Source organism: Diabrotica virgifera, chromosome 1 (assembly GCF_917563875.1).
Source record: "Diabrotica virgifera virgifera chromosome 1, PGI_DIABVI_V3a".
NCBI lineage: Eukaryota > Metazoa > Arthropoda > Insecta > Coleoptera > Chrysomelidae > Diabrotica > Diabrotica virgifera.
This window is the reverse complement of record NC_065443.1, coordinates 246,041,345-246,093,123: the sequence shown is the minus strand read 5'-3', so window position 1 is coordinate 246,093,123 and position 51,779 is coordinate 246,041,345. Positions and strand designations below refer to the sequence as shown.

General features: G+C 33.8%; 1 protein-coding gene across 1 annotated transcript; it reads right to left on the bottom strand.

The window, feature by feature from the left end:
• Positions 1-799: 799 nt before the first annotated feature.
• On the bottom strand, positions 800-40,603 carry LOC114347290 (venom carboxylesterase-6-like). The gene is made up of 11 exons (XM_050641971.1): positions 40,452-40,603; positions 30,160-30,311; positions 19,719-19,824; positions 19,478-19,663; positions 15,882-16,067; positions 5,688-5,878; positions 4,654-4,819; positions 4,393-4,574; positions 4,185-4,335; positions 3,611-3,737; positions 800-1,122 (listed from the first exon to the last, which is right to left on the bottom strand). The coding sequence occupies exons 1-11, from the start codon at positions 40,489-40,491 to the stop codon at positions 933-935; spliced, it is 1,677 nt and encodes a 558-aa protein (XP_050497928.1). The 5' UTR covers positions 40,492-40,603; the 3' UTR covers positions 800-932.
• Between the last annotated feature and the right edge of the window lie 11,176 nt (positions 40,604-51,779).

The window sequence follows — 51,779 nt, the reverse complement described above, 5'->3', positions numbered from 1 at the left end:
AGCCCAGTTCCACTTTAGGGTCATAATTCTTTCTATGGCATCCGTCACTCCTGTTCTCCGTCTTATCTCCCTGTTCGTAATTCGATCCCGACGAGAAATGCCTAACATTGAGCTTTCCATGGCTCTTTGGGAAACACAAATTTTATTTCTTACTTTCTTGGTTATTGTTTAAGTTTCTGCACCATAGGTAAGTACTGGCAACACACACTGATCAAAGACTTTTCTTTTGAGACGTTCTGACTTAAGGGCAGATAAGAAATATCTAATACAAAATAAAATCGCTGATTCCGTGTGAATAGTCCAAACATGTACATATAATACATTGGATGAGCAATAGTGTGTGGGTGGTAATTCTATCTCGTCGATAACTATACGATTGTGTGGCGCTCAAATATTGAATCGACAAGATTTTAAAATCGCATATCAAATAACAAATCGACAATATTTGAAAATCACGTAACTCTGGGTTCGCGTAAGTCGGGGTAGCGTAAGTCGAGGTATTACTGTATAATAAAGAAATATACGGACAATATAGTGAACCAACACTAGCACATTACACTAAACTGCAGAGATTACGGTGGACAGGGCACGTGGTCCGCACGCATGAGCATACAATCCTAAGGAAATTGTTAAATGCAAGGAAAAAGTCCTGTTGGAAGATAAAAAAAATATGGGAAGATGAAGAAGATGAGGATGCCAAAATCCTCCTAAAAACGCATTCATGGAAAAGACAAAGTGTGTTACATTTGAAATATTGTCCAGTTGCCCAAACCGATCCCTTTATTTCAAAACATCAATATACACATCAAAATTATAAATTTTTATTTACTCAAACATTTTAATATAAAAAAACACATAAAATTCTAAACATAATGCAGAACAGTTGTTTTTTTCTAATATAAAGCAATCTATGTGCATAAATACTAGATCTCTTACAATTCATCCTTCTTGGTAAATAATCTTTCATTTTCTTCAAGTGGTAAGCTATCCCAGAACTGTTTGTTTCCGATGTGGTCTTTTTCTTCTAAGAAAGTCTTGTGAGGACCAGCAATGTGTAGTTGCACCCATGGATCAGATGGCTTCTTCGAAAGTGGTTTCCAGTCTGCACTAATATTTGGTTTTCTAGGAATAAAAAATATATTGCAAATTAAGAATTAAAATTCTAAAAAATCCAAATGGATTACATAAATGTTCAGAACGTTTCCGGACTTCAGTCCATCCTCATTGAACTCATTTTACTTGCTAAGTAGTCTCAGAACCAAACAGTGGTTGGATTTGATATGAAATTTACATTATAAAATTGTAAAAATTTCCCTATCCAAACATTATTAACACATACGCTTTAGTCTACTTTTATCTGACAACCAGGTTGTAACGTTTAAGTGTGCTGCGTGTAAAATAAAATGGATACCACCAAATTCTCGTCTCCGTGTGAATGTTTATCGAAACCTGCGAGTAGAAGGTGATATGACTCCACATCAATTTGAGTTCCCAAAACATGATAAATTTCCTTCGCACCGAAAGCACTTGAAGAAACTGTGTTTTTTTAAATCTTATAGCTGATAAGTTTTAAGTGTCAAGGGTTTTGTGGGAATATATCTTCAGTTCCCATGATTTTAATTGGGTAGCGTCACTGATGCTTACCAACCCTGTAAGTTAAAGAATTCTTAAGATTTTGCGGCATTCGTGAATTGAATTCTGACGCAGTGAGATGCATTGTGACGTCGAAGTATTGTCCCATAGGGGACGTGTGTAATAAGTAGTGGAGTGAACTCATAATTGAAATTATGGTAAGTCGAAATAACCTTTCATTCTATTGTTCCAACGTTATTAAAGAAATCGTTTTTTCTTTCTATTCAAGAGTTCTACTGTACGGTCAATTCCACCTAAGTTTGCATTATGCTGTCCAACTGCTATCTTATTAGCGCTGTTCTTCTCTCGACTGTATCAATAGTCGAATTTCTTCGTATCCATCTTTTGCGAATCACGGGCCTGCCGGCCTACAAACGGTCCATTTCCCCACCTATTCTGTGCAAGTGATTGAACTGTTATGTTTGGTTTATTTTGCTGAAAAGGTTCACTAACCTTCTGAAAAGTAGATTATTCTTTTAGTGTGAAGTTTATGTCATTACGATTATTTTTTTTTATTTTTAAATGGGTGATAATTTAAACTATAGCCATTTTCATTATGTATTTTTTTGTGTAATTACTGTAATATTTATAATTATAGAAACAAAAAAAGCTTTTTTTATTGTCGAATAGATGACGAAATATGAGTGTCAATTATCTATTTTTAATTTTTTTGAGCAATTATTCAGTTTTTCAGTATAGTAAGTAGAGTCATTAGAAATTATAGTCATCTATTCTACGTCGTTTATCGGTCTGTGTTGTGTTGACTAAATATTAAGCCAATGTATTTGAAGTTTTCTCTTTTTTTGGTCAACAATCTTATGGTTATTTCGCTCTGTGTATATTATGTAAATATTGAGTATTTACCTTATTGAGAATACCTTTTTGAGTATTTTAATAAATGTTGCATTTTATTTAATTATCATTTACAGCTCCAGACTAGAACATTTGTGTTTTGTCGTAGCAGTGCTGCTAATAATTTTTCTATCGTTATGTTTCGTTAATTGTTCCTTTGAGGATTTAGAGGTAAAATCCCTGGCGCCCTGTATTTTCGTTTGTGTATTCAGTATTTCCGTTTTCTTAGAGTCCATGCATTAAACCATCAGTTAGTGTTACCTGTCCATCTTTTATCTATTGTCGTTTCATTAGTCCTATTCGCATATCATTCTGTATTCATTTAACATCTTTTATTGCAACAGAAGTCCAACCCAAAGAACCACGCCCACATCTCTTCCGACTGAGCAACATGGTCTTCGTATCGTCAATGTAAGCGATTGGACCTTTCCATCTTCGGTCATTCCTTATTCCATCTAAGGATAATATCGTCCTGATCCTTCTGGTTCAGCTTCCATGACCTCTTGTCCATCCGATCGTTATAGGGTTCCAGTAAATCCAACCACTGTTTGGTTCTGGGGCTATTTAGCAAGTAAAATGAGTTAACTGAGGATGAACTGATAAGTCCGAAAACGTTCTGAACATTTATATAATCAATTTGGATTTTTTAGAATTTTAAATCTTAGTTAAAATTATACCAATTACTAGGAAGGAATTTTACTTTAATGTAAAAGTTTTTTTACTATATGGTATACAGCTAACTCCCGGGAACTATCCCATTTTAAATGAAGTAAAGAAAGACAGACGTACTCACAATCATTTATTATCACTACGACGACCGGTTTCGATCTCTACAATATACAGGTCATCAGTAACATAAATCATTTGTAAGGTCATCAGTAACATAAATCATGTTACTGATGACCTTACAAATCATCCCTTGCAACGACATCATTTAATCACTTGTAACGCTGACCTGCAGATGCTCTGAATATTGTAGAGATCGAAACCGGTCGTTGTAGTGATAATAAATGATTGTGAGTACGTCTGTCTTTCTTTACTTAATTTAAAATGAACTCACATATGCAACCCATTCAACATTATCCCATTTTAAATTATACTATATTAGAAATACCTTTCTACCTACCCAGTGTCCATGAATGATGTGAGCATATCTAGTAGTAGTTTCGACATTTGCCTATCATCTTCCGTGGATAAGGTGTCTACTATTTCCACTTTGAGAGTGTACAAAGTATCGTCTGCATGAGATACACCTGAAAAACAAAGCAAAGGACTCACTTTATATCAGTGTAAAATGTGTTGCATGTTTATGTTTCCTCAATGCAATTGCAGGAATTAAAAAAACAAATAGCGCTGATTTACGAGCTTTCATATCCTGCAAATTAAAATTTTTCAGCTCGTTACACTGGGCAGGAATTTAATATTTTAGTGGGGGGAGGGCTATTTATTATATTCCTAACCAGTGTAACGAGCTCAAAATTTTTAATTTGCGGGATATGAAAGCTCATATGCGGGATCAATGGTGAATGATGAATGATGATTGCCAACCTTCGTCGCGGATATGGCACGTAAAGAAGAAGAAAGCTCATAAATAGCTCATAAATCAGCGCTATTTGTTTTTTAATTTCTGCAAGTGGGGAGGGCAGCTCAACAGGGGTGAACAATTAGGCAGATTAGTCAAGTAAACACTTAATACTTACCTATATCGACATTAGAGTGTGTCTTATACTCGGACACACTGTGAGCTCCTCTATAGTTAAAGTAGTAGGAATATACAGGCGATTTTGTAGCTTCGGATTGCAATCGTGCGGCGGTCTCTATATCTTTTATAAAAAGCCTATCACTAAGTATCTAAAAAACAGTAATTAGGTATACGTAAATGGAAATTTTTAATCCAGAGTATAATACCTTAACAAATTTAGCAAAGTCCAGTCTACTGACTGGTGTTTTTTCAAGATATTCCTGTCTGATTTTATGACTGACTTTATCCATTTGATATTTTGGCACCGACTCATGGTAATGTAAAATGTAGGGCATTATGCTATCCCAGTTTTTCTCCAAGTACTCAGTATATTCGTCAAAGTAAAAATCTGTAAGTAAATATCTCTCGTTTATTAGAGTTTTAACAATGAACATGCTGAGAAAAATTAGCAATTAGAATTAACTTACCAGATGCTGGATATAATCCTTCAGAAGAAGTGTATGAAATCATCCAAGGTAAATCTTGAACTTGACCTTTTTGTAACAGTAGGAATGGATGCTCTGGAAAAACTGGATCTTCGGCCCAACTGTCTACTACCAAACCGAATGGAGAGAATGGATTGTATAGCCAGGGCTGAAATTAGAATGGGAATTTAATAATGCAATATCGTTTATTTTGGTATTTTTTTAAATGCCATCATTTTTGTTACCTTGGAAATTCTAGGTTGGACTCTGTCCTAACATTAAATTAAGAACAAGAACAAGAAAATCCTAATCTGTCTTGTGAAGAAGACGAAGGAAAAGAAGACTAAATAATGGGTGAAATAAAAAAAGCAAAACAAAGTTTTATGCTACATTAATGGGAAAGAAATACCATCCTAAATAAGATATAAGAACCTGATGGTAGATTACAATATTCGAAAATTTGAAATTAGGACTGAGAGTTAACGCTTTGAGATGTTACGTGTTTCCGATACTACAATATCGACTTGAAAGCTGGACACTTAGGCAAGAACACGTAAATAAGCTACAGTCATTTGAAATGAGGTGTCACAGAAGTATGCTTAGAATAGCATAACCACGGAAGAAAACGAACAGGGAAGCATTGCAAGAAATGGACAAAGAATACAAATTAACAAACACAATAAAAATAAGAAAGTTACAATATCTGGGACACTTCATGAGGGAGCAACAATATGAAATGCTGAGATTGGGGAAGATAAGATGAGGGAGGATTATGGGAAGAAGAATTGAAAATTTTAAGGGTCTGGTTTAACCGCAGTTCAACATAACTCTTCAGAAAAGCAGTAGATAGAGTAAAGATAGTCATGGTTATATTTAATGCCAATTCAGCACTTAAAGAAGATTCAAATTGTGGTTAACAGTGCAATCAAACAAGATTAATGCGAGTTAATTTCTCTCGGCATATGTACCAGAAAAGTTGGACATGGAAACATATAAACTGTTTACTCATTAATTGAGCTCTTGTGTATTGAACTTACTTGAAAATGTTTTACAGTATTTACAATCTGTTTTGCTGGCTTTGTTTTCAAACAGTTAACCATTTCTTCATTACTTTCTGTTGGACATCCTACAAGAGAAGCTACTTTTTTGGCATGGTTAAGCGGTTCTTCCATCAAAACCCAAGGGTTCAAAACACAACCACTTTGGGAAATTCCTCTTGCGAATAAGCCTAGAAATGATTCAGTAAAAGTAAAATATTGATTCAACTCAAAATCATCACGATGGAAGATTTTTTATAATATACAAGTTATGATTTTGATATAAAAAGGATACTCTTGTTAAAAAAAAAATAATCACAATCGGATCGTTTGAAAAAGGTTTTTTTTTATTTACCACCACAGAGGGTTATTAGTGGAGTAGAAAAGGCTACGATTTATTTACAATATACAGAGAGCAGGTAAAGGTTGGAATAAATTTATTTTCTCGAGAATTGACCATTTTATAGACAAATCTTGAAACAGGTCGATTATTATTTTTAAATTATAATTTTTTGGCATATATCATATTACGGACGTCATCTACCTCGACAAGATGACGTAATCGATGATTGTTTTAATGATAATAGGGGTCGTGTGCTATCTCATTTGAAAGGTTATTTAATTCTCTATAAAAATATAAATATTAATATAATTATTTATACAGGTTGACCAAAAAAATAGGTAGTGAGCTTTAATTAGGTGTTTAGGTCGATGTATTGATAATTTCTAAATTTTGTTATAATATTGAAATATATTATATTGTTTATTCGAATCTTGTTTGCTGGGTTGTCCACTTTAATATTTGCGTATACGAGTATTCCTAAATTCTAATCTACCCAGATAAATGGTACTTCTCTTCAATATGATTGAATTAGATTTAACTCATTTTTATTGCCCGAATATTTGTGGGAATATTGCGAAAAAGCGCAAGAGTTTTACATAGATATGTACCATATTTTTGTCGATTTTAAAGCGGCATATGTCTTAAGACCAAGTCTTTATACAATGCTATGAATGAGTTGGGAATTCCAAAAAAACTCGTATCTATGATAAAAGTGACAATGGCGAAGATGCTATCAGCAGTAAAAATTCAAAACGACTCGTCAACCCCATTCGAAATAAATAAGGGGTTAAGGCAGGGAGATGCGCTGGCGTGTCAGCTTTTTAATGTAGCCTTAGAAAAAGTTGTACGAGACGCTAATTTAGATAGGAGAGGAACAATATTTAATAGATCAGTCCAAATTCTTGCATATGCAGATGACGTGGACATTATAACAAGAACCAGGGCGAGAACTGCGGAAATCCTAACCGATCTAGTAGCAGCAGCAGAACTAATGGGGTTACATATAAATCAAAATAAAACAAAATTCATGGCGACCAACACAACCACAAGAGCTGGAAATGTTGATGCAGATCTAATCATCAATGACCAAAACTTCTAAGCGGTCAAACAGTTCATATATCTAGGGACATCGGTTAACCCCAATAATGACACATCTGAGGAAATAAAAAGGCGAATAATAATTGCAAACAGGTGTTATCATGGTCTATCAAAGTACTTGTCTAACAAACGTCTGTTTTAAAAAACTCGTATAAGGCTGTATAGAACATTGATAGTCCCCGTTCTCACATATGGTTCAGCGGCATGGACGCTAACTAAAACCGATGAATCCGCTCTATCAATTTTTGAAAGAAAAGTACTACGCAAGATATTCGGAGCGGTTTGTGAGAACGGAATATGGAGGCGTAGATATAACTTTGAACTGCAGAATATCTACAAGCAAACGTTTGGTGGAAAAGATATTATCACTATAATTAAGCGAAATCGCCTGCAGTGTGCAGGACATGTAGCCCGAGCTCCTGAATCGAACATGATAAAAAGGATTCTAACAGCTCAACCCGTGGGAATGAGAAGACGGGGTAGACCAAAGTTGAGGTGGATGGACGGGGTAACACAAGATGCCGAGAAGATCGGAGTCGGCAACTGGAAAGTGCAGGCAAGGGACAGATCAGAATGGCGTAGAACGCTTGAGAAGGTCGAGGCCCTCTAAGGGCTGTAGCACCAGGATGATGATGATGATGATGATGATATTTGTGGGGTATAATTATTTTAAACCTTTATTGTTTAATGTTTTAGAGACATCACTAAAGATTTGGAAATAATTAAAATAATCAGATATAACTGATCTTACTTGTAGTGATCGACTTAGCTGATTCATATCAAAGAAAATTTTATTCGTTGTACAAAAATGATGCTTTTTAAAGTTGGTTTCATATTTGCCGGTGCCGCCCAAAATCCCGACAGCCAATATTCCGACAGACAAAATCCCGACAGCCAATATCCCGACAGACAAAATCCCGACGGCCAAAACACCGACACGCCAGAATCCCGACAGGCTAGAATCCCGACACGCCAGAATCCCGACAGGACAAAATCCCGACATGCAACAATCCTCGCATAAGTAAAAATTCCTACTTTGGTTTAATACTTTTAATACAAAATACTTTTGTTTAGTAACAAAAAATAAAAAAAAAACAGATGGCCATAAACAAAAAAACAAGAAATAAATGTAATTATAAAATATGTTAAAAAGAAACATATCAAACCTGCCAGGATTCTGGCCTGTCGGGATTTTGGCCTGTCGGGATTCTGGCGTGTCGATATTTTGGCCGTCGGGATTGTGACTGTCGGGAGTTTGGCTGTCGGGATTTTGGGGTAGACCCCATATTTGCATGTACTGCAAATTTGGGAAAATATTGGATTTTGGATTTTGCTTATGTGCTCATATTTTGTACATGTACGAGTTATTACAGCTGATTATAAAGGGTAAGATCGAAGGAAAAAGGGTCCTGGTAGACGACAAATATCCTGACAGAAAAACATTCGCCACTGGACCGGGTTAAACACACAGAAATCACACAGGCTTTTCAGAAAAGCAGAAGATAGACACGAATTTGCAATGGTTATAGCCAACCTTCATTAGTGGGGTCGGCACTAGAAGAAGAAGCTATTTTCCCTGTATAGTTTGAGGATAGTTTTTTGTATCTTATGTACAGAGGTGGTTCTCTCGCTAAAACTTGTAAGGAAGCTACTATGGGCCATTCCACGAACATACGCCTGTTTTGGATTACTTCGACAACGAATATTTTACTGTACAACATAAGAAGTACGAAAGTAAATGGCGCTAATAATTATTCCAATAAACAACAATGTAATTTGAAATTTACTTTCGTTCTTCTTATTTTGCACAGTAAAATATTCATTGTCGAAGTAATCCAAAACAGGCGTATGTTCGTGGAATAGGGTATAATAAAACTAATTCTTAAGTCACTCGGTGCTAATTACGAATTTTTTTATTAAGCAGGCATGCTGCCTTGCATTCCATAATTATTACTAAATATTGCTAATCTAGAGTGCATCTATGTTGTATAGCAAGCCTGAGTTACGTCAAAAATATTCCGATTAACTTTTAACTAAAATTAAAGTCTTCGTTAATTGAGGTCTAAAGTGAGATAAAATTATTAAATGTCGATATTTCCTTGTGAAAACCACTTTGAAAACCGTATATCATTTGCTTATAAATACTGTAATAGAAACTTACATTTTTTTACAGTAATTTGCACATGCAGAGTGTGAGAGATGGGAACAGTATTGGGCGCCATGTTCCCGAGGAGGTTCCATTGGTCCTGAAGAGGCTGTACTGGGCTCCTGGGACTCTTTTCGCTCCGGTGAAGACGAACGAGATATCTCCCCTTTTGCAATGGTAGACACACGTAATACATCTCGTTCGTCTTCACAGGAGCGAAAAGAGTCCCAGGAGCCCAGTACAGCCTCTTCAGGACCAATGGAACCTCCTATGATGATGAGGTTACATCTTTGGGCTTATTAATGAGAATAGTTATTGCCTGGGTCCCGGGACGAGAGATTTGGAAATTTATGTTTTACAAACAGGTGATAAATAAATCTAGCAAGATTATTTTTTCATTATTATTGGTGAGTATTTCTCAGTTATCAATAGTGCTACGAAAGTGTAAATGACAAAAACAAAACAATCAGTGGAATGATAAAACTGGTCAACTAATTGACTAAGAGATAAAAATGAATAATTTACTTGTTTTTAATGGGGCAGGCACTAATTATACCCAACCAATGTTAAACAACAAACATGGACTTATTATACAGGCTGTCCCACCTTGCAACACCCAACAAATATTATACGAAAACAGTCAGCAGAAAATACAACCTCAGTGTATTGCAACTCAACCTATTCCCAGACCGCGTGCAGCATCAACTAGCGATGGAGAATTCGCAGGATTCGATGAGCGAGCAAAATAAAGAAAATTCTTGGCAAGAAGTCAAAAGAACCTTAACAGAAGAAAATGAATGTAACCAATAGACCGTCAGAGACAGTATGACATACTTATATGTTATGAGTCGTATTTTGTTGTACTCACTGGCTTCGTTTTGTAGGATTATGGGGTGCAGTAATCCTACATCTATAATGGAGTTAAGGAGCGTAGAAAACTGCACCTGTATATTTTAGAACAATTGTCGGATGTAGCTACCAATCTAATATTATAATAGAAACAGCGGATACTCATACCTACTAAAGGCGCCCAATCGTGAAAATGGCCTTCGAGGGCGACCCTGAATGCGATTTTCGAGCTATGTGCGCTGGCCTTTAATTATCTGACACCTGATAATAGTTGTATTTTGCAAAAACATTATGCCCACACCTCAGTAAATGACCGTTTTGGAGTGCAATTTTCAGGGTCAACTCCGAATTGCCTCAAAATTTGGATTTAGGTTTAACTTATCGTCCACTTCACAGTTGAAATTGTGCCGTTGGTTTATTTTACTTAGGCGGTGACAGTCACCCCTTCTCGGGGGTGAAAAAACGCGCGTTTGAAATAAGTCCGGAAATGAATTCGAAACGACTAATTCTAAGCAACTTTCGATCTAGAGAGTTTTTTCTGTAGTCAATACTTTTCGAGCTATTTACGATTGAAAATATTTATTTTTCGACAAAAAACACGTTTTCAGACGGTTTTTCGCAAATAACTCAAAAAGTAAATAATCTTATCGAAAAAAATATTCTAAGCAAAATAAAGCCTATAAAAAATCGAACAAAACATTGTAATAATGAAGTCTATAAATTCAATAAAGGCAAAGTTGAAGCTCTTGAAAAATAAGTTCATATTCGTCAAATTCCAAATCGAATATTTCAATGTGAAATAACAAAAAAAGTAAGCAATTTTTTGGAAAAACTTATTAAATCTTTGTAAGTGTTAGGTGTTAAAGTCTTAAAGTGTTAAAAAAAGCTTTATTTTTATTTTTTTTAGTTTCTAGCATCAAAGTTATGTTCAAAGTTATCCTCTACGAGTTATGCTCAAAATAAAGTTGGCCTCATTTTTTTGGTAAAAAAATCGTGAAAATCTCCCCCTAATTGCACCCTCAAATCTCATAAAATTAATGGTTACCGCTTTACCATTTACTTTATATGTATGTGTATTTTTTTTATACAATCTGTAAGTTTGACCAGTTCGTAGTGCTTACTTTTGAAAAAATTTGGTTTTACAGTAAAAAGTTTTTTTTTCTAAACATTTTGGAAAAATGATTTTTTTTTTGTCAAAATAACTTAAAAAGTATTAGTGATACGAAAAATCTCAGAGTAAAAAAATGTAGGTTTTGCTTTTATAAATATGCTAGTTTCATTTTATTTTTCTCTATAAAACAAAAATTGGTTAAGATATGTCTGTTCAAAGTTCGCATATACTCGTGATTAGTGACTTAAGCCATTTGAACTATAGGTAACCCTTTCAAAAATAAGCACTTTAAATTGGTGAGACTTACAGATCATATAAAAAATATATAAGTAAAGTAAATTGTTTGTAAAGCGGTAACGATTAATTTCAATTGGGGTGCTAAATAGGGTGAGATTCTCACGGTTTTTTTACCAAAAAAAAGGGCCAACAATATTTTGAGCGTAACTTGCTTAGTTTTGATGACAGAAACTTTTACAAAAAATAAAAATAAAGCTTTTCTTTTAAACACTACTTGATTTTTGAAAAGTGCTTAATTTTTGGTTATTTCACGTTGAAATATTCGATTTGGAATTTGAAGAATAAGAACGTATTTTTCATGAGCTACAACTTTGATTTCGTTAAGTCTATGGACTTAACACGAATACACAACTTTTTTGTATTCTTCTATGCTACATTTTTGCAAAGAAAATACTTAGTTTTTGCGTTATTTTCGAAAAACCGCCTGAAACGTGATTTTTTCTCGAAAAATAAACATTTTCAATTGCAAATAACTCGAAAAGTATTGACTTGCAGAAATCAGCTGACCTTTGGGTAAAGGAACAAAAATTTTTTCGGCGTTCCATTCTTTAATGCATAGATGTTAACGAAAACAAAAGGCATACAAAATGGCCCGCGGGCCATTCCAGGCTTGGTTAAGTTATATTGTATTTACATTGGATTAAACCACAATAATTAATTATAATAAAAATTATATTCTAAATTTGTTTTGTAGTTTCTATTTCCATTATCACTTGTTTTTACCATTTAAAACGATTATATGACATGTATTTCGGAAGAGCTGGTAATCTTTATACTTTATCGATATCCGGGCCAAATTTTTCGTTTGATAAAGGTATTCGATATTGTTATTTATATTGTTGAAGAAAAGAAAAATATAACAATTTTTTAAACGACCTCAGACATAGAAAATACATTCTCAGACTCAGACACAGACGAGACCGATGAGAATTTGATTTGATTTTGCTTGTTTAGATTATTTATATTATTTTTATTATTTTACTAATTCTCAACAATGTTTATTTACAGTACTTTAAATTATTTTTTATTATGACTTTCAGATTAAATGTGAGCGAAAAAAACTTAATTATACTTACGTACGTCTTTTGGGAGATGCAGATAGAAATGAAAAAGAGGTTTTAGAGTCTTTATACATTATTATGCATACCGTCCTTCTATTACAAGAAAAAAAAAGTAAAGAATCAATCCATTAAAAAAGTGATCAAATCTTACAATAAATTTAAAATTAATATATTTGTTTTTAATTTAAGAGGGCCATATTGCATAAATACATACATTATTATGTACAGGGTGGGCCAATGAAAACAGTCCAATCCGATATTTGGTAGTATTTATTAGATTTTAAGTAAATAAGGAAAGAGGTCGATTTTTGTTCTAAGAGGGACACATTTTTAAGATACACCCATCTGTCATGTGTCAACTCCCTCGTTTTCACTTCCCCAACACCTTGTTCTTTGTAAATAGTCTTTGCAAAAAATTCTTAACCCGGGAGCAGTCAGGCCGTGAGAAAAAATCCCACATTTTATCCTTTTCCGTGATAACTTGATAAAGTACAATTTTTCAACATTGCTTTCCACTCGTAAGTGCCTCTAGGAAGATCGTAGTAATGCGTAGAAATTTTTATATTTTTTTTATTTTTTTTTGGGGAATTTATGGCTTTAGTGAGAACTAATTAGCTTTAAAATTGTTAGAAATAGATATTTTTAACATAACAAGTAAATAAAAATATTATAAAAGAGAAATTTGATTTAAATTCGTATTTAAATCTATATTATGAGATTTTTTCTCTACGCGCGACTACTTACGTTACAGAAGTGAGCGCGACTTCTCCCGGGTTAATTCATTTAAAGTAAAATCCCTCTTAAAAATTAAACGTAACGCATACGCTTTGCTAATATGTCATTTCTGTTGAATGACATGTCATGACATAAATGATATATTAGCAAACCATCAGGGCCCCCGTAAGGGTTACTGGCGCCTGTGTGCAAAAAAGATTTTGGCGCCCCTTAAGGCATTTGGGATCATGTTTTTATTTTTTTTAAGGTAGGTAGGTCCTTGAAACAAACCAAAAAACTGAACTTTACAAGTCATATTTATAGTCCATTCCCCAAGGTAAAATATTGTAAAACCTCCGAATTTTAAAGAATCGGTTGGATTGACATAACGTTTGGCATACACATAGCTAACATGTCAAAGAATAAAGTGATATTGTGCCGATGTATGCTTTTGTCCTAAATGTGAGTTTCACCCCTTCTCGGGGGTGAAAAAACATACGTTTACAAAAGGCCGGAATTGGATAAAATGACTAAACAGCTTTTATTGTATAAAGTTTTTCACTAAGTCAATACTTTTCAAGTTATTTGCGAGTAAATATGTTAATTTTTCAACAAAAAAAAAACTCGTTTTTAGACGGATTTTCGTAAATAAATCAAAAAGTAAGTATTTTATCGAAAAAAATATAGCTTATAAAGAAGTGAAAAAATGGTTTAAGTACCTATATATGAAGACTGCAGATCCAGTAGAAACAGAGTTGTAGCTAATGAAAAGGATGTTCTTATTCGTCAAATTCAAAATCGAATATTTCAACGTGAAATACCCAAAAAATCAAGCACATATGAGGGAAAACTCATTATAACTTTTTTAAAGTGTTTCTCGTTCCGTGTGGATGGCATACATGCGAGCCTTCACCACTGGGCGGACGGCGCGCATGTATGCCATTGATCATACACATTTTTAATATGTGCTTTTTTTGTCCGTTCAGAGTAATAAGTCTTGAACGAGTTACTAATCACGAGTGTATGCAAATTCACATATCATCAACAATTTTTGTCTTACAGAAAAACAAAAAAAATCCAAAATATTGAGACAAATAAAACCTAAATTTTTTTACTGCTTGAGATTTTTCGTATTAATTTTTAAGTTACAATTTGCAAAAAAGGAATGTTTTCAAGATTAAAAAAAATTCACTTTAAAACCATATTTTTTCAAAAATGGGCACTTTAAACCGATGAAACTTACAGATCATAATATAAACAATACATAGAAAGTAAATGGTAAAGCGGTAACGATTAATTTCATTTAGAATGCTAATTAAAGTGTGATTTTTACGATTTTTTTTTCCAAAAAAAAAAGGATGCTTGCTGCTTGCTCTTGTTGCTAGAAACTTTTTTAAACACTTTAAAGAAGTTGTAATGAGTTTTCCCCGAAAAGTGCTTAATTCTTTGGTTATTTCACGTTGAAATATTCGATTTAGAATTTGACCTACTTTTCATTAGCTACAACTCTGCTTCCTCTGGGTTTGCAGACTTCATATATAAATTATTTTTTCACTCTTTTGTAAGCTATATTTTTGCTAAGAGTATTTTTTTGATTAAATAATTAATTTTTGAGTTATTTGCGAAAAACCTTCTAAAACGGGGTTTTTTGTTGAAAAATGAACATATTCACTCGCAAATATCTCCAAAAGTATTGACTAAATCTCTATAGAACAAAAGTTGCTTAGAATTAGTCAGTTTATCCAATTCCGGACTTATTTGAACGTATGTTTTTTCACCGCCAAGAATACCCCAGGTATTCTCGGGCGTATTCCCCTGAGAATACCCCTTTTACCACCAGGGCAAAAGCACACATTGGCACAATATCACTTCTTTTCTTGTTATCTATGTGTATGACAAATTCCATGTCAATATAAGCGGTTCTTTAAAATTAACAGCAAAAACCGTGAGTAAATGGACTATTATTAATTTGTAGACTAAAATATCAATATGAAACAAACAGAATAAAATCATAACAAAATAAATTAAAATGCCTAACTTCTGATATGTTCTCGCAAATGGGAATCGGCAGTAACTGGATAATTTTGTTTTTTTTTGTTTGTTTTTTTTTGCAATTTTTGACCCCGGGTTTTGGAGCCCCTAAAGGATGGCGCCCGTGTGCAGTGCACACTTTGCACATATGGTAGCGGGGGCCCTGCAAACCATATGCGTTACGTTTTATTTTTAAGAGATGTTATACTTTAAATTAATTAAGATTTTTTTTTCAAAGACGGTGCAAATTACGAAAAAAAAAAATCGTGGACAGTCAATTTGTCTAACTACTCCATCGAAATGCCTTTCTAATGATGGACCACAGATGATATATTCCCTATTTAAAAACAAGGTGTTGGGTAAGTGGAAGGGAGGGAGTTGACAAGTGACAGATGTATGTATCGTTAAAATGTGTCCCCCTTAGAACAAAAATCAATCTGTTTCCTCATTTCCTTAAAATCTAATAAATGCTGCTAAACATCGAGGCGGACTGTTTTCATTGGCTCAATGTATAATCATCTTACTTGATATTATTATAAATTACCTTTCGAATGTGGTGTTATATAGTGTGTATGTACACTTGCTCCTCCAGCGGACATACCCATAATAGTTATGGAATCAGGATTTCCTCCGAAATACCCTATGTTGTCTTTAAGCCATTTAAGGGCTAGAATTTGATCCCTCATTCCCATATTTCCAGGAACTAGATTATCTTCGGTGCTCAAAAAACCTGTAATTAACAATAAATAAAAATGAACAACAAGAAGTCTAAAGTAGAGAAGCACCATAGATCTTTTATGCCGGAGAGCAAATTTTCTGGTAACAATCTAATATCCGAATCTTCTACAATTTGCCAGGCAAACGCAACGATAAATGATAGACCTGGTGGAATCTACAATTGCATTCTATATCCCGTTTACTTATCTAGGTATAAGTCTAACGAATTTTGGCTTCCTAGTACTTAAAATGTGAGTCGAATTAATAGTGTAGGAAACAAAGGTTGAACCTTGCAAAATGGACACAAGTCCGGTTTTATTTTTTTTTCTGGTATATCAAGGGGTGCTTATTATAAGACTAACTTTTTCTGAAAAAATTTCGCCCCGGAACCCCCTTTTTACCCCTTTAAAGGGGGTAATTTGTGGTTTTTGCGGAACGTAGCCCTTCCTGTACCTTTTACAAAAAATTTCTTTTATAGAAATATGAAGAGGACTATATTTTCTACGATTTATTTCCCGACAGCATCTGTCTATCATCCACCGTTTAGCGGGGGTGGCGCCCCAAAGTTGACAAGTTTTTAAAAAAGATGTTTTAAAAAAATATATAGTTTTCCCTAACTGTAACGAAAATTAAGAAGAAATCCTGCGGCAATTATTCACAAATAATCGATTGATTTTTTGGTATAGGTTTCACTTAAGGGTAATTGCCCTTTTTTTAATTACAGGGTGTTACATTTTAAAAAACCCCTTTTTATACCATCTGAACCGTTTATGCTAGAGTAAAAAAACTTTCAGCGATAACCCATGTACTGGTGCTATTTACAAATTTGTATAATGCACCCCCATTTTTCCCCGGAACCACCCCAAAAAAAGAAAAATTAATAAATAAAGTGATTTTCTTGGAATCCTTCACACACAATGCCTTTTATTAATATGCTTCATATATCATTTTGTGCACGTTATTATTACCCATGCATGGACACTAAAAGCGATTTCCTAGTGCCCTGTAGCCAAAAAAAAAAAAATAAATAAACTGGGGGGTTGAAATTTTTTTTTGTTTTTTGCTTTTTGATCCATATGGGCATATGTTTCATCAATAGTGCTTTTCAAAAATATATATGGTTATTGCAACATCCCTGCGGAAACCACCCCTATCCTTGAAAATATACTGCAGAAACTACCCCTATCCCTAGTCGAGCATGTTTTTACGATTTTCTCATTACCTATGCATTCTTTTTAAACAAAACTTATACAAGGTTAAAGACCACTATTTACTCTAAAAATTAGGTCCTATTATTTTTTTTCGTATAAGCAATTGTTACGGCACAGTGGCGCCGTAAACCTCATATATGCTTTGGCGGGCTCCAGTTTTTGTTTTTTTTTCGTCATCTGTTTCTTTTTTTTTGATAAAGTACTTATGTAAAATAAAACAACACAGTGTAACCTACAAATTATGACTTATGCACATTTTACAATCTTTGCGCTCCAAAGCCACAGTGGTGGCCCAAAGTCAATTTTTGCATATTTTCGCCACCTACACGCATTTGATTGCATTAATGCTACCTTAATAGGTGGTCGTTAAGCAGTGGCGGATCCAGGGAGGGGTGATGGGGTGATCACCTCCCCCCTCTCAAACCAAGTGATATTATATTCAAAGATTATAAAAATATTCTTTTATTTTTATAGAAATTTAGCCAATTGGCACCCCCCTCTTAACGATGCTTGATCCTCCACTGTCGCTAAAGCATAAAATGTACGCCATTCTTATAAAAATAATAATATAATATAAGTATTTCTATAAAAATAAATGAATATTTTTATAATCTTTGAATATAATATCACTTGGTTTGAGAGGGGGGGGGGTGATCACCCCTCCCTGGATCCGCCACTGCTTAGCGACCACTTAAGGGTAAATATTGTGCTATTAAGGTAGCATTAATGCAATAAAATGCGTGTAGGTGGCGAAAGTATGCAAAACTTGATTTTGGGCCACCACTGTGGCTTTGGGCAAAGATTGTAAAATGTGCATAGGTCATAATTTGTAGGTTACACTGTGTTGTTTTATTTTACATAAGTACATTATCAATAAAACGAACAGATGACGAAAAAAAAACAAAAACTGGAGCCCGCCAAAGCATATATGAAGTTTACAGCGCCACTATGCCGTAACGGTTGCTTATACGAAAAAAATGAATAGAACCTAATTGTTAGAGTAAATAGTGGTCTTTAACATTGTATAAGTTTTGTTTAAAAAGAATGCATAGGTAATGAGAAAATCGTAAAAACATCCTCGCCAAGGGATAGGGGTAGTTTCTGCAGTATACTTTCAAGGATAGGGATGGTTTCCGCAGGTATGTTGCAATAACCATATAAAAATTTTTGAAAAGCACTATTGATGAAGCATATGCCCATATGGATCAAAAAGCAAAAAACAACAAAAAATTTCAACGCCCATTTTATTTATTTTTTTTTTGGCTACAGGGGTTGCACTAGGAAATCGCTTTTGGTATCCGTGCATGGGTAATAATAACGTGCACAAAATGATATATGAAGCATATTAATAAAGGGCATTGTGTGTGAAGGATTCCAAGAAAATCACTTTATTTATTAATTCTTCTTTTTTTGGGGTGGTTCCGGGGAAAAATGGGGGTGCATTATACAAATTTGTAAATAGCACCAGTACATGGGTAATCGCTGAAAGTATTTTTACTCTAGTATAAACGGTTCAGATGGTATAAAAAGGGGTTTTTTAGAATGTAACACCCTGTAATTAAAAATAGGGCAATTACCTTTAAGTGAAACCTATACCAAAAAATCAATCACTTATTTGTGAATAATTGCCGCAGGATTTCTTCTTAATTTCCGTTATAGTTAGGGAAAAATACATTTTTTTTTTAAAACATCTTTTTTAAAAACTTGTCAAATTTGGGGCGTCACCCTCGCTAAACGGTGGATGATAGACATATGCTGTAGGGAAATAAATCGTCGAAAATATAGGCCTCTTCATATCTCTATAAAAAAAATTTTTGTAAAAGGTACAGGAAGGGCTACGTTTCGCAAAAACCGCAAATTACCCCCTTTAAACGGGTGAAAAGGGGGGTTCCGGGGCGAAATTTTTTCAGAAAAAGTTAGTCTTATAATAAGCACCCCTTGATATAACGGAAAAAAAATAAAACCGGACTTGTGTCCATTTTGCAAGGTTCAACCTCTGTTTCCTACACTATAAGATAATGAGAGATAACTTAAGATTTAATTTGTTTCAGAGATAACCACCCTTCATTTATGTACGCTTCTTCCTCTAGGAGTCGTCAGATCGGCTTTATGGTGCGCTATGAATCACACTAAATACAGCTGACTGGTAATTTAGCTGATATTATTTACTAACGGACGCAATAGCAAATAAATATGAGTAGTTTATTCTTACCTAGTGGCCCCAAACGGTAGTTCATTGTAACATAAACAACGTCTCTATCCATGATAATTTCTGAACCATACAATCCTCCATGATTAAACATGAAGGCACCTCCGTGGATAAAGATGAGCACATTAAACTTCTTTGATGACTGTTTTTTTGGAGTATAAATGTTAACGTATAGACAGTCTTCAGTCCCTAAAATATTTTTTGATAAGTGGCATGGTCAATACACTCCCAAGGTTTTGGTTACCTGACACCATATCTTGTCCCTCTGGGGTCATATGATCGTACTGAATACACCTCATCATTATGTCTGCTTTCCATATTCCCGTCCACGGTTTTACTGGTACAGGTTTCTAAAATATTGTAGTATTTTATAATGGTACGAAAAAAAAAGACAAAAACAAAACAATAAGGTGGTTTTTGTGGAAGCGGTTTGAAATAGTACTTGTGTAAAAGTACAATTATTTTCTCCGCACGATTCATCTTCAAGAACCCAAACCAAATTGAAAAGTTAGGGACAGAATATACCGAAAATCAATGCACAAGGATTTGAACATCAACAAAAACAACAACAACAATAACAAAAATTTCAAGCAAAGTTGAATTTGAAAAATAAATTGAACGTGTTATTTGAGGAACGAATTAAAACGCCTAGAAAAATCGTTGGCATAAAATGAAAATATTCCAAGGGATATTAATAGACCAGGACATTTAGCACTAAAAGCACCCGAATAAATAAATTTTTAAATACAGTACCTAGAGACTTGTAGTTTTTGCATTACGTTCAGGATGACGTCAGGAAAAAGTCTACTATTCAAAAATGGGTGGAAATGCATAATTGCACTGTAAAGTGCATAAAATACATCCAAAATTGCATAAATATAAAAATAAAGTCAAAATCCGTATACTAAGAAACAAAATTTATTATTTGGGGGGTTTTTGGGGTCACTGAATATTATTGCGTCATCAGAACTGATCCCCGGATAACCTGGTGCCCAAAGTCATGGCATGAGAGGTCATCTTCTGGAGTTTCGATGGTTTTCGGCATTAAATCGATACAAACGGATTACTCACGAGTTTTAGGGTTCGCTAAATACAAATATGATATCAGAATTGACCTCCGGAGTACCTGGTGCCCAGGGTCGCTACTAAGGCACGTCATCTTCTGGAGTTTCTATGGTTTCGGCACTAAATTGATGTAACTTGACTACTCGGGGGTTTTTTGAGGTGGTTAAACACGAAGATGCCATCAGGACAGACCTTAGGATCACCTGGTGTCCAAGGCCACTGTAAGGGACGTCATCTTCTGGAGTTTCGAGGGCTTTCGGTATCAAATTGATGCAAACAGATTACTTACGGGTTTTTGAGGTCCCTAAACACGAATATGCCATCAACACCGACTCCCTGTGCATCTAGAACCCAAGCTCACTGTAAGGGGCGTCCTCTTCTGGAGTTTGATAAAAATGGATTACTCGGGGGTTTTGAGTCGTTAAAAACGAATAGGCCATCAGAACAGACCTCTCGATCACCTGGTGCCCAAGGTCACTGCAAGGGACGTCATCTTCTGGAGTTTCGAGGGTTTTCAGTATTAAATTTATGCAAAGGGATTACTTACGTGTTTTTGGAGTTGCGAAACATGAATATGATAATATCAAAATTGAACTCCGGAGTATCTGGTGACCAGGATCGCTACTAGTGCACGTCATCTTCTGGAGTTTCGAGGGTTTTCGGCATAAAAAGGATGCAAATGGATTACTCGGGGGGTTTTTGAGGTCGCTAAACAGGAATATGCCAATAGAACAGACCCACGGAGCACCTAGTGCTCAGGGTCACTGCAAGGTACGTCATCTTCTGGAGTTTCGAGAAATTTCGGCAATAAATTGATGCAAATGGATTACTGAGGGGTTCTTGAGGTCGCTAATACGAATATGCCATCAGAACCGAATCCCGGAGAACCTGGTGCCCAAGATTATTGCTAGGGGCGTCATCTTCTGGAGATTCGAGAGTCTTCGGTACTAAATTAATACAAACGGATTACTCATCGGTTTTTGGGGTTGCTGAACGCGACTACGCCATCAGATCTCACTCTCGGAGCACCTGGTACCTAAGGCAGGTCATCTTTTGAAGTTTAGGGGGTTTTCGGTACTTAATTGATGCAAATGGATTACTCATGGGTTTTTGGGGTTTCTGAACATAAATATGCCATCAGAACAGACACCGTAGCACCGGGTGCCTAAGGCACGTCATCTTCTGTAGTTTCGATAGTTTTCGGTACTAAATTAAGTAAACGGATTACTCTTGAGTTTTTGTGGTTGATGAACATGAATATGCCATCAAAACCAACCCACGCAGCATCTGGTGCCTAAGGCAGGTCATCTTCTGGAGTTTAGAGTGTTTTTGGTACTAAATTGATGAAAACAGATTACTCATGGGTTTATGAAGTACCTGAATACTAAAACGCCATCAGAACAGACACCAAATCACCTGGTGAATAAAGCGCTATCTTTTGGAGTTTCGAGAGTTTTCGGTACTAAATTGATGAAAAATGGATTACTTTTTGGTTTTGGGGTTGTTAAACACGAATATGGCTTAAATGAGGAATTCTGGAGAATCTTGTGATTACGGTAATCACTAATAACGTCGACGCATAATAACACTCATATAAAAAAAATCAACATAGTAAAGTTAGTATTCCACAAACCCAAAAACCCATGAGCAATTCGTTTACATCAATTTACCAAAATTTTTCTAAACTCCATAAGATGATATACCTCAGGCACCAGGTGCTCCGGTGTTTGTTCTGACGGCGTATTTGTCTTTAGCAACTCCAAAAACCCATGAGTAATCCGTTTGAATCTATTTAATACCAAAAACCCTCAAAACTAAAAAGGATAACGTGCCTTAGGCCCAGGTGCTTCGGTCTCTCTTCTGATGGCGTACTTGTGTTTAGCAACCCCAAAAACCCGCGAGTAATCTGTTTGAATCAATTGAGTACCTAAAACTTTTGAAACTCAGAAGATGACGTGCCTTAATCACCATGTCCTCCGGTGTTTGTTCTGATGGGGTATTCATGTTCAGCATCCCCAAAAACCTATAAGTAATCTGTTTGCATCAATATAGTACCGAAAACCTCGCCTAGGGGATGACGCCCCTTGCAGTGACCCTGGGAATCAGGTTCTACGATGGTCTGTTTTGAAAGCATGTTAGTGTTTACCGACCTCAAAAACCTCGAGTAATTTATTTTCATCAATTTAATGCCGAAATTACTTAAAACTTCAGAAGATGACGTCCCTTGTTGTGACCTTGGTGCACAGGGAGTTGGTTGTGTTGTGACGGCATATTCGTGTTTAGCGACCTCAAAAACTCTCCAGTAATCCATTTACATCAATTAAATGCCGAAAGCCCTCGAAACCCCACAAGATGACGTGCCCTAGTAGCGACCTTGGGCACCAGGTACTCCGGAGTTCAGTTCTGATATCATATTCGTGTTTACCGACCCAAAAAATCCGTAAGTAATCAGTTTACATCAATTTAATGCCGAAAACACTCGAAATTCCAGAAGATTACGTGCCTTAGTAGCGATCCTGGGCACCAGGTACTCCAGAATGAATTTAATTCTGATGGTATATTCGTGTGTAGTGACCCCAGAAACCCGTAAGTAATCCATTTGCATCAATTTAATACCGAAAACACCCGAAACTCCAGAAGATGACGTCCCTTGCATTGACTTTGGGTACCAGGTAATCCGGTGGTCTATTCTGATGGCATATTCGTGTTTGGCGACCTCAAAAACCCCTAAGTAATCCGTTTGTACCAATTTAATACCGAAAGCCCTCGAAAGTCCAGAACATGACGTCCCTTGCAGTGACCTTGGGCTCCAGGTGCACAGGTGGTCGGTTCTGATAGCATATTCGTGTTTACCGACCCAAAAAATCCGTAAGTAATCAGTTTACATCAATTTAATGCCGAAAACACTTGAAATTCCAGAAGATTACGTGCCTTAGTAGCTATCCTGGGCACTAGGTACTCCAGAATGAATTCAATTCTGATGGCATATTCATGCGTAGTGACCCCAGAAACCCGTAAGTAATCCGTTTGCATCAATTTAATACCGAAAACACCCGAAACTACAGAAGATGACGTCCCTTGTATTGACTTTGGGCACCAGGTAGTCCGGTGGTCTATTCTGATGGCATATTCGTGTTTGGCGACCTCAAAAACCCCTAAGTAATCCGTTTGTACCAATTTAATACCGAAAGCCCTCGAAAGTTCAGAAGATGACGTCCCTTGCAGTGACCTTGGGCACCAGGTGATCCAGGGGTATGTTCTGATGGCATATTCGTGTTTAATCACCTCAAAAACTACTCGAATAGTCCAGTTGCATCAATTTAGTGCCGAAATCCCTCGAAACTTCAGAAGATGACGTGCGTTAGAAGCGACCATGGGCACCAGGTGCTCCGGAGGTCAATTCTGATGGCATATTATTACTTAGTGACCCCTAAAACTCGTGAGTAATCCGTTTGCATCGATTTAATGCCGAAAACCATCGAAACAGCAGAAGATGACGTCTATTGTACTGACCTTGGGCACAAGGTGCTACGGGGGTCAGTTCTGATTGCGTAAACGTATTCAGTGACCCCAAAACCCCCCAAATAATATTTTTTTTCTTAGTATACTGGTTTTGACTTTATTTTTATATACAGGGTGTTTGGTAAAGAATGGGCCATAGCTTAACCTCAGGTTCCTGAGGTTAAAATAGACCGATTTAAGCTAACTTACCTTAGTACAAAGTTTATAATAACCGAGATACACGGTGTCAAAGTTAGACTTTTTTTTTAATTATTATTGAATATTTCCTGACAGGTATGAGATAACAACATGAAATTTGGTATTTGGGGGTTTTTTGGGTCGAGAAAACTAAATTCTCTACCAAAAATGATGTATTGCCAGGGGGCAACACATACGCCTTTCAGCACTCATTTATTACGTTCAATTTTTTTTATCCCTCACTCTGTATAATTTTGACATTAAAATTTTTATTTTCCTATTAGTTTTACTTAAAAAAGGTATACTTCTTTCATCTCCCTAACCTCAACCGTTTTCGAGATAAACTCATTTTAAATCTGCGATACACCATCATTTTTAGCATAATATCATTGTAGTTACACCCGAAAAATAACTTAAAACCATAAAATTATTCCAAAATGTATCGCAAATTTCTTCAAATGGAATTTGCGATGCAATGACATAAATTTGAGAACTGGCACAATTATTATGGTTTTAAGTTATTTTTCGGGTGGGACTACATACAATGATATTATGCTAAAAATGATGGTGTATCACAGATTTAAAATGCGTTTATCTCGAAAACGGTTGAGTTTAGGGAGATGAACAAAGTATACCTTTTTTAAGTAAAACTAATAGGAAAATAAAAATTTTAATGTCAAAATTATACAGAGTGAGGGATAAAAAAAATTGAACGTAATAAATGAGTGCTGAAAGGCGTATGTGTTGCCCCCTGGCAATACATCATTTTTGGTAGAGAATTTAGTTTTCTCGACCCAAAAAACCCCCAAATACCAAATTTCATGTTGTTATCTCATACCTGTCAGGAAATATTCAATAATAATTAAAAAAAAAGTCTAACTTTGACACCGTGTATCTCGGTTATTATAAACTTTGTACTAAGGTAAGTTAGCTTAAATCGACCTATTTTAACCTCAGGAACCTGAGGTTAAGCTATGGATGTATATGCAATTTTGAATGCACTTTATGCACTTTTATATTTTATTATATTTTATATCCACAGAGAACGGCAGTTCTCACCAGTGGCGCACAACACCCCTACATGCGACACTATATATACACGAAATTTTCGATTTTCTAAACCTGACTGAATTTAAACTTGGGCCAAACCCCATCTTAAAGTTTAGGAAAAGACTCGTCCATTCATATGTCAACCATCAATTTTGGTCCAAGGGTGTGGATTTTACGGCCCTTCCCATTTAATGCCTGTTTTTCGTTCTCGTCCCCAAAACTCCCAAAAATTTCAAAAATTTAAGCCCGACCTTTGCGGCTTCTGATAGCACAGATAATTACCTTTCCAACGCATGTTAAATTTTGAAAATCGGTTATACCATTCAAAAGTTATCGAGCTCAGAAATATGACTCAATTTTTATTTAAAAAATGGAAAATGTTTGTGGATATGTATGTATGTATGTATGTATGTATGTATGTATGTGTGTGGAAAAGTTACACCGATCTGAATAATTTTTTCTGTGTTTCAAGAATGTGTGAGGGCCGATTCAGAACCGGTCTAATTTTTGACTTCTGACTACCCTTAAGCCAGCTAGAGGGCTAGGTAGATACAAAATAGCATATTTTTTGGGCGTATATATCTTAGGTTTAACAAAAGACAGGAAAACTGCAAATACACCAAATCAATAGGGTTGAGTTAAGCTTTTAAATGGCGCATAAGCGATCAAGCTGAGACATATACACTGCTCACCATAGCCAAAAAACTGAAAAATTAAACTTTGAAAATTTTGGTTTTTCGACAATTACTCAAAATTTCAACCTACGAATTGCGCCAATAACTGAGCGTTTGTAGAAAGACTCAGGACGCGTCTAACGGTGTATACCTCATATCTGGGAAAATTCGAATTTTTAAGTTATAGGCTTCATAAGTATGATCAAATCTATTTCTTATGGGAAAAACGGGTTTTCAAGCTCAATAATTCCTGTAATACGTTCAGTTATCACACTCGATCTTGGATGCATCAGATACTACTTGTCAATACGTTTCAAATTCATGTTTGGTGATTAACATCAGGTAAGCCGTTCAGAAGTTATAGAGCTCCAAATGTATAATTAGTCCAGGAACTGTAATTTTTCACTTAGCAATTTTTACAGAATGGATAGATTTGTTTGAAAATTTGACAATAAGTAGTGGATAGTCCAAGGATCAAAATCTATATGATGCAGAAATACGCTTTTACCATGGGGTGTGACAACCAACCTCATCTCGAGGGTGGAAATTTTTTATTATATTTTGACCGCAAATGCTGGTAAAAATATTAATTATAAGCAAAAAATGTTCATTATAAATTTTTTTCATAAAATTAATAGTTTTCGATTTAGTGGTTATCGAAGCTGTTAGTTTTATATCGAATAAATTACCAGAGACCGGCAGTTCCCGCCAGTGGCTCAGAAATACACCCCCCTGCACGCGACACTATTATTTGCACGAAATTTTCAATTTTCTAAATCTGACTGAATTGAAAATTGTGCCAACTCCCATCTTCAAGTTAAGAAAAAGACTCACCCATTCATATGTTAACCATCCATTTTATTCCAAGGGTGTCGATTTTACGGCCCTTCCTATTTAGGGTCTGTTTTTCGTTCTGGTCCCCAAAACTCCCAAAAACTTCGAAAATTTAAGTCCGACCTTTGCGGCTTCTAACAATACTGATCATTACCTTTCCAACTCATGTCTAATTTTGAACATTACCAGAGAACGGCAGTTCTCGCCAGTGGCGCACACCCACACCCCCCTACACGCGACACTATATTATACACGAAATTTTCGATTTTCTAAATCTGACTGAATTGAAAATTGGGCCAACTCCCATCTTAAAGTTCAGAAAAAGACTCACCGATTTATATGTCAATCATCGATTTTGGTCCAAGGGTGTAGATTTTACGGCCCTTCCTATTTAGGGTCTGTTTTTCGTTCTCGTCCCCAAAATTCCCAAAAATTTTAAAAATTAAGTCCAACCTTTGCGGCTTCTAATAGAACTGATCATTACCTTTCCAACGCATGTATAATTTTGAAAATCGGTTATACCATTCAAAAGTTATAGAGCTTAGAAATGTGACTCAATTTTTATTTAAAAAAGAGAAAATGTTTGTGGATATGTATGTATGTGTGTTTAAAAGTTAAACCCATTTGATATTTTTTCTCTGTGTTTGAAGAGGGGGTCAGGGCCGATTTAGAACCGGTGTAGTTTGTGACTTTTGACCACCCATAAGCCAGCTATAGGACTTGGTAGGTACAAAACAGCATATTTTTTTGGGGTATATATCTTCGGTTCAAGAAGAGACAGGAAAACCGCAAATACACCAAATCCATAGAGTTGAGTTAAGCTTTTAAATGGTGTCTAAGCTGTCAGGATCAGACATACGCACGGCTCAGTATCGCCGAAAAACTGAAAAACTAAACTTTGAAAATTTTGGTTTTTCGACAATTACTCAACATTTCAACCTACGAATTGCGCCAATAACTTAGCGTTTGTAGAAGGACTCAAGACGAATCTAACGGTGTATACCTTATATCCGGGAAAGTTCGAATTTTTAGGTTATAGGCTTCATAAGTATGATAAAATCTATTTCCTGTGGGAAAAACGGTTTCTTAAGATCAATAATTCCTGTAATAGCTTCAGTTATCATACTTGACCTTAGATCCATCAGATACTACTGGTCAATACGTTTCAAACTCATGTTTACTGATCAAAATCGGTTAAGCCGTTTAGAAGTTATTAAGCTATAAAAGTATAATCCAATTAACGATTATTCCCGAAATGGTTTATGTAGTTGTAGTGGTTACGACGCTAAATTTGATCTGGCAACGGGCAATCCGATTTCATTTACCGGCCATCTCAATATTTTTGTTTCAATCTATTTCGAATAGAAAAAAATCTAGTGTACATTCGATAGATACTAGATTATTTGGGATATAATGCAACAAAGGTGACCATTTATAAAGCTTGACGTGTAATAGGTAGTGTGACCAACTCCAATTCAGTCGAACTCGGGACAAAGCTGAAAATACTTAAAATCCGGGACTTTTCAATGAAAATCGGGCCATGTTTTTCAAATATATAACTTTAATATCATCATTTTATTGATAATTTAACATTTTTATGTTGACAATGATATTTTGGGATTGTAATTATAACTACATTTTTCTTAGTTTTTGACGTTTCGACTCCCAATCCGGAAATCGTTCTTAAAAAAGGAAATTTTTTATGTTGTACTAGTATTACAAAGAGCACTGAACGCTAGAATGCTGGAAAAAAGACCGGTTGGAAAGCCAAGAAAGGGCTGGGAAGACACAGTAAACAGCGACGCACAAGCACTTTTAGGAGTCCGTGTATGGAGAAGAGCAGACACAGACAGGCAAGGGTGGAGGCAAAAAATAAAGGAGGCCAAGGCTCAATATGGGCTGTAGCGTCGTAGAAGAAAAAAAATTAGTACATGTTACATTCCAGACATTGTCGACTTTTTTGCGTCCCACCAATTCAATTTAATGTGAATTCTTAAAAGAATAACGTATTCAAAATTTCAAAATAAAATTTTACCAAAACGTTGAAAATTCGGATGGCCCAGAAGCCTTGTCCGGGACAGCGGGACACGACTTCGTAATTCAACACTAGTAATAGGGGAACATTGCATTCAACTTCATACATTTAATTTATAAATAACTTTGAAAAACTCCTGATACAAGAATAAAAAACCGCTAAACGCCGTAAAAATGAGTGGCGCATAAAATATTCCAGCTACAAAAGATCTGATATGAGTATTACGTGGCGCGAAAATGGATTTTCATTTGATGCAAAACAAAATTCTAGTTTTATTTTAAAAGATTTTTCCATAATATTTGCTAAATTTGAAGTAAACGCGCCACAAAAGAGTTTTAAAATGCAAACTGTATCAAAGTTACTCTTTTGTGGCGCGTTTACTTCAAATTTAGCAAATATTATGGAAAAATCTTTTAAAATAAAACTAGAATTTTGTTTTGCATCAAATGAAAATCCATTTTCGCGCCACGTAATATTCATATCAGATCTTTTGTAGCTGGAATATTTTATGCGCCACTCATTTTTACGGCGTTTAGCGGTTTTTTATTCTTGTATTATTATATTCATTACATATTTATTGGTAGGTAATATTATCCGACAAATTTTTAAGGGTAATCCAGTTGTCAGACGAACCAAAGTTTAGAAACCTCTATAATTACGAAACGCCTCCCTCCAGAAAATTTTCCGAAATAGAAAACTTGTCCGACTCGACATGAATCACTAAATAAAAAAAGTCTCATGAGGGAAGTAATACATTCTTTTAAGTGTGGGCCCAAGGTTTATAAAGTGGATGTTCTGCATTTAAACAGGATGTGAATCTTAGTGCTTTAAAATATAAAACATCTGCCGAGAGGCACTAAAAATTCTAGTACCGATTCAGATCAACCAACATATCCTTGCCTTTCTGTGTAGGAAATAGGAAATACCTACTAAACAAAATAAATTACTTTGATAGATATTTAAAATATAAAACACCATTTTATTACATTATCACCAATATAAATCACCATTTTATCACCAACAACAAATAAATCAATGAGTAACTAACTATTCGTCGAATAAAATTCATTAGACTTTTAAGTTTATATTTTGTTTCAATATAATTTTGATAATTTAAAGTTAAACTGGCGAAGTTACTATCTTCTAAATATTTACAGTCAGATTAACTTACCAATTTACTCGAAGAGTAAGTATTTTTTTGATAAATAAATAAAATAAGTCTTATTTGACGTTAGTAAAATGGAGAATGTCAGTTTATTGGTCGAATAACTTTAATCATAGAACTATTATTTTTGTCGTTGGTGAAACCGGCCATAGTCTATTTTTACCTTAAATCTTAAATCGCCAACTGGTGGACTGGCATAAGGAATTCCTTCGAATGCAATATATTCCTTTCCATTGACGGTCTTTTTAATGTATCCCTCAACCACTCCTAGTGGAAGAGTAACTCTTGGTGGCGGAGAGTCCTTGCATATTACCACTGGAAACAAGAGTCAGTTAAGATTCTATATTTTTATTGCCTTATGATTACACTTCAGCATTATACAGGGTGTTTCATTAACAATTGTCCATATAGTAACTGGAGAAACCTTAGCACAAAATACGAAGATTTAACATAAAACAGAGTTACAGGGTGTTTTATTTAAAAATTAAAAAAATATTTTTGCTCATAATTTTAAAACTATTTGACGTATCCTTTTCACACTTGGAAGAAAGTGTGGCTACTATAATACACCCTACTAAATTATCATAAATAAACGTTTCTAGCTACTACCAGAGGCGTACGACAGGGGATAGTGAATGGTTGACCCTTCTCAAATTCTACGCACTGGGAGAATTACTATTTTAGCGCAATTTTTAGATTCTCCAATACTTTCTATGTAAATAATAGACTCTCCATTGGCAACGAGAGAGTCAATAGTTTTCGAGATATTTGAAGTTAAAATGAAACGGCACAGTTATTTTGATTAATGTATTCTGTTGCTTCATTTTTAACTTCAAATATCTCGAAAACTAATAATTTTATCGATACTAATGAAGAGTATATTATTTACATAAAAAGTATTGGAAAACCTAAAAATTACACTAAAATAGCTATTCTGTCAGTGACGTCGAATTTGGGAAGGGTCAACCAGACACTTTCCCCTGTCGTACGCCTCTGGTAGTAGCCAGAAACGATTATTTAACAAAATTTAGTAGGGCGTATAGTACCTACATTTTCTGCCAAGTATGTTAAGGATATGTTAAACAGTTTTAAAGTACTGGCTCCAAACAGTTTTTAAATATTAATCATATGAATCATATCATAAGTGAATCAAAATAACTGTGCTGTTTCATTTTTAACTTCAAATATCTCGAAAACTAATGACTTTATAGTTACGAATGTAGAGTATATTATTTTCATAGAAAGTATTGGAGAATCCAAAAATTGAACTAAAATAGCCATTCCGCCAGTGGCGTAAAATTTGGAAAGGGTCAACCATTCCCTTTCTCCCGTCGTACGCCTCTGGTAATAGCCAGAAACGTTTGCTTAACATAATTTAGTTTAGTAGTTTGTACAGTACCTATACTTCCTGCCAAGTATGAAAAGGATACGGATAGTTTTAAAATGCTGAGCAAAAATAGCTATTACATTTTTAGATATAACACCCTGTAACTCAGTAAGGAACCACATTTTATTTAAGTGTTTTAGGTTATAAATCATCGTATTTTGTGCTAAGGTTTCTCCAGTTACTATATGGAAAATTGTTAATGAAACACCCTGTATAGAATGGACTTTCTATTATAATAGTGCAGTCACTGAAGGTGGATATGAGCTATTACCTCCGATTTCGTTGAACCTCCATCGATTTGCATGAAAATTGGTGAGTGGTTAGAGGATATCTCAAGTAACAAAGGTGACATGGTGCCAACTTGCGCTTTTACTCTGGGGGTGGATGCTACCCCTCCTCGGGGGTGAAAATTATTTATAAAAAATAACCCCGCGATTCGATAGAGGGACAAATTATAAGCAAAATTTGTTATATAAAGTTATTAAAATAAATCAAAACTTTTTGAGTTATTCAATCAAAAACGTCAAGCTGACAGTGCCCATTAAAATCTGCTCTTAATAAAATTAACTATTTAGCGAGTTAATTAGTAGAAAAAAGGACACTTGGTGTGATTTAAAACCTGATATTGATTGAGTGCGATAAACAGTGCTATAAGCGACCCCCAATGGGGGAAGCTTTTTCCCCAGGGACACCATTAGGTGAAAACTTTTCAGGTGCTAGTGAGAATAGTGAAATGGATATTATTGAATCAAGTTTAATAGAAAATTTGGATGATTCTACTGCGAAAATTACAACTAAAACCAGAGATGTTATTAAAGTGCCGACACAACAAATTCCACCTCCGCAAAAAGTTGTAGAGAAAAAATTGTTCAACGTTGCATCAGATAAGTACAATTTTGATAATGTTTATGTATATATAGAAAAATCAAACAATCAGGATATTGGCCGTTTACATCCACTTACTGTTGCGGACATTTTGCATAAAAAATTGAACATTCCTAATATTATTGAAATAAAAGCCATTGAAAAAAACAGAATTAAAGTTTTGTTAAGGTCAATCGTAGATGCAAATAATTTAGTTAAAAATATAAAATTAAAAGACCAAAACTTAGTAGCATATGTCCCTAACCATTTACTAGAAATAAGAGGCCTAATAAGAGATATTGATACTCAATACGATGAAAAGTATTTGTTAGATAATAGTAAATCTCCCTCCCCCATAATAGCCTTTAAAAGAACTTACAGAAAAGTTGACACCGATGGAAAAACTAACTATGTACCCAAAAGGACAATGATAGTCACCTTCGAAGGAAATATTCTTCCTAGCTACATTTCAATAAATAGTGTATTTTTTCCTGTTGAAACCTACATTGGCAAAGTAACACAGTGTTACAATTGCTTAAGATTTGGACATATTTCCAAGCAGTGTCGCAGTCCACAAGCACATTGCATAAAATGTGGAAAAATCAAAAATGAAGATCATACATGTCAAGATAATGATGTTCAATGCATACATTGTGATAGTAAAGATCATGTTTCCATATCCAAGAAGTGTCCAAAATACGAACATCAAAAGAAGATAAAGAACGTGATGATTGAGCAAAAAATTTCCTTTATCGAGGCAAAAAATTACTGTGAATCGTCCTTCTCGGGATTGTTTATTCAGAATAGATATTCCACACTAGACAATATCGAAGACAGTTTTCCTCCCCTCCCAACATCTTCAAAAAAATCATCCCCTTCTACTACCACACATAAAAATCAAAACATTTCAAATAATACATCCCAATCCCAACCCTCCTCAAGCCACTATAATATAGCTAAAAAACGAAAAATATCACCAAACTAAACACAAAACAATTCACCCATGTTCCCTTTTAATTTTGGGCCCTCCAAACCCCTTCCTGCTAATTTAAAACCCCCAATTTGTCAAAACAAATCAGATCAACGAGTATTGGAAACTCTCATTTCCAATTATATTTTTAATTTGATTACAAATATTCAAACTGTAGATGATATAAAAACTATGAGTCAAGATAGTATTTACCATGGTATAAAAACGATTTTAGAGGATATCACTCATAAATAACATGTTCCCAGAACTTAAATCATTAAAAATTTTGCAATGGAACGGTAGATCCGTTGTTTCGAATAAAAATAGTTTAATTCATTTTTTAATAACTGAAAATATTGATATTGTATTATTAAGTGAAACCTGGTTCAAACCAAATCAAAATTATACATTTAAAGGTTATAATGTAATTCGCCAAGATAGATATGACGGGTATGCAGGTGTTGCAATTTTAATTAAAACAACTATACCATTTCGTGAAATAAATATTAGAAACAATTTTAATGAGGGAATTTTAGTTTGCGGTGCTATCGTTAAATGTAACACAATAGAATTAAGTTTTTTATCTATATATAGACCTCCAAATATTAGTACATCCAAAAACGATTGGATAAATATCTTCTCACAAATCAAATCACCTTTTTTAATTGGCGGAGATATGAATGCTCATCACTCACTATGGGGCTCACTGCGTAATGATCCAGTTGGTAACCAAATTGTTAGCAGTATCGAAGACCTAGATCTTGTAATTTTGAATAATGGAGAACCTACATATCTTCCTAGATATGGTACTCAAAAATCTATGATTGACATTTCACTCTGCACAGCTAATATAGCCAGTAAATTTACTTGGTCAGTTTTATCTGACACCTTAGGCTCGAATCATTTTGCTATATCTATGAATTTTTCAATAACCAACACCTCACAAGAAATAATTTATCCAAAAAGCAAATGGAATATCAAGAAAGCCAATTGGTCCCTGTATACATCCTTAATTGAAAACATGTTTTCCAACTACAATAGCTCTTTCAATACTTATCAAAATTATAGTTTTCTATTAGATTGCATTAATGATGCTGCAATTAGATCTATTCCTCAATACAAAATTTTTAAATCTAAAAATCGATCGCCTCCACCATGGTGGGACCCAGAATGCGATCTGATAATCAATGACAGAAAAGAAGCATTAGCATTGTATAAACGTTCACCAAGCCTTGATAATTATCTAAATTGTCAGAAAGTTACTGCTCATACTAAAAAGCAGTTGAAACAAAAAGCCAAAGCTAGTTGGATTAAATGGTGTTCTAATTTAAGCAAAAATACCTCCTCTAAGGAGATATGGTCACAGGCCAACAAAATGAATCGAAAAGCATCTATTAGTATAAAACCCTTCAATGATAATCTATTAGACGACTTTTTTAATAAAGTATGTCCTCCTTTTGCTCAAAATTCACCTACACGATCTACACAAAGTCATCATTCAAATAATCACTTCCTGTTAAAACCATTTACTGAAACTGAATTAGATTTTGCCCTTAAAAACCGCATAAATACTTCTCCTGGTATCGATCATATAAAATACCCCATGTTAACCAACCTACCAGATGTTGCTAAAAAACTTCTTTTAAATGTCTTCAATGATATCATCCAAAAAAATATAGTTATCGATTCTTTCAAAGACATCTTAGTTGTTCCTATCCTTAAACCCGGAAAAGACCCAAACATCGTAAGTTCATATAGACCAATATCCTTACTGTCTTGTATTTTTAAAACTTTAGAAAGGCTTATAAAATTTAGATTAGATTGGTGGTTACAAAAAGAGAATTTACTTCCAGTAAACCAGTTTGGTTACAAAAGAGGTTTTGGAACTCTAGACGCTTTAACAACACTTGTTGTAGATGTACAGAATAACTTAACTAAAAATAACTACTTAGCAGCACTATTCTTAGATATTGAAGGAGCATATGACTCAGTTTGTTTATCAACCTTAAAACATAAAATGGTAAATTTTTTTCATATGCCAATTGCTTTCGTTAACACAATAATCGGTTTCTATACAGATAGGGTAATTTACATCAGAGATCATAATAATAAACTAATAGGACCTCGACATAATTATTACGGTATACCACAAGGCTCAGTATTATCACCAATTTTATTTAATCTGTACACCTCTGACATACATAAGATGCAAATAAACAACATCCCATTCAAAATTATACAATATGCAGACGATTTTTGTGTCTATATGGAAAGCAAGAAATATGAAAACGGTATGCAAAACCTAAGTACAGTTTGTAGTTCCCTCTTTCCATGGTTCTTAGAGAACGGCTTAAATTTATCAATTAAAAAATCAGCAGTATCTGTCTTTACAAGACACAATCTTCCTATAAACCAAGATGTATTACTTAGTGATCAATCTTTTACATTTAAAAATAATGTCAAATATCTGGGACTCATTCTGGACAAAAAACTAACTTGGAAACCACACATACAATATATGCTGGATAGATGTAGCAAAGGTATTAATTTCCTTAGAATGACAACTAGAGTGTGGTGGGGCTGCGATGTTGAAACATCTTTATTGTTTTATAGAGCTTATATACGATCCATTATAGATTATGGTGCTACCCTCTACGGTTCTGCTTCCAAAAACCTTTTAAGAAAAATTGACGTTTTCCAAAACTCTGCCTTGAGAATCTGTTTAGGTGCTATGAGATCTACTCCTATACAACCAATACATGTTGAAGCTTCTGAGCCTCCTTTACAGATTAGAAGAAATTTACTAAGCGAAAAATGGGTACTTAAAGCACACACTACAAATTTCGAATTATTTTCCAGTATATGTCATCTTAACGAATCAGATCTTACTCACAAGTATTGGATTAAAAAACCATCTCCGCCTTTATGTACTGCATTACAGAACAATCCTATTTTTTCAAAGGAATTAAACACAGTAGACAAAAACTTAGACTACTTTGCTCTCTTCCATAAAACTGATGTAATAATACCCACATACAACGAAAACAACATAATCAGCAACAATATCCTGAAATCTATTTTGAACTGCTACAGTGATGCAACAGTTATATACACAGATGCATCTAAATCAGGAGAAGGGTCTGGCTGTGCGTATTTTTTACCCTCAGGAGGTTTTGAATTCAAGTACAAACTTCCCAATGAGTTTTCAATTTTCTCTGCGGAATCATTGGCCATACTCGAAGCGTTGAAATATATTAAAAACTCTTATACTAAAAAAACGTTAATTCTTTCAGACTGTCTATCAGTTTTACAGAATATCAAAAATACTTTTTTGCCCAAAACATTTAGTAATCTTTACATATTTTTAATAAAGGATATGTTAAAGCAGTTAGAAGACTCTGGCTTCAATATAAAATTTATTTGGGTTAAGGCACATATTGGACTCAAAGATAATGAGTATGTAGACTACTTAGCCAAATCCAGTATAACATCAGGCACTTTATTGTCATATTCTTTATGTGTATCAGATGTTATTACTATTTTTAAAAGAAACCAACTATCGATATGGAAAGATCAATGGAATCTTTACTGCTTAACAAACCCCACAAGATACACCACTTTACAACCAGTGATTCCACAAAGTACATGGTTTAAGAGTTTTAAAGCTCCACGTAAATATATAACAACTATAAATCGATTACGTTTTGGGCATGCTTGCTATCCAAGTCATTTATATAAAATAAATGTGATTGAAGACAATAATTGCAAACATTGCGGAAAGCAGGGTGATCTTGATCATATCTTTTTTGAATGTACTAAGTTTCAACAGCATTCAAACTCTCTCTATAAAAATTTAATTAAACTTGATATGCATGCACCATTCAATATACAGTCTTTGCTGGCTACAGGCTCACAACAAATATACAATATCATTATAGATTTCTTGTCAGATACACGCACGGTCCTATAAGATTTGTACGCGGGCATGAGATTTTTTATGATTTAAGTTCAGATTTGCATCTTCTTTTTTTGTCATAAATATTTTATCACTTTATCAGAGTTCCATTATTGTTTTTATTGTATTATTATTGTATTGTATTATTTATTGTGTTACTATATTGTTTCTGTTTAATTTTGTATTAGGATTGTATTTTGTTTATTGCAACTGGCTGTATGACTAATGTCTATGCCATTAAATAAAAAAAAAAAAAAAAAAAAAAAAACTTTTTGAGTTATTAAAGATCAAAGATTTTAATTTTTCGTGAGAAAAATGCATGTTTTTAACCGATTTTTCAAAAAATAACTCAAAAAAAAGTTTTTACAAAAAAGTTATTATTATCAAAATTAAGGCTAATAAAAAACAAATAAACTCCTTACTAGAAAAACCTTTCTGTGTTAACTAAAAGTAAGTTATAGGTAATTGAATATATATTTCTTTCGTCGAGTACCCAAATCTAAGTATTCAAGCTTAAATACCGGCAAAATGATGCATTTTATAACATAAACTTATTAAACATTTATCAAAGTTCATAGAAATATATATCAAATAAGCCCTTGAACAAGTTTATAGCATTATAATTTATGCACCAAAAATGTTTCAAACTGTATCTTTTAAAAATTGTTCCAAAAAATGTTATTGTTTATTTGTAAATACCTCCATTATTTTTCACGATATCAGATTCACCTAAAAACTAATTAAAAGTTGATTCCAAGAGCTATTAAAAATGTCAAAACTAGTCGTTTAAACCTCTCACTTTTTTAACAATAAAAGGTTAAAATGCCCCGGTTACATGGTTCTCGCAGGAAAATTGAAATTTTAAACCTTTCTATCTCGGTTATTTTTTACTCTACGGAAATAGTAAAATATGTATAGTATTTGTAACAGAAAAAAACTAAAATTTAGTTATATATCATTTTTTACGTATATTGAGTATTTTTGGAGTTATTATCAAAAGAAAATGAAAAGTACGATAATTTTAAAAATTCTGATCTTTTTAAATAGTATCTTTTTTTTTCAAAAATATGCATTCTAAACCGGTGAAAATTGTTAATCATTAAATTGAAAATCATTAACTATGTTAACCTAAAGAAATTATTGTGAGGATTACTACAAATTTTAATTTTTGTGGAAATGGCGTATGTTTTATTTTTCACTTTTTCCTAAAAAAATCGAAATGGTTCTCATATTTTCATCATAACTTGCTTAATTTTGATGCTATTAACTTCTACTGGAGCTCATTAGATAGGTACTCCGAAGTACTTTGACATGTGCTTAACAAGTATATTCTATAAAATGCATCATTTTCCCGTTATGTAAGCTTGAATACTTAGATTTGAGTACTCGTCGAAAAAAAATATACATTCAATTACCCATAACTCACTTTGAAATAACATTAGTTTAGTTCTTTAAGTGGGAAGTGTATTAAATTTTTGTTATCTTTAATTTTGGTAATAATAATTTTTTTACAAAGGCTTATAGTTTTTGAGTAATACGTGAAAAAGAGCTTTAAACATGCATTTTTTAAGAAAAAATAAAATTTTTGATATTTAATAACTCAAAAAGTATTGACTTATGTTAATAACTTTATATAACAAATTTTGCTTAGAAGTTGCCCCTATATCGATTTCTGGTATTTTTTTTATTAAAAAAATTTTCACCCCCGAGAAGGGGTGGCATCCACCCCCAGGGTAAAAGCGCAAGTTGGCATCATGTCACCTTTGTTCCTTGAAGTATCTTCTAGCTACTCACCAATTTCCATGAAAATCGATGAAGGTTCAACGAAATCGGAGGTGAGAACCTTCAGTGACTCCACTATAATAGGTGAGGTGCGTTTAAATTTTTCAAAAATATTTATTAGTTTTTTCAGGATTCGAAAAAAATGATTGCATTTAGAAAGAATGCGACCGAAATTTTGCGCCTACGCTCTCAAACAGGATTAAAGTATTATACATTTTTGAAATCAGTATTTCAAGAGCTTTTAAATGATGTACTTTCCTATTTAAAAAAATCAAAGTTATGGCTGTCACCTGAAGAGGGATCGCGTAAAGTTCGAAACGTTGATGCTATAATATACTATGGTTAGTTTAAAAATCGACCTGTCCGAGCGTTTTGCTTATATTCTTAAAATAAACAAGTTAACAGGGGGGGCAACACTTATTCCACCGCACTGTATAAGATAGGGCCATGCAGTTATTATTGTACCCCAAATTAAAAAAAAACATTGAAATTGGTCCATTATTAAGGGAGATTGCAAACCACTTCCTCTATTATTTTTCAGGCCAAAAAATTTCATTTAAAATCGCTATGAATATCCTCATTTTTCTAAATATTCTACAATTTTTACTATATAATTTATGTATGTATAATAATGTGTTCAGCAGTAGGGTTGATAGATTTTCTCACGCAGTTTTAAATGTTAATGGTGATAAGTAAACAAATTATGAATTTTTAAAGTTGTAAAAGCTATCTCAGCAGAAAATTGACATAAGAAAACTTTTTTATGTGTGAAAAATTGTAAGAAACCCAAATATCGAAAGAGCATTTCAAAACTTTTAATCTCCGCGAAGTTATTAAAAAAGAAAGTTTCAAACGCCATTTTGGAGGACAGTTTAATTGAAATTTTGATTTCTCACTACATTTACCGAAAATATACATAAAAACAAAAAAATAAGACCTCACAAAAATGTTTAGTCTATTGGCAACAACCGCTTATTTTCAAATGAAAAAATAGTAACGTTTAATAAACAAATAAAATATTTCATAAACTATTGGATAGTTTTCAACCATTTTTTTGCTTCATACTGGCAACATAACGCAACTTTCCTGCAAAACAAAATATTTTATAGTGCTTATTTATAATACAAAAAATAATTTTTTAAAAAATTATTTTTAATTTTTATTTATAATTATTTAAATAAAAAGGGTCATATTTAATTTAGTAAGCCTTAATTGAAGTCATTTATTTAACTTTGTAGAAAAAACTCTACAAACCTTTTAAAAACAGGAACTACCGGAGCAGTTAAAAAAGTAAATTGATATACTTTTGAGCATACACTTCTTGAACATATATCTTTTGTTTTCAGCTAAACTATGATATACAATTAGTTCTTCCAACCTGTACGGAATTACATTTTGATTTACATGTATTGTAATTTTATTTGACTAAACTATCTGGAAAGTTAGTAGTCCATATAAAAATTTTGTATTTCAACAAAAATTGAATATTTTACTCACCTTCTAGAACAAAAACGAATGTTATATAAAACAGAAGCATTTTCTTAATTATTGTATGTTAACTGTTGTTGCCGGACCAAATAAATTCGTCTATAAATATATTACCTATTGATAGTTGGACTATCTTATCAGTGTTGAAGTTGAAGTAATAGGTACTAGATTGTATACAAAAGAACATATTAATAAACTCGTTTTATACAGCATGTCTCACTAAATTTAAACCGCATGGAACTTTTTCATTATAATTTTATGAATAAAACTTTATTTTCAATTAAAAGTTTTGCATATTCCAAAACCTAAAACGTAACTGACAGATTAATCTTTTTTTATGATTTAGCTTAATGCCTCGACAACTAATGGTCATTTGCATGATACAGTGGATTTTTCCAATCAGGTACGCAGTGTAATGTGTAGTGTGTGTGTTGAGTCAATGTCTTGTTACTTAGCAAAGTCGACGTCGTTGTCTTTGCAAAGAGACGCTAATTGTATCCAAACGTCTGCGGTCCCTGCAGTGAGTACCGATCCCAAAAGGATTAATCTTTTTTGTTTACCATAAAATAAGCATTTCGTTCAGAAGTTAGGTAAGGTAAGGCAAAGTAGTAGTAGGGGAGGAAAACACGCTAAATGAGCTGTCACTCGAGCGTTATGGGGATCTATTGGGCTGTGAAGATTAGGTCATAAAACCAAAAAAAGTTAAAGTTTTCCATTTTAGTTGGGACTTTCCATTTTTAACCCTAGGATGCATAACATGAGTCTAAGAGACTCGAGCGTACATTTACATCTTCGTAAAATGTGATTAAATCCATACCAATCATTGCCGATTTAGGAATTCGTTTTTGACATGTATGACTGTTTGTTAGTGTATAAAAATTTAAATAGTATGCACAAAAAAAACTAAAAAAAAAATAATTTCCATTCATACCCCCATAATGCATACCATGAGTCCGGGAGACTCTTATCAAATTAGTGGTAAAAGGTTTGCCGTGAATCACCGCGATCCTTCGGTACTATTCCATTACGCATATTTATCTATTGCCTAAACTGTAAAGCTAAGAAAAAGGAATTTAGTCACGTTTTGAAGTGTCAAGGTATTAGCGTTAGTACATTGTCTGCTTTCATAGTTTTTATATTTGTGTTATTCGCATCATTATCCAAGTAAGTGCACTAATTTTGGATCAGTTTATTACTGTCAAAGTCAATAGTTTCATCCACAATTTTATTTTTATAAAAAAGTAAAATTTATTTTTATAAGTGAGGTAATATAAAATTGATAATAAATATTGATAAATATTTTTTGGGCTCACTTCTTAGAAAAATCATTTTATATAACGAGTGCTCTTTTGCGATAGACTCCTGTGTTTTTGTTTTTACAGATATCAAAACAGAAGTAGTATACAAAAATTCATTCACACATTTCATCAAAAAAGAAAAATCATGTTATATAACGAGTGCTCTTTCGCTACAGACTTCTGTGTTTTTGTTTTTACAGATTATCAAAACAGAAGTAGTATACAAAAATTGTATGTTCAAATGCAAAAAGTTGGCTTTCAAGTAAAATACTCTATATTTTCAGGCCAGCATTATGGCATCCTCGAGTAGAAAAAGATCCGTTCACCCCAACGATAATAGTTATGAGGAAATCTTACGTACGTGGTATGAGGAGGATGACAACGATTCCATAAATAGTGAAAGTGAAGTATCGGAAGCTGATCAAGAATACGAGCAGCCTGCAGTATACAAAGATAGTTCAGACGAGTATTCCGAAAATTCTTGGAGTAGTGATGATATGAACTTGAATCACAATAATTCAACAATTGAAACAGCAGGTACATCATTTATTAGCAGAAACAATTTTGAATGGAGATCCACGCCTCCTTTGCAAGGAAGAACAAAAATTCACAATCTATATTGTTTCACGGCGGGACCGAAAGTAAGAAACGAAATGTTGTCCAAAAAATGCTTGGGATAAATTTGTGACTGCTGAAATGGTTGAAAAAAATAATATGTACCAATAGAGAAGCCAACCGAATATTGGAGGCCAAGGGAAAGGTATGGCCAAAAATTGAAAAAAGACGAAATGAACGCATTTTTGGCCTGCTGCTACTGGTTGGAGTCGAGAAGAACTGGGATACGCCTGTCAGAGAGTTGTTCTTAGATAAATCATCAAATCCACTGTATAAAGCTACAATGGCAGTAAATCGTTTTGAAAATATAAGACGATTTATACGATCTGACGATCGACGAACACGTTCAACTAGGTTGGAAACTGACAAATTTACTTATGTCCGGTATGTATGGGAGTTGTTTGTGAAACAGTGCCGAACAGTTATGGTACCAGAATTGGATGTAACCATTGACGAACAGTTACTTGCATTTAGAGGTCGTTGTAATTTTATTCAATACATGCCATCGAAACCTGCAAAATATGGCATTAAATTTTTTTGGCTTTGTGAAAGTGAAACAGGATATGCAGTTGATGGGCAGATATACTTAGGTCGTCAACCTGGTGAAAATATTCAACAAAATGTAGGGGAAAATGTTGTAAGGTCCTTGACCGCTTCCATAAAAAATTATTGTCGCAACTTGACAATTGACAACTTTTTTACTAGCATCCATTTAGCACAGCAATTACTGTCTATAGGATTAACTTGTGTTGAAAGAAAGAAAGAGATCCCCTACGAATTTCAAGCTTCAAAAGAAAGATGCGTTTTTTCCTCTATTTTTTGATTCAATGATAATTTGGCTTTGGTAAGTTACGTGCCAAATAAAATTAAAGCTGTCATTCTTCTTAGTTCAACGCACCATGATCAATCTGTAGATATTGAGAGTCAAGCAAAAAGCCCGAAATTATCAAATTTTACAACCAAACAAAAGGTGGGGTTGATAAAATGGACCAGATGATCGGTAACTACACTGTAAAGGGTCAAACTAGACGTTGGCCTCTTGTCGTTTGGTACAATATTATGCATGCAGCAGCTCTTAACGCGTTTCTCCTTTATACAAATCAAAATAAAAATTTTGCTGCAGGAAAAACAAATAAAAGACGGTACTTTCTCAAAGATTTAGTAAATGAGTTAGTTTTACCATTTATGAAAAGAATGGCTAGAAACCCTAAACTTACAAACACAATCCGAAGACATATGGGTAATTTTATCGAGATTCCTCAAGAAAATTTAGGGATAGATTTGGCTCATAGAAAGAAAAGTAGATGTTCCGAGTGCCCTTCACACATTGCAGGAATGAGCACATAAAGTCAGAAGTGTAAGTGTCCAATTTGCAAACAACACAGTGTTTTAATATGCAAGAATTGTATTGAGTGGTTCCTTACCAGGTATTTATTATTTGTTTAGGCTTATATTATTATAAATAAAGAAATATTAAATAAATATTTGACAACAATTAAAGAAAATATCTATTTTAGTACTGTATTTACAAAGCGAGTCTGCGAGACTCATGTTATGCCATAACGTAGAAAAATTTGCGTATGCATCCTAGGGTTAATTTAATTTTCCATTTTCAGCAATCGTTTTTTCCGATTATAGCGTTATCTAGCCATAATTCGAAGAAAGTCTCGAATAACAGTTACTTATTTCTACGTAAGGAATACAAATCTGCAATAAAAAATGGGGGCTCCTATTTAAGATTTTATAGTAACCCCCCACTTCACCTCTGTGGGGGGTCGTGTTTGGTGCCATTCGACAGATTTTTCAAAAATATTGAATACGAGCATTTTTCATTTTTTCGATCTGATGTTCATTTCGCGAAATATCGCGGGGTTCGTAATAAAAATTTTAAATTTACCCCCCACACCTCTCCGTGGGGGTCGTGTTTAGTATCATTCGATAGATTTTGTTGAAAAAATGTCGTTTATTTCGCAAAATATTCGCTTTTTTTTGTGAAACTTTGTGACTAACCCAATTCCTTACGCCCGGCTCAAATCGTCAGATTTTTGAAATATACACTGTTGTGCATGTACTTAACTTACTTTATCTTAATCTGACGATTTCGAGTTTTTCTAAGGATAGATTTTTTTTTCGCCCCCCCCCCCTAACGAACTCCCTTGTGTTAAGAGCCAATATACAGGGTGTCCCGAAAAGATTGGTCATAAATTATACCACACATTCTGGGGTCAAAAACAATTCGATTGAACCTAACTTACCTTGGTACAAATGTGCTCACAAAAAAAGGTACAACCCTTTGAAGTTACAAAATGAAAATCGATTTTTTTCAATATATCGAAAACTAGGTATTAGAGATTTTTTAGTGAAAATGGACATGTATCATTCCTATGGAAGGAACATCTTAAAACAAAATTATAGTGAAATTTGTCCACCCCATAAAAAATATGGTGATTTTGTTCCTTTAAACCCCCCCAAACTTTTGTGTACGTACCAACAAATTCATTATTGTGGTACCATTAGTTAAACACAACGTTTTCAAAACTTTTTTGCCTCCTTGTATTTTTTCGATAAGCCATTTTTTATCGAGATGCGGCTTCTTTTTCAATATATTTACGTAAAAATTTTATGGGGGTTTTGTTCCTTTAAACCTCCCAAATGTTTGTGTGCGTTCCAATTAAACTATTATTATGGTACCATTAGTTAAACACAGTGTTTTTAAAACTTTTGACTCTTAGTCTTTTTTTCATAAGTCACCTCTTTTATCGAGATGTAGCTTCTTTTTCAAAATATACCTAAAAATGTAAATTATAAATAAATTTTCAGATTATTAAACATGTCTCTATAATATTATAATCGTACTTAACCATATACCGGGTGGTGAATTGGAAAGCGGGCCATAGGAAACTCAATGTAAAATTCTAAGCTGTTAAATTCCTGCTTCCCTAATTATTTTACATCAAAAGTCATCAGAAACTATTTGTAGAGAATTGAATTCTCTATTGAAAACAACTGTTAATATTGTTCTATGAACAATAATTATTCAAAATTTTGTAAAAATATAATACAATTTTCAGAGTAATACGCCAAAGCTAGGCCACACACAATACAATAATGTGTATAAGATTGCATTTGTTGACAATGAATTTATTATATTAACAATTAGAACTGTCAATTTTTTTAATTATTTTATCATTTTTTGTTTAAAACACAATAAAGTTGATAAGATACCCTTAGTTAAGGAGAAAATATTAATAATAAAGATATTTTCTTCAGTCAATAATGTGCTCACTGTCAGTTAAATAGTAACGTGTGGCCTAACATACCCACACATACCTACTGCGGTAAATACATTATATTTTTCAAAATTTTGGAATGTGTTTAAATCGTAGAACAATTGTATTTAACTTCTGTTTTTAATACAGATTTCAATCCTCTACAAATAACTTCTCATGACTTTTGATGTAACATAATTAGGGAAGCAGGAATTCAACAGTTTAGAATTTTACATTGAGTTTCCTATGGCCCGTTTTCCGATTCACCACCCGGTACCTATACAAATATGTGGTGGATTCGACAAATATTCAGAATATCTCGATAAACACTGGCTTATCGAAAAAGTACTAAGAGGTAAGAAAAGTTTTAAAAACATTGTGTTTAACTAATGGTGTCACAATAATAATTTAATTGGAACGTACACAAAAGTTTGGGGGGGGGGGGTTTAAGGGAATAAAACCCCCATAAAATTTTTATGGGGTGCACAAATTTCACTTTAATTTTTTTTTAAGATGCTGCTGCCATAAAAATGCCACATGTCCATTTTCAATAAAAAATCTCTGAGAGTTTTCGATATATGAAACAAAATCTATTTTCATTTTGTAAATTCAGAGGGCTGTAACTTTTTTGTGTGCACTATTGTATATAGGTAAGTGAGGTTCAATCAACCTATTTTTGATCCCAAAATCTGTGGTATAATTTATGACCAATCTTTTCGGGACATCCTGTATAGTAGAGGTACATGTACAGGGTACAAGGTTTCTCCCCATGTGATAATCTGACGCCTGAAAAAATCCCCGCTTGGGCTCCCCTACCATAGTTCAAATTTTGACAATATCGGAAGAAGTTTTTAAAAAACTGACCATAATTAAAAATAAATTTCAAATATGAAATTATGCCCATTTCCATTGACTTCCATTCATTCCATTTCATTAAATTTAATATGTATATAAATTATTTTTTCTTTCGAAAAGTACCTCTAAAATACCATTTTTTGGGTATTCAAATTTTGAAGTTGACACTCAGGAGGCATTTGTACTTGCCTATCTCAGTCCAAGAATAAATCTGCCCACTGCATTACCGAGGGTTTTTATCATATTAAGAATCTGGTCCAGTTTGTCGTCATCTTCTTCCTGTTTCACAGTCTTAACTTTATAGGTACTGTGCCCACCAGTATTCTTATTCGAGGGCCGCGGACAATACATCGACTAGCGTCTTGTGACAAGCTAATCATAGTATTCTCTGCATTTCATGAACACAAAGACCATCAATACATGTTTTGTACAGCCAACATTTCCATCATGTCTTCGGGAGCTGTTGGATAAGCATATTTTACTAACCTGGCAATATCTGCCTTCTATTCTTGAAGCCCTTCATCTACCTTTTGTTTTGATTTTGAAACTGTGACTGATAGACATGCTCCAAATGTTCGTGACCGTATTGCATGTTTTAGTCTAGTCGCAACATAGGGGGTCCTGTGGCCACTTTTAGGTCGCCGCGATTTGATGGTGGTATTATAGCTTTTTTGGGTCGCTGAATCTAATGGAAGTAGTCTGGAAGCCCAAATGTGGTGCGTCTAATTGTTATTAACAAAATATGGCAAAATTAGGTGTTTTTCAGAAATTATTAGAAGCCATGTAAATAAATTGATAGTGCTAAGGTCTTCTCTGGTGTATTTTTAGTCGCTGAATCGAATGCTACTAGTCGCGATTACTCAAAATATGTTCTTATTTTGTTAATAACAAAATAATTGTTTATTCGCCGAAAAACTTGAAATGCGTTATCTACAGCAAGTTTGTAGTCTTTTTCATAGTATTTTTATACGCTAAATCGATTGCCACTAGTCATGATAGCTTAAACCACGTTATTGGCTTTGTTATTAATAAATTATTGCAAAAATAACGGTTTATAGTACGTTCACTCACGATTTTTGCTCGAGATTTTAAAAAAGCACTTTGTCTAGGCGCCAGAGGGGTCACCGTGTCATATTCAATTCTGATGGACAAACTCAACGGTTTCTTATGGATTTTTGGTTGCTGATTACGAATTTCGAGGGGGGATTTCGATCCGAGTGGTCAAAAAATTGTTATAAATAATTTAATTGTTTATAAATTATTTATAAGGCTCTGGCTCATAAACTAAAAGGGATAAAAAAAAATGTTTCAAATAAAATTTGTTTCTTAATAAAAAACGAAGAAAAAAACGTTTACTAAACTTAAATATAACAATTAGAACTCAAGATATTATAAAATTAGTGCACAATGCAAATTGAAAATTGCAAAATAAGTATTTTTCGAAGCTTTATCGATCGTAACTCGGCTTCTACGCATGCAAATAAGTCATAGAAGATGTCGTTTTAAAGCTTAATTAATAGGCTTCCAAACAAAGTTTGTTAAATTACTTGATCTTCATTTGTTTTAAAGTTATACCCGTTTGAAGTTTCAATTTTCTTACAAATATTGTACATTCATTTGTTTATGAGGGTTTCAAGCAAATTTGAGCTATAAACATTTATACTTTAATGAACAATAATGATAGAAAAACTCAAAAGAAACAATTTGAGCTTATGAAAATGTTCATAAGTTTATTTTTGGCCAAGATGTCGATATTTTAATGGCTCGCGCTATGAGGCGCAAGATCGGCTCACCGCGTAGAGGTTCACGCGCTAACTTCTCGATGCAAATTATAATTTCTATGTATACATACGTTATCTTCATTTTTTATTTTTGAAGATCCTAATAAAAATTTTTCATATAATTCTTATAATTAAATCATGATACTGTACCTCGTATCACCTTTCATTCTATTTACATTGTCTTCTATTTGTTGCACTAAATGAGAAAAAAACATTAAAAACTAATATTTCAGAAGTATAGCTAACAAGTAAGTTGATATTATTTATTAATACTATTTTTACAAACATTTTTTTCATGCATCTGCAAATCTGCATAGAGATATACAGGGGATATCAGCTTTTTTACATCTGCATAAGTTCTTAGCGAAATTTTAACAGTTACATGGTGGTACAAGTCTGTTCTTGTAGGCAGTAAAACTAAAACTTTTTGAGGCTTCAGAGTCTAATTATCTATATGATATCCATATAAAGTGGATCTAGTTCTTTTGCAGCATCATCAAGGCCCGTCAATTGTGTGTACGCCGCCACATCATAAATGCTCGTTTTATATGCAATGATGATGCTGCAAAAGAACTCGATCCATTTTTATATGGATATCACATATTGGCTCATTTTCATGCGTAGAAGCCGAGTTACGATCGATAAAGCGTCGAAGAATACATACTTACTTGACTGTGAGCCAATCTTGCGCCTCATAGCGCGCCATTAAAATATCGACATCTTAGCCAAAAATAAACTTACGAACATTTTCGTAAGCTCAAATTGTTCCTTTTGAGTTGTTTTATCATTATTGTTAATTAAAGTATAAATGTTTATAGCTTAAGTTTGCTTGAAACCTTTATAAACAAATTAATGTAAATTTTTTTTAAGAAAATTATAACTTCAAAACGGGTATAACTTAAAAAAAATGAAGATCAAATAATTTAACAAGCTTTGTTTGGAAGCCTCTTAGTTAAAAGGACGCCTTATAAGGCTCATTTGCATGCGTACAAGCCGAGTTACGATCGGTAAAGCTTCGAAAAATACTTATTTTGCAATTTTCAATTTGCATTGTGCACTAATTTTACAATATCTTGAGTTCTACTTGTCGGATTTAAGTTTAGTAAACGGTTGTTTCCTTGTTTTTTATTAGGAAACAAATTTTATGTAAACACATTTTTTTTATCTCTTTTAGTTTATGAGCCAGAGTCTTATAAACAATTTATAAACAATTAAATTGTTCATAACAATTTTTCGACCACTCGGATCGAAATCCCCCCTCGAAATTCGTAATCAGCAGCCCAAAATCCATAAGAAACCGTTGAGTTTGTCCATCAGAATTGAAAATGACACGGTGACCTCTATTTGGCGCCTAGACTACTTGGATTGACATGAAATTTGGCACACACGTAGCTAACATGTCAAACAAAACAAATGATATTGTGCCGATGTCTGCTTTTACCCTGGGGGTGAGTTTCATCCCTTTTAGAGGGTGAGAAAAGAAACCTTTAACATAAGTCCGGAAGTGGATAAACTGGTTGATTCTAATCAACTTTTGTTCTATAGAGTTTTTTCACTTAGTCAATACTTTTCGAGTTATTTTTGTTTTTTTGTTGAAATATGAACATATTCACTCGCAAATAACTCGAAAAGTATGGACTTAGTGAAAAAACTGTATAGAACAAAAGTTGTTTAGAATGAATCAGTTTATTCAATTCCGGACTTATTTTAAAGGTTTCTTTTTTCACCCCCGAAACAGGGTGAAACTCACCCCCAGGGTAAAAGCACACATCGGCACAATATCACTTGTTTTGTTTGACATGTTAGCTACGAGCACGCCAAATTTCATGTCATTCCAAGTGGTTTTTTTAAATTTAGAGCAAAAACCGTGAGTAAACGTACTATAAACCATTATTTTTACAATAATTTAATAATAACAAAGTCGGAACGTGGTTTAAGCTATCACGACTAGTGACAATCGATTTTGCGTATTAAAATACTATGAAAAAGTCTACAAACTTGCTGTAGATAACGCATTTCGAGCTTTTCGCCGAATAAACAATTATTTTGTTATTAAAAAAATAAGAACTTATTTTGAGTAATCGCGACTAGTCGCATTCGATTCAACGACCAAAAATACACCAGAGATGACCTTAATTAACACTATCAATTTATTTACAGGGCTTCTAATAATTCCTGAAAAACACCTAATTTTACCACAATTTGTTAATAACAATTAAACGCACCATATTTGGGCTTCCACACCACTTCCATTGGATTCAGCGACCCAAAAACCTATAATACCACCATCAAATCGCGGCGACCTAAAAGTGTCCACGGGACCCCCTATGTTGCTATTTAGTCTCTTCTTAAGCCGTTTGAAATTATCGCTCTCCTCTACTGCTATAGTCTAAATAAAGCCCATCCAAAGCATGTCCTCGAAGAAGAATAGTCATGTTTATAATACAGCCTTTTCTTTTTCGGACTATCCGTTCGCTCTTGCAGCTGATTCAAACTGTTTCATATAATTGTTCCATAACGATTTTCCGTCGAATGTTGGGAAGCCGAAGAGAACCTCCATTCCCTTCAACTATCGGCCCTTTTATGAAAAATACACAAACGTATTGTTTTTTAGTAAATTCTCAACGGTATTGTAGGTAGGGGTCCTGAATTTTCTGAACTAGAGTAAGTACTTGAACGCTTTTCAGTTATTGAATCGAAGTAACAAAGGATTGGGATCAGTATCTGTCCATCTGGAAAGACTGTCAGACATCTTAGGAGAAGTTGGAGTGACATTTTGATAGCAAGTTACATTACGTTTATTCTTCTTCTTAAAGTTTCATCTCTTATCGGAGGTTGGATACCATAATGGCTATGGTCACTTTGTTGCCTGCTGCTCTGAATAGTTTTAATGAACTACAGTTAAACCATTCACTAAGTTTCCTCAGCCAGGAGATGCGTCTTCTTCCTATGCTTCTTCTTCCTTGGATCCTTCCTTGCATAATAATTCTCAGCAACTCATATTTTTCTCCTTTGCTAATGTGATCCAAATATTCCAGTTTTATTGTTTTTATACTGTTCATCATTTGTAACTCCTTATTTAGACGTCGTAGCACTTCAACATTGCGGTAATCCCCAACATTTGAACCCACTGAATTTTCAATATTCTTTTGTAACACCACATTTCGAACGCCTCTATTTTTCTTATGTGTTGTCTCTTTAATGTCCAAGCTTCCATTCCGTATAGTAACAGAAAATATGTAGCAATCTGAGGGGCAACTGAAAGTCTTTGTTTGTAAGCAGTGTCTTCATTTTTATAAATGCTTGCCTTGAAGTTTCAATTCAGACTTTAATTTCTTTGCTTTGGTCATTTTTGTCATCAACCCAGGTTCCCAGCTTTTGTATGTCTTTACTTTTTCTATTTGGGTTTGCTCTATCATTAACCTTTCATTTCCATGTTGTGTTTTTGAGACAATCATAAATTTAGTTTTTTTTCTTATTTATTTTTAGTCCATATCGAATGCAATAATCGTTATTACG

What these genes read in the sequence shown, in the direction of transcription:
- LOC114347290 (XM_050641971.1), bottom strand. Translation starts at nt 40,491, where the DNA reads ATGCTTCTGTTTTATATAACATTCGTTTTTGTTCTAGAAG. An exon ending in CTACCGTTTGGGGCCACTAG is followed by an intron (nt 16,068 to 19,477) that starts GTAAGAATAAAC and finishes TGTTAATTACAG; the next exon opens with GTTTTTTGAGCACCGAAGAT. An exon ending in ACATCATTCATGGACACTGG is followed by an intron (nt 1,123 to 3,610) that starts GTAGGTAGAAAG and finishes TTTTATTCCTAG; the next exon opens with AAAACCAAATATTAGTGCAG.